The sequence below is a fragment of the Conger conger genome, chromosome 9 (genome assembly GCF_963514075.1).
Source record: "Conger conger chromosome 9, fConCon1.1, whole genome shotgun sequence".
Lineage (NCBI taxonomy): Eukaryota > Metazoa > Chordata > Actinopteri > Anguilliformes > Congridae > Conger > Conger conger.
In genome coordinates this window covers 48,791,530-48,863,618 of record NC_083768.1, presented here as the reverse complement: position 1 = coordinate 48,863,618, position 72,089 = coordinate 48,791,530, and the positions used below count along the sequence as shown (strand labels likewise).

The window sequence follows — 72,089 nt, the reverse complement described above, 5'->3', positions numbered from 1 at the left end:
TGCGCTTGTTGCTTCAGACATAACTGTAAATACGGCAATGAAAACTGTGACAGTTCCACAGCAGTCGCACGGATACAGTGCTTTAACCTTATTCTGTGTACAACGGCAAACGCACAGCTGACTAGATATTAGCAAGCACCTCATACGAACGCAGACAGGCAGGAAATATAGATGATCTCCATAAGGACTCCACCTTAGCTCTGATAGGATCTTAACGTGGTTCTTATTACCAATCACATGCGTATAGAAGCACAGAGGAGCTGAGTAATACAGAGCAGCTGAACAAAGCCGTTATAACACCAACAAGACTTTACACCTCTATAAATGCTATTAAAGTTGTTGTTGTTGTTAAAATAAAATAAAACCAGCACAGTGTTAATGGACAGTCTGCACAGTAAAACACATGTAGTCGGAACTGAACACACGCATGTACTTAGATAAGCAGCATGTGCAGCCTGGTCAGAGCCTAGGTCACATACACACCTGTACAGGTCCCATGTATTCCCTCTTCCTGAACTTGCACTTTTTTATGGTTTAATATGCAGCTCAGGGACTGGCTAGACCACAGAGGAATGATACCTCACTGGCCCATAACCACCTTCTTCTCCCAGGCAGCACCGTGACCTAAAATCTCTGAAATCTCCCATCGGCGGGCTTCTTCAGACAGATTAAAATCGTATAAGCTGAACATGACAGACTGACTGCGAATCAGGCGGCGGGGAAAGAAGCTTTTCCACTGCAGGGGTTATTAAGGTTTCAATACAGGGCTCACACTTGCCATTCATATTGGATCCTCACTCGCTGCCACTGAATATTTATGTCCATCACTGTGGCAAATAGATAACAACATAACTATATTTATTATATACATATTTATCTTAAAAAAAAATGTTTTGGATGTATTATGAATACAAAAAGAAGAATGGGAGGCTGGCTAAAGGCTACAGTAACAAAAAACTTGTACACAGCCAGGGTGCAATTTTTTCACCTTAATTTAAATGAACGGTTGAAACCAAAAGTAATGACAAACTGACACAACCCCCCAAATTCAAGCAAGGAATGTAGCTGTGTTTACTCAAACGATTCTTATTTTCTTGTGGTAGTCAACTGACGTGATTGGGATCAACATGAAAGAAGTGCTATTGTAAATATCCCCCAGATACCAGAAACAAGAAACAGATGGTACTCTACCCCGCATACTGGGGAAATAGTCAAAAACCAGATATTAAAAATCCTTTAGACAAATGTGATCCATTAACACACAGTGAGCTTTACTGCTGTTAAAATGCATTGTCACAGTGATTTAAACTTTTTAAAGTCCTGAGGCGAGTGAGTATTACCTACAGTGAGGTCTGAAATATTTGGGCAGTGACAGAAATGTAATGGTTCCTACATAGTTCACTCAAAAAATATACTCAAATTAAAGCTGACTAGTCTGTAAAGTCTAGACATTAAAGATCTACATGCAGCAGCTTTCTCTTCCAGGTTTAAGAATCTAAAACGGCCACAAGCCATTCACAAAGAGCAGTGACGTAGGTTTTTTGAAAAGTCCCGAACCCTGCTCCCAGAGCCCAATTCCCTGACCAGGATGATATGAAAAGCCCAAAAAGACAAAAACTAGGCACGTGAGCCTTCCGTATAAAGTGAACCGTGTAGGACTTACAGCTAAATTTGCATCACTGTCCAAATATTTACGCACCACACTGTATATTAATCACCAGACCCAGCATTGCAGATTGCATGAAATACACCCTTATTTTTCAAATCTCTTGAGAAAACACAAAACAAAAATGAACCCCCTCCCAATCCCGGTCTCTCACCTGTGTAGTACGAAATTCTGGAAATATCTGCAAGAGAAGAGAGAAAACACGGATCAGTTAAAGCGCTCGTTCAGGCGTGAGCCGTTAGACTCGCTAAGAACAGTGAGCGGAGATGGCCCTCTAGCTGTGGATGAGTGGGCACCGCTGCGAGCTGGGCCCCTTGGCAACAGCGCCATAGAGACGGTCACCTCACCGCCCGCACCGTAACCGGGACAGGTAAACGAGCCCGAGAGTGACATCACAACACGGGCTCCTCAAACCGACAACCGCTCCAGTTCCTGACATTTTATCAAAAACAGGCAATGCGTTAACCACTTCCTGTCAGGGAGGAAGTGGTGTGGTTGTTCAGTTGTGGGGTTTCAGTTCACTGTTAGAAGCTTGCTTGTTAGCCACACGCCTTGTGGTGAAACGGGAGGAGTGAGACGTCGGGGCAGACTTAGGGCTGAGAAATGCTTTGCATTGATGAGCAATTTCTCACCAACGGAGCATTACCTAAAGTTAATGTGTTCAGTGGTTTGCGATCACACACACACACACACACACACACACACACACACACACACACACACGAGTAAACATACGTGGACATGCACAAGCAAATGCACACAAGGCACACACATGACACAGAATCAGATATAGGTCACGGTATATATAAGCAAAAACATGCAAACAAACATGCAAACAAGTGCAAGTACTGGCAATCACAGGCACTTGTATGCTTACATAATAACATCTGTAATCAACGAAGCGTGCACGCATGGCTTCTCATGCAGTTAAAAGCAAAAATATTGGGACACTACTAACAACATTTTTGTTGTTTTGCCTTTGTAGTCCAACACATTGGATTTGAAATTTTAAAAAAAATAATATGAGGTTAAAGACAAGCTGAAATATTCACTTTTATTCAATTCTTCAAAATCAAAACAATGATTATATATAGCAAAAAAATTCTAAAATTGTAATACTTATATAATATATAAAATATATATTATAAATTCATAAATAAATATTTTCACACCAAAGAAGACAAGATGTTGTCATCGTATGTATGTTATCAGATGTCTGTCAATTTTCCATTTCCCTCCAATCGATATCCCTTTCACACAGCGGCTTGCATCCTCATTTGACGTCCCCCTCCTCATTTGACGCCAGTCAAATCAATTCCACCGAAAGATCAGTTTCACTCGTGTATGTGTCATATCCCGTACGTTGTGCTGCTCTAACTTCCATTTCAGCTTGTCTTTAAAGTGCAGGCTGTCAGCTTTAATTTGAGGACTAGTAAGCTTCAGTTTTTCCATAAATATTGAGCTCTAGAGTAAGCTTCAGTTTTTACATCCATCAATTTCAGGGGAGCAAAGGTAATGGGACAACTGGCTGCTCAGCTGTGTCTTGCCCAGTGTCTTTGCATCATTACTGTAGTTCATGCACAAGAAAGCCAATAAGGCAAGAATATACTGGTGAGCTCAGCAAAAGCAACCTGGTAGATCACAGAAGACCACTGTAGCGGATGACCAACAAATACTTTCAATCGTGAAGAAAAACCCCTTTTGTGACTGTCAGGAACACTCTCCTGGATGTAGGGATAGAGGTGTCAAAGACTACCATACAGAGAAGAATACACCATCATAACCTGTTAAATGGCAAGTTAGAGTTGTACAAAATGTACATTTAAAATATTTCAAAATACTAGTTCCAAAGACAGACGAGATGAGTATTAACCTCTACCAAAACGATGGAAAGAGCACGGAGAATGAAAAGATCTAGACATGATCCAAAGCACCCCCCTCATCTACAAAACAGGTACAGGTAGTGTTATGGCCTGTGCATGTATGGCTGCCACTAGAGCTGGCTCACTTGTCTTCACAGATGATGTGACTGCTGGATGAATTCTGAAGTGTACAGAAACATCTTGTCCGCTCAGATCCAACAAAATGCCTCGAAACTCATTGGATGACGCCTCACCTTGCAACAGGACAATGACCGAAAACATACTGCAAAAGCAAGGGAAGTTTTTCAGGGCCAAAAAGTGGAATGTTCTTGGCTGGCCCAGTCAATCACATGTTGACTTTATTTCCCATTACGTCCCATTACTTTAGTTATCCTAAAATGGGGGGAAGATGTATTAAAATGATGGGGGGACGATGTATCACTTGCACATAGATGTAAATACCCTCAAATTAAAGCTGACAGTCAGCACAATTTTAATTTAACCTCCTATTCATTGTGTTATTTCAAATCCAATGTGCTCAAGTAGAGCCAAAACAACAAAAATTGTGTAACTGTGCATGTGAAACCTGCTGTTCTGAGCGAGTGAAAGATACCACATCTGTGGCACAGATTTATAAGGCCCAGTGCACAGGACTAGGCCTTGGTGAACCAATCGGACCTTGAGAACATCACCCTCCAATCTGCCAACACATTTGTATTCCACATTTACAGGGACCACTATAGGCCTAAACTAATCAATCACTCTCTGGGACAGGTGAGACTGGGTCTGAACCAAACCTGGACCCAAACTGGAGGGAAAGCAGTCTGGATGGGACTGCCATACCTCTCACCTGAGACCTTTATGAACAGCATCCATGTATGAGGAGCAGGCAGTAGAAAAATCCGTATTGGAACTGATAAGCTGCCGGTAAAGCACGTGCTCAGGCAGAACGAGATGACGGCTGCCCGCGAATGCTAATTGCTAAGTCGGAAGCTCTGTTCTGGCAATCAGACAGGGAAAGGTTATGACTCAGCATCTTCCACTGAGTCGAACCGTGTAATGTACAATTCTGCCCCCATTCTGGATGCAGCAACAGTCAGGATACATTAAATGTTTATCACCAAAATGGCAGTCAGTAACTAACTGAGCGTGAAATAAGCACAGAATAGCGAAAGATTAGTTCCTTTCTGTGCTTGTTTTAGGGTTTGTCAAAAAGATTGACACATTTACCAGAAGCCCCAGCATATTCTGTAAATATTATTTAATGTAAAACAGTTAACAGTTTATTTAAGTTTTTATTATTCGTACTTATAGTAGGCGCCATATAAACAACATGTTTTTATTAAGTATTAATATCTATATGAGCTAAATAAATTAATGTAAATAATAGCCAAAATATAAATGTATAATTATAATAATTATATAATTATTATATAATTATATAAGTATAATTACACTAATCACAATTCCAAAACAGGTAATAATACTGAGAAAAACAATAACAGTGCTATAATAACATACATTTAAACAATATATTTAACAACTACTGTTTCACAGAATATTTTTCTTCATTTAAATCCTAAGAGTGATTCAATCTGTCAATCTGAATCGATTTAAAAACGTTAATTATACAGACATACAACACATCCTGATTCAATCTGTCAATCTGAATCGATTTAAAAACGTTAATTATACAGACATACAACACATCCTGATTCAATCTGTCAATCTGAATCGATTTAAAAACGTTAATTATACAGACACACAACACATCCTAGCCGTGTGTGACATGCGGCGGTAATGAAATAAATATGTATGAAGCGGCACTGGTGTTAACGCTTGGGCGCCGCTCAAACTAGCCAGGGGTCAGTCAATCTGCAGGCGAATACTTTGGAATAAAGAGTGGATCTCATTTCCCAGCCGTAGCCTTATCTACAGGGCCAGCGTCTCGGGACCAAGTCTTAGCGCCGCACCTGCATGAAAATTCACGCTGGGGGATGTGCCGGTTATGAATTATTCGCCGTTGATTAAGTGACGAAGCCGAGCTCTAAATATGTAACTGGAAACAAAGAGAATTGAATGGGAAGTTGCGAGACGGGGGTCGGCGCGGTCATAACGGATTTACGGATTTCTTTGTTTTGGGTTCCAGTTCTATTTTTAATTTGCAGGCACTGACTGGGGGAAGTACGGTCCCATGCGCAATTACCTCATTGGCTGTTGGCTGTAAATAAAGTTAGAGGCGAGTTACGAACATAAACTGTAGGTTACGAAGCACATTGCATTGCCATAAACAAGCCATAAACCACAGAAGGCAGCAATTGTGCAGCTCAGCACAGCCCAATAATTTTCCACACTGAAAATGTCACCGTGACTGCCATGCTGGTGGACGTTTCTCAAGTCTGAGTTCGCTGTAAGCAAGAACTGAACTTGCAGTACTGTTTTCGTCACCGTTTCGATGATTAGTTGCTAAGTGTGTCAAAACATACAGTGGGAGCAATAATAATTTGATCCCTTGCTGATTTTGTAGGTTTGCCCACTTACAAAGAATGGAACTGTGTAGAATTTTAATCATAGGTACATTTTAACATTGAGAGACAGAATATCACAAAATAATCCACAATAACAACATCATATACATTTTATAAATTTAATATCATATTTTCACATGAAATAAGTATTTGATCCATAGAACAATAGGACTTCATATTTGGTGGAGAAACCTTTGTTGGCAAGCACAGAGGTCAGACGTTTGTTGAAAGTTTTTCACCAGGTTTGCACAGACCCTGGGAGGGATTTTGGTCCACTCCTCTTTGCAGATCCTCTCCAAATCCTTAAGGTTCCGAGGCTGTCGCTTGGCAACGCGAAGCTTCAGCTCCCTCCACAGATTTTCGATGGGATTTAGGTCTGGAGACTGGCTAGGCCACTCCAGGACCTTAATATGCTTCTTTTTGAGCCACTCCTTTGTTGCCTTGGCCGTATGTTTTGGGTCATTGTCATGTTGGAAGACCCATCCACGACCCATTTTCAGTGCTCTCACTGAGGGAAGGAGGTTGTCACCCAAAATTTCCTGGTACATGGCCCCATTCATCCTCCCCTCGATACGGTGAAGTCGTCCTGACCCCTTAGCTGAGAAACTCCCCCAAAGGTAAGGTTTCCACCTCCATGCTTCACAGTGGGGATGGTGTTCTTGGGGTTGTACTCAGCATTTCTCTTCCTCCAAACACGGCGAGTCGAGTTGATGCCAAATAGCTCTATTTTGGTCTCATCTGACCACATCACCTTCTCCCAAGCCTCCTCTGGATCATCCAGGTGTTCTTTGGCAAACTTCAGACGGGCCTGTACATGTGTTTTCTTCAGCAGAGGAACCTTGCCCGCGCAGCAGGATTTTAATCCTTCATGGTGTAGTGTGTTACTGATGGTTCTCTTCGTGACTGTGGTCCCAACTACCTTCAGGTCATTAACAAGCTCCTCCTGTGTAGTACTGGGCTGATCCCTGACCTTTCTCATGATCATTGATATCCCACGAGGCAAGATCTTGTGTGGAGCCTCAGACCGAGGAAGATTGGCGGTGACTTTGTGTTTCTTCCATTTTCGAATAATTGCTCCAACAGTTGTTAACTTCTCACCAAGCTGCATACTTATTTTCTTGCAGATCTACAATTTTGTCCCTGATGTCCTTAGACGGCTCCTTTGTCTTGCCCATGGTGGAAACGTTGGAATCTGATTGATTGTGTCGACAGATGTCTTTTATACAGCTACATAACAATGTAGCAAGTTGACACAGGTGTTTTGGGTAATGAGTTGAGATTAGAAGTGCTTCTTAATGGAAAACTAACTGGTCTGTGGGAGCCAGAATTATTGCTGATTTGTAGGGGATCAAATACTTATTTCATGTGAAAATACGATAATAAATGTATAAAATGTATATGATGTTGTTATTGTGGATTATTTTGTGATATTCTGCCTCTCAATGTTAAAATGTACCTATGATTAAAATTCTACACAGTTCCATTCTTTGTAAGTGGGCAAACCTACAAAATCAGCAAGGGATCAAATAATTATTGCTCCCACTGTATGTGGGAATCCAAAGTAAAACTAAAGATATTTTTCAAAGGGAAAAACCTATAGGTGAGGAGGGGACTGGAAACCTTATATTTAGAAAAATTAATTGGGTACGTTTCAGAAAATAACGTATGGCTGGTGGGGAATTCTTTTGAACAAGAAAGCGATACCTTCATGCAAAGAACAGTAGTCACTTATTTTCAAAAGCAACCCCATGATGTGGCCAGATTTTTACAAAAACCTTTTATTGCTCAGCTATATATCTCGGCTATATGGCAGAGTCAATATTTTGTTAATTTATCAAATCAGGAAAAGATAATGGCAGTGAAAGTTAGCCTGAGCCGACTCCCATTCAGGGCTTAAAGGATTAAATGGCGAAATAGCCCTCTGGTCCTTTCCCCAACAGGACAGGCTGCTCTTTAATATAGTGCACTACATATGTTCCTCTTTCATGGTAGCCCTGACCTCACTGCTCCATATGTCAGTGTGTCGGGAGCACTGAAAACTCAGTGCGGTGTGCTACGCAGGGCCCTGTCTTTCTCTCCACAGGGTATCACAAAGCCTCTGTCTGTCAGCCTGGCCAGCTCCCAAACACCTGCCCCTCAAGCTGTCCTCACAAGGAGCCGTGTATGTGCATGTGTGTGTGTGTACACGTGTACACTGTGTGTATGTTTTTGTGTGAATAGGAATATATGATGACCTTTTATGTCTTTTATTGAAGACACACCTCTTCAAGCAGCACCTCTCCCCGTCCCTCCCTACCTCCCTGTGAACCTTAATTGTTGTCTTTCTGTGATTTACTTTTTGTGTATCGGTATTTTTAGTTTGCAAAAATACTAGCAGTATTTGGCTAGTTAAGTTTGGTAACTTTTGCTTTGTTGTTTGTTTGTTTATTTGTTTGTTTAAAAAAAGAAAAAAGAAATCAAATAGGCCCTGGTCCTTATAGTTGTTGTACAGGTAGCAGTTCAAATTGTACTTCCCTCTAGGGTCTCTCAGCGCACTTATCCCTGGTTATGGGTATGCACTTTGTTGTATGTCGCTCTGGATGAGAGCGTCTGCCAAATGCCATCAATGTAATGTAATGTCACACATTTACCTACAAATTAGCTACACTTCATGACATAGTGAGACCAAAATTCAAATTGCTTCTCAGAGTTTGCCTTTCTTTAGAATGTCCATGAAACTTAAATGATATTTGATGTTGTATGTCACAGCTCAAAGAATGTAAATTTAATAGATTTCAGCTCAGGTTTGCCTGCCCCCCGTAGATACAGGTTAGAAACTCAGGCCACTAAACAATACTTATTATAGCACATGTACTTTTTACTATATGGCTGGTTGTCATGGGGATGCGTGTCGTGCATCGCCCTTTGACTGGCATTATAGATTTTCTTCTCATTTAACAGCGTTTCTCCCTCTGGGGAAAGCTGGCTGCAGCACTTATAGGGTATATGAGTTTGTCATTGTATCCTCAGCAAGTCTGCTGGCAATTATGGAAAGAGTAACTGTCACTTTCCAGTTGCTTTTTGTCTTACATTGAGTAAGTATTGCTTTGCAATGCTCATTAGAAATACAGTGAGGGCCGTAAGTATTTGGACAGTAGCACAATTTTAAAGGGCTGTAATTCCTACACAGTGCACTCAATATGGATGTACATAACCCTCCAACTAAAAGGTGAGAGTTTGCACTGGCTTTCAAAAGTGTAAATGGCAGTTGTTCATTGTTTAAGTAAATGTGGCACGTCTAGTATGGTGAATAATTAGAAACAATCAATAGAAGCAACATTACCAACGATTTACCGGCTTGAGGCTCTGGTGTAATCACTGAAACTACAGCCATGTATCTTGTTCTCTCAGTATACCTGGCTGTATACTGAAGTGACTATTTTTCAGTACGACTCGCCAAGCGCAACTTCCGCTGTGACGTCTCTCGTAGTGGCCACTCTTTACACAGCTCACAAATTTAGCAACACTAAGAATGGAATACCGTGGCAGCGAAAGCGAGAATGTAGACACGTATCTCGCCACAGCCATAGAACAGAGAAGAACTGACTACAACCACTGTCACCATGGCGACGATGCACAGATGCCACACACTGCATGTGTATGAGCCGCGCGGTAAGATGTAACACGCGCACAGAGGCACATAAAGGCAGGCACACAGAAACACAGGCACTTACAGGAACACAAACACATAAGCGCACACATAGATCCCAACAAGCGCAAGTAAAAAAAAAATTAAAATAAAAGGTACCTACACACAAAGGTGGGCAGATGTAGGTGGGCACACCAGGCCTGGATCAAATACATAATTGTTTTTGATTCAAATACTTTTCTATGATTGACCCTGACCTTGTCTGGTGTATTGAAACCTATGAAATACTCAGACCCTGCCTTCTAGTCCTCTTGGTTGGCTCAATTTCACCAGGGACGACCAATCAAGCACAGAGAAGTATTTGAATCCAAAACAATTACGTAGTTGACCCAAGTCGGGTGCACGCGCGGACATTAGCGATTCACGACGCCGCAGAGCGGAGCCTCCCAAACTTCCAGATGCAGAGGGGGCGAGGCTGTTCCTCGGTCAGAGCACGGCGAACAGCCTGCGCTAAGCAGCTGTGCACCCAGAGCGCCGAACTCCCCGAATTCCCCCGACGACAGCTTTCTCATCGTCCTTGGGCCTTGCGAGCGAGGATATCCACTCGCCATTCAGTGCCTTCAATTGAGCCGTTTCCATCGCCGACAGAATTACACTGGCACATTACGCGCTGTCCCCTATTCATTTTCCTAACCGGGTTATTCAATTCAATTTTATTTGTATCGCGTTTTATAATGCAAGATTATGAAAAAGGCTTCTGTGCGGTTCACCTTCTTATTGCTCTACAAGGCCCAGCAATGCTGGAAGCAGGCTGAAAATGCACCGCCTGCCCCCGGGTGACCCTTCAACCTGTTCTCCCTTTCCCCTCTACAGACAAAGAACCAGGCGAAAGACAGACAGCGCTCTGACCATTATCCCTACATAACGTCATTTTAATGATGGTGATGATCAATGCTATGCCATCATAATCACTGTCTCATCTTTGGATGATTGGATGAGTTAACGCACATCTATGGAATGAAACGGGAACAGTATGTTCACAGGGAATTTCAACATTGTGTGAAGGACGGCTGACAATTAAAATGTGAGTCCAGACCCAGAGTTAGTTAGAAAGGCAGTAAATGAGGTGTGAATGGCACGGTGTTTGATGGCCTCTCTGGGACTGGCGGTTGGCTGAGGAGCAGGATAGAGCAGCTCTTGCACATCACGAGTGCCCAGCTAGTGATGCCCTGCTTAGGTCACAGCTGAGATGAGACAAAGCACCTGGAACAGAATGACACTGCAGTGTAGCACAGCAGAGCACAGCAGAGTGTAGTATAGCACAACAGGGCAGAGTATAGTAGAGCAGGGTGCAGTATTACGTAGTATAGTACAGTATAGCACAGTATTGTACAGCAGAGCACAATATAGCACAGCAGCGTGCAATATAGCACAGAATAGCATAGCAGAGAACAGTATAGTACAGCATAGCACATTATAGCACAGCAGAGAACAGTACAGCACAGTATAGAATAGCAGAGAGCAGAACAGCACACTATAGTACAGCAGAGTGCAGTATAGAACAGTATAGCACAGCAGAGAACAGTACAGAACAGTATAGCACAGTACAGCACAGAAAGGCTATGGGCGGTCCTAGCACAAATGAATTCACGCACATACATGCACACAGACCCAAACACGCAAGTTCTCATGTACCTAAACAAGCCATGGCAGCCCACACACACACAGAAATAAGCACACACAGGGATAGACTCGCTCACAAAAATAAGCACAGGCACACAACCACACGCACATCACCTACACACGTCCGGACACCTGCAACATTCAGTACGGTTTGGACAGTTAAAAAAACAAAACAACCACACATCTATATTCATCCACGCCGTTCACAGGGTGTCTGGACCAGCCCAAGCCTGCCAGTCACTTCGACCTGGGCGACGTCTGGTTCCACAGAGACACAGAGCGGGGAGGGGGCTCCCCCATCTGAACTCAAATGCACCCAGCCATCTCCGGCAGAACCTCGGGCTCAAACACGCATGTTCAGGAGGCTCGCCATCCGTCCCAGTGGACAAACTGTTCCTGCTGCTTACCGCTTTCACATTTCAACTAATTAACAAAATCATTTTTAAAATTTCATAAAAATGAACAGTGGTTGGTGCAAATGCAGGGGAAATATCGAGGTTTTGTTTTGCTTGAACGAAATTTCGACGCTCGTGTGTGGGAAACATGCGAACGGAGTGTGATGTTTTGTGGCACGGCATTCCTCATGCCTCTTGCATGTGAAGAACACCGAGCGCTAAGCAGCCAGCAAACGCTTCCTGTTCTGAAATGGACTCATCAATATTTCACAAAGGAAGAATGATAAAATGTCATTAAAAATTAATACAAAATTATGATCTAACCCAGAAAAACATCACTTTGGATGTATAATGGACATGCTTCACGAAACGATATTGATTTCATGTAAATTAGCATAAAAATGTGCACGGTGATCACTCACTGTCTGATTCTTTAGACCGCTATATTGACTGAAACTGAAATATGAATACTACAAACACTACTACAATTCTCCCAACATTGAGAGATTAAATAAATAAATATAGGACAGAAATCCTAGTGAAATTTTGTGAGAAACAATTGCAGCACTATTGACAGGTTCTCATCATTATCAACTAAACATACTAATTGCCAAATTAGAAGATTTACTAACTACATTGCAGCACAACAACAATAAAATGCACTACAGCCCAATACTATTTTTCTCCATCAAAAATCGGCATGTGTCCTAAATATAGCTTCAGAGGAGATTCCTCTAGCGTCTTCAAAGGAGCAACTCCAGCATTTCTCTGATGAGAGGAGGTTTACTATCAAACAAATAACTGCTTTTCCTGTTTATCGTGTAGAACTCACACACTTCTCATGAGCCATTAAGCTCCGACCTGCTTCTGGAGTCAAATCGTTACAAATGGAATTCAGCCCTTCCACAGTCAGACGAGGAGCAGCAGGGAGCAGAAGTAGCAGCAGCAGCCTTTACGCTGTATCGCAGTTCTACCAAAAACCACACAGGAACACCAAAGCAATGAATATCACAGACTGCGAACCTTATTCGGCGGACGCAAACTGGGAATAGGAAATCCCTGAGCCTGATACGAAATGCATTTAGCACGATTTTCCTGTCCGAATTCCGAGCGTCGGGAGGCTGTATAGAGTGTGTAGGCAGTCCATAAAAAAAGAAGCGCTGTGCTTACCGTGATACAGCCCTTCCATTAAAGAGGGATTGACCTGCGAGTGAGGCGAAGGTTTTTAAAGCGGTGAGTAATCCAGAGGGGTCCGGTCTTCCTGTATCTCAGCCGCGTACGCTCCTTTCCATTTCCCGGCCTTTAGGGTGGTGAAACGCTGAGACGGCGCAGAGGAGAACAGCCTGCCCGTACGGAGAGATGTGTGTGTGCGTGTGTGTGTGTGTGTGTGTGTGTGTGCGCGTGCACGCTCTGTGAATGGACTGACTCCAAACAAGGGACGGAGAGAGAGAGGGAGGGGGGAGAGAGAGAGAGAGAGAGAGAGGAAATGGGAGAAGGGGGGTCTTTGTCTCTCATTCAAAGCTGGAGAGGGGAGGGGGGAGAGGCGGTGTGAGAGGGGGAGGGGGAGAGAGAGAGAGAGAGAGAGAGAGAGACAGAGAGAGAGACAGAGAGAGAGAGAGAGAGATAGGGAGGGAGAGTGAGAGAGCGAGAGACAGAGAGAGAGGGAGAGAGAGGGAGAGAGAGGGGCTGAGGCGCACGCGTAACAGAACACATCCATCAACGCCGGGTCGGGGGCTTCCTTGACTGCACTGGGCAGCCAGACGGGAACACAAACCGGTCTTCCTCCCTCAGGACGGCAGCTCTGTTGACCTCAGAGCACTGCTCCTGTGCACCAGCCCCAGCCCCAGTGCGACCGAGTCAGACCAGACTACCCCGGCCAACGCAGCAGGGCATCGCTGGGACTCGCCGAATATCTCCCTCAAATCCGATGTTCTCGTTCTCTCCTAGCCGCCAATCAACCGGGCTCTGTTCTCAGAGGCAGGGCTGGGAGTAGAACTGCAGCCTCAAGCCTGACTCCACCCCCAGTCCACCCTCCCGTCCTAATTCTAACTTCATTCGGATGGAAAGCAGAGAGGGTAACTGATAGAGAATGGACACACTGGAGGAAGTACCTTGGTGGGGGATCAAACTCCCAACCAAAAGGGGTTGAGATGGGTTGAGAGTCGGCCACCACACAGACAACAATACTCCCTTTCAAAAATTATTATATGTACCACTATGTACTGATTTGACTTTAAGGCTGCATCATCTACAGCCATCCACCCCAAACTGCACCAGTCTGCACCACAAACACATGCTTGTTGTCCCCATCTATGGGTGCCACTGTAAATTTCACTGTAATTCCCTTCAAAAAATAACTCCTCAAACAAGCATTTACCTATTCACCAGAACCTGGTTGTTCCCTGAATTCACTGTTTGAAACTATTCATTAACTGTCACTTGTTATGAGTAATTTGTAAAATATTGTATTGCCAGTCTGTTTACATTGTATAATGTTAAACATTCAGCTCCCACTGAGCGAGCATCTGTTTTCTTTAACCTTTAGTATGTTTTAACTGAATTTAAAGTGAACTGAGGACATGGCTAATGTTTTATTTTACCAAAACAACAATGAACAATAGAATGACATGAACAGTGGCCTGAAGCGACTCTCTTTACCCCCGGTGAATTCTGGGTCAACAGACCATTTATAATCAATACCACAGCCCCGATACAGTAATCGGGGTCTGAAATGGTGGAATGCTGTCGAAACCCCAAAAAAACTCCCCACATTACTTTAATGTTCAATATTTAGAACTCCGTGGAAAATTACGTTTTAGGTCAATTCAACTCTGAAGGCATAAAGACAAGCAAAATTCTTTAACCTCGTTTAGGAAACTCTACACTTCATTGTGTGTACATCAAAGCAGTGTCCTAGGAAACAGACCCACCCATACAGAAACAGCCTCAAGACTTCCCACACATCTCTAGTAACCAAACATGGAAGGCAGAATGCACCAGGATTAAATCATATCCCATCTCAGCCAACTTGGACAAACTGAATAGTATTCCATTTCCCTAGCCTCAATCTGAGGATACTTGATTTATGCAGATTTATGCAGTTTCATTATCTATCCATGTTCCATTCGCTATTGCCCATTGGAGTTGATTGGTACTGTACCGATAGAGACTCGGAAAAATTCAATTATTCAAACAGCGGGATAAAATAAGTCACCTGCCATAAACAGCAGGCATGCGTTAGCCTGACTGCGGTGCCTCATCATTCCCCAAACAGCCCACTGCTGTCAGACAGTAACCAAAGGGCTCAGGACACTAATTCAATTTGAGCACAATACACAGGCCTGGAAGACATCTCTCAGTCAGAGAGACCAGAACAACAAAGAGAGGTTCAAAGCCAACGTCTATACCTTTACCACATCCACACCCTTTGTAGTTTTTGTTTCCTCCTTTGTTACTTATTTTGGACAGGAACTTTTCCCAAACATCTTCCAAAAGTCAAAAGGAGCCAATATTTTTCTTGTTCAGCACATGCAGTTTTTTTTCTGTAAATTCAAACAGGAAAAACCTTGCAGATACACGACTGGCTTTAATTACCGGACTTGATTCGAAACGGGTTTCCGAACAGGGGTTGAGATCACGTTCAAACAGATTTTACTCTTGAAATGAGGAGTTTGGGGATGGGGGGGTTAGAGGAACTGACCACTATCAGACGGTTATCATTTGCTTGGCTTGTCAGTCTACCTCCAGGCCTGCTAAGCTCCGCTCTGCACTTTAATCCAGTACTCATGCACCCCCTGCACTGTGCAGTGATAGCCCATCTCTGCTGAGAGGGTCAGCCGTGAGCACCAGAGATCTGGGGTGGTTCTTCTGCTTGTGACATCGCACTCAGCCATTTTACCACCCGGGGAAATGAGGGAATGAGGTCTCACTGTTACAGCTCATGCTGAGATCTCCGGTACCTGGACCCCGAGCGCCCTAACACTTTCATCACAAAATGGAATCTCATCGCCTCAAGCCTAAACCATTCCAATCAGTTAACTATCTTGGGGCTGTGCAGTGCTATTCCCAAGCATGGCATTTTCTAGATTTGCAGCCTGCCATCATTGAAAACGACACAATCCTCGCTCGCTGAGACAAAAATTAATTTATTTTCAGGCTCGCTATAATGAGCTGAATATAAGCTACACAGAGATAAGTACTTTTTTTCCCGTCTTGGAGGCCAAAGGAAGGAAATGAGAAATGAAGGTAAGAACGTGCTCAGAGAGAGCATTATTAAGAGGCTTTCCATCATGAAGCCTCAGCATCCAGCATCTGTCCCGGTGGATTAGAACGCACAGTGCCTTTGACGGAGTGACCTGTGCTTCCTGGAATCCTTTCTGTAGTTTAACCGTTAGATGGTCTAAGCAAATATTTCGCCTTCATGAAGCCTTCTTTCCGAGCAAAGGAAAAGCAGTCAGCGTGCTGGATGAAACGGAGCATTCATGCAGTACATTCACCGCATCCAATGAAAACCGTGGTTCAGTGGACCGTCCGCCATTTTTTTCAAAGGAAAAACACGAAGGCTGAATTCTCCTTTTGCGACTGGCCATGAGCTCATGGACGTGTTCCCACATTAATGAACCTGCCACGAACCTGGCTGCGAAAGAGAAAAGCAACCTTAAGTGCCTCTTTTCAGAGAAACACAACACCGTCAAAGCAGTGGCTGTGGGGAGCAGTTCCCTGCGAGGATGAAAAACTCAAACGTTCACCTCCGCCGTTGAAACCTTGTCAAATGCCTCTGTTGATCTTGGCTTCCAGCATTCAGACTCATATTCCAACGGGCTGACAGCATACGGAACCAATTCCTAAAAAACACTCCGCTGAAACCGAGGGCTTAAAAACTAAAACACGGGCTGCACAACTCATTCAGTAAGTCGGGAAAAAACGACAATGGGCGAAAAGCAAAGCAGGCTCAGAAAGCTATGATGAAAGGTCACATTAGAGGCTTAACTCAGCGAGCGTGCCACTGTGTTAGATAAGGCTCAACTGACGGGGGGCTTGGGGTGACAACGCGGTCCCTTGGCAACAATGATGACGAACGTGTCAAATCTGATTATGAGAGACAGGGACTAGACTGGAGAAAACACCCTCATTTGGAGGACAAAGCAGACAGATTGACAGCTTTAATAACTGAGCTATCAAACGTGGCCAACACGCAGGGCGATATACATGTTAGACACAACATCTAGAATCAAATCAAATTCGATTCTAGGATAATAGGAATGGGATGGTTCATGAAAAAAAAACAAAAAAAAAAAAACTGGTTGGTTCACCGTCCAATTAATATCCGAATACTGATTAATACTGAAGTATACTGGGTGCACCCTGTAGCCTGATGGTTAAGGTACATGACTGTCCCTGCTGTAGAAACGATAACGTCCTCACAGCTGTTGGGCCCTTGAGCAAGGCCCTTGAGCAAGGCCCTTAACCCCACATTGCTCGACAGAGACTGCGCTCCTCTCCGTCAGTGAGTCACTTCATGCCGCACGAGCAGCCTCCCTCTCCTCTATCCTCATTCTTCTAGATCTCTCTGCTGCCTTCGACACTGTGGATCACTCCATCCTCCTGTCTGCCCTGTCAGCAACGGGCATCTGTGGCACAGCCCTGGACTGGATTGAGTCCTACCTCTCTGGTCGCTCCTTCCAGGTTGCCTGGGCTGGTTCGGTATCGACACCTCGGCCCCTCGCCACAGGAGTTCCCCAGGGCTCAGTCCTTGGCCCGCTTCTTTTTTTCTCTCCTACACTCGCTCCCTTGGCCCTGTGATCACTGCACATGGGCTATCCTACCACTGCTATGCGGACGATACCCAACTCTTCGTCTCGTTCCCGCCGTCTGATACGCAGGTTTCAGCCCGTATCTCTGCTTGCCTGAGGGACATCCAGAGCTGGATGGACAACCACCATCTAAAGCTCAACCCAGGTAAAACTGAAATGATATTCATCCCTGCTAATACCTCTCCCCATCTGGATCTCTCCATTTCTCTCGGGGATACCACACTCACGCCGTCACCCAGTGCAAGGAACCTCGGCGTGGTGATGGACAGCAGACTGTCCCTTTCCGAGAACATTGCGGCGGTGACCCGGTCTTGCAGGTTCTTCCTATACAACATACGGAGAATCCGCCCCTTTCTCACCCCCTACTCGACCCAGCTCCTGGTCCAAGCGATGGTTCTGTCCCGCCTGGACTACTGCAATTCCCTCTTGGCTGGCCTCCCAGCGTCCGCCATCAGACCCCTCCAACTCATCCAGAATGCAGCAGCTCGTCTGGACTTCAACCTTCCCAAATACTCACACGTCACCCCCCTGCTTACTTCCCTCCACTGGCTGCCTGTCATGGCTCGCATCAAATTCAAAACATTGGTGCTAGCCTTCCAAGCAGTTAAAGGGTCTTCCCCAGCTTATCTGCAAAAAATCATCAGACCCTACACCCCTGCCAGACCTCTTCGTTCAGCCTCCACAGGCCGCTTGGCACCTCCCCCTCTCAGAACCTCCACCTCACGCTCACGACTACTGTCTGTTCTGGCTCCACGGTGGTGGAACGAACTCCCCGTTGAGGTCAGAACTATAGAATCTCTCCCCACCTTCAAGCGCAAGCTGAAGACGCACCTCTTCAAGCAGCACCTCTCCCCATCCCTCCCTACCTCCCTGTGAACCTTAATTGTTGTCTCTGTGACTTGCTTTGTGTATCGGTATTTTTAGTTGGCTAGGTAAGCAGTGTTTGGATAGTTAACTTTGGTGACTTTTGCTGTTTGTTTGTTTGTTCAAAAAAAAAAAAAAAAAAAAAAACTGCAGCCAGTACAAGTGCAGCCAGTCGGAAGGGCAGCACATTCTCAATCCACTGAAATCCATCATAAAATGTATATTGCATTTCAGTGCAAATGTTAACATACCAGGATTTTATAATGTGTCGAGTAACATTTCTGACAGCAAAATGGAGCCAAAAATGCGACCTGAAATGTTTATTTTTCTTTTAAAGAATAGGGGCGATAAACATCTGAGCCCTTAAACTTGACCCTTATAAACATGGTGATAGGTCCAGAAAAGTGTGTGTTAGGAGGGGCTTTACCTTCTGGTGGTTTCACTTCTAGTGGTTTCTCTTCTGCTCGCTTAGGTTTCTCTTCTGCAAAAGAAAAAATGGATATCAGTGAAGAAAAACAGCTGCCATCTCGATGATTTCTCTTCACAAGACTTCAAAGACCGTCTCTGGTGACCTTTACTACTCTATCAACAGTGTACCAGGCGTGTAATTGCCAATTAATGCACACCACCATCTATTGTACTGTGGAGTTAGCTGGGGTTAAGGCAGCGCCGTTGCACACTGCTGTATGTAAAACAGTTTCGTCTTTGTGTCGATCACAGCAGCCACCAAGCGCATCGAGCAACTATGTAGTCTCTATCGTTTACGCATTATGCTTAATTTGGCTATTTTCGCAAAAAAAACTATATCAAGATTAGAGGAAGGCTTCAAGTATGCGAGCACTAAACTGACACTGATATTATCCAGTGTGTTCCAGTTGAAAGGCTGAATGAGTGTGGCTGAGAGACAGTTGCCGCAGTCAGGCAGGGGCACAGGCAGCGTCTGATAGACAGCGTGTGGGCGATGAGGCTGATGCACTCCGTCTGACGATGTCCTTATCTCAGCCCGGGTTCTGCGGCGGCTTTGTCTCCACCGCTGCCCCTTCCGCTCCACGGAAAGCAAAAAAGATGCTTCACGCCGACAGCTTCATTCCGTGCCTCGGAGCCCAGTCTCCTGAATGCTTGTGCTGCCTCACGACACGACTGGAAGTCCAGCTCATTCCGCCTGTGACAGCTGTGCCGTAAAAGACACCTTTCAGCCGCTTCCAGGCAATGAATACTGGATTGCGGTCAAAATTACACTTGCCAGGGCATTTACAACATACCGACGGCCCTGGAAGTGTCGTCTCTAAGTACTTGGAGATTCTGACAGATTTCGAGATTTCATGCTGCACCTTAACAATGCTAACATTCAGAAGTTGCTGATACATTCAAAAAATACAATACACTTCTCTGTGGTTAACCTGCAGCCTAGCATCTACTCATTACTATCAATAGAAGCAATCTTCAGAGGGCAATATTTTGTCCTGTACAGTGGCCACTCATAGGCATAGATTTATTTGTATTTATTTCACATTTCTGTACTCTTTCTAGGAGTGGAGAAAGAGGCTCACAAGAAAAAATTGAAAGGTGAAAGTCTGCACTGCTAGCCAATGAAGCGCTTCTGATTGAACACAGCAGGCTACATATTAAGCTAGCGAACAGAATTCAGTGAATCCCACAATCACAGGGACCCACACTTTCAGTTTAACATTAGCTAGTAGTAGCCTAGCTAAAAAAAACAGCCAGTCTAATAAATAATTAATTAATCTTATCATTTTTAAAGTTAAAAACTTGTTGGAAGTTACCACGTGTTTTTTTTTTTATAACTAACCAGCCATCAACAGTTAGTGTGAATGAAACAAAACATTTGGTTCACCACTCTAAAGGCTTAGCCGAACGTTATTAAATAAGATGTTGGTTGGCTAAGCAGGGCGCAATGTTAATCAGACTGGTAGGCTACTTGCCGCTGGTAGCCTACATTTCCATGGGCCAGCTGCCAATATAAAGAAAAAAAATTTAAGGGAGGATTACACAGACTATGTGCATTAGATGTGCCAAAATAGCAGCTTTACTGACCAAACTAATGTTGGAAAAATTGTGGATGACTTCTCCTTTGCCTGGGGATTTTGTGATTTGGCACAGGTCAACCGAGGATAGCAGTCAAAACAGGGTCAGCTAAAATCTAGTCTGTAACATTAGTTATGGAAGAGCAAGTTTCAGTAACAACAGAGAAAGGACAGCTGCAAAATGAATTGTTACAATAGGCCCAAATATTAATGATAAAGTTGCCTTTCTTTCGTAGCTGAGACATTCTATTTTTTTAGAATTTATTGCCATACTGTTTTTTGGGGGTTTTTTTAAGTGTTGCCCAAGTTCCCTCCATTCAGAAGAATTGAGTGGTCATGTGGTTGTCCCCCCCATGTTAAAATGAAACATACGCCCATGTGCTCACCTCACCTTTTATTATTTCCTTCAATTAATCCTGCATCGCAAAGAAATGGAAATTGACAAGTTTGGTTTTCCAGCAAATGTTACACAGGAAAAATGTACACCTGCTTTAAACACAGTATGAAAACGGCCTTTGATACTGTTCAAACATTTACAAATGGCCACAGAACTCAAGTCTCAAAACATCATTATACGAGCCACTGGCATCAGAAATCAGTGTGAGCTTGCTTGAACACCTGGCGAATAAGCTGCAATTTGCTTGCTGCCCTGTTGCTTGGAAGACTGGATTCCCCGTTGATTTCTCAGGAATAAGTCGCTTTAATTTGACTTGTCGCTTTCATTCTCCACTGGCTTCAAGATTCACTATTAATAGAGAAAAGATCTGCGGGTTCACTGGAATGAGAATATCAGGGGCCTTAATTTGCAGCTGGGTCTAGTCTGATACTCCCTGGAATAAACAGTCTTACTCACGAGGCTACAGTCACTGCAGTGCGAACATCAGTTTCACTTTATATAATGTGAAGCAGCTTAACATTCCATTCACAAGAAATTCAGCGGTCTGACAAGCAGCCGCATTCAGCACAAAAGCTACTTAATAAAAACGCACTCTCGGGAGATTAGCAGCAGTGCCAGTGGAGTGCGCACACTGTCGACTGGGCCGGTTTCCTATAAAGCACTTTCAAACCCACATTACTGTCAAAAGCCTTGGCAATAAAGCGTGTAAATGACTGGTGGGCTTGTGTGAACGTACTTCTGTGTTCGTGTGTGTGAGTGCAATGTCAGAGGATTCACATTTACTCAGTGTATGTTCAGGCTTTATGTACTATCTGTGTACAGGGCTCCACAGTACTCCCATTCTAGGAGCATTTGCTCTGGAGAATTGGTGTGCGCTAACTGGCAAAATAATTTGGGGGCACGTCTACCAATTAGGATGCATTAACGTGCTCCTAAATTTGTTCCTTGGAAACAATGCTAACGTAGAGCCCTGGTGACAGTGCGACAGAACTCTAGCACAAGTGATCCCTCTAGTGGCTAAGGTATTACGTGCTAATCTCTCTGGCTGCCTGCGTGCTGTATCCCCTGGCTCAGCCTGATACGACACAAGATGGAGAGCGAGAAGGAGCCAAAACCCTGCTGAAGAGAGAACGCCACACAGCTGATGGGTGCTGCACAAGAACCCGAAGGAGAAGGGTGCCACGCCGCACTCTCAACAAACCACGCATACATGTCTCGACGGCCCCGTTACTCTGTCGGCCATTTTGTTACATGTAATTACCCCTGCGCGCATTCCAGTTTGCCCTCATCGGGGGAAAAGAGATTCTCCCCAAAGAGCAGCTTTGAATTGTTGCTATTAAGTCATGTTAATGGCCCTGTTCCATGCATTCTCCCCCAACCACCAGACCCTCCCCCAACCCCGTCCTCCTTTCCAAGAAAAGCTAGTTGATATCCAGGTCTTCGTGCAAAGTTTACATCATTTGATTAGTCTAGCAGATGCCAATATCCCAATTGCTTCAACATTTGCCCTTTTCTTTTCTTTGAACCCTCCAGCACTTCACCGAAAGGAAAACAACTGCGTTTTAAAACAAACCGTCCCCCTGCAATCTGAGGTTTGAGAAGTTTGTCCCTTTGCAATAATTTTCAGATCCAGGCAAGCAGAGCTGGGCTGTTTCCCTCCAGCCCCGAGTCACTTACAGCAGCCTGCCAGGGAAGTTCTGAACACACTGGCCTTAAAAAACCTCCAGGCCTGCTCCACAGCAAAGCCGGCACTGAACCCACACAAACCCTTCTGTGCATCTCAACTTTACCTAAAATCATTCATTTTCTAAGCAACACTTTACTTGATGTGCATCTTCATAAAGTGCTTATAAGCTCTAAATAAGGGTACGTTGTGACCAACTTTCATCAATAAATATAAGGTTACACAACAAGTACTGTATGTGCGACGCAAGTATTGACACCAGTGGGATAAGATCATACATTACGTCACATCCTTTAAAACAATATATTATCAACTAATTATAACCGTAAATTGCTATCAATCATTATATTACAGCATATATTAAGCAATTCACTTCTCGCCAGTCTCCTTGCCTGTGGCACTAAGCCTCTGGAGATACAGAACGTTGCCACATGACTTATAACAACATTCCCAATCAAGCCCACGCCACACCCGTCCTCATTTCATTGGCTGTCTGCCCATTACAGCTCACATAGTTTAAAACCTTGGCAGTAGCCTACAGGGCAGACAGCCAATGAGTTGTTCAACCATACTCACAATCAATCTTCAACCTCAGGGGTAGTGGCTATCCCTTCCCTTAATTTATTCCCCCCAGTAACAATGACCGTCTGGTATAGATGGAATGGTACACTGAACTAATGGAACAATTAGTATGTTAAGGTACGTACCGGGGAGGGGGTTCATAGTGATGAATATATGAAAAGTGCGCTGTTTATTTTCAATGATTTTAGGTCCTCTTTCTTCGGGCTTGTTATGGATGTAATCTGTATGCATTCATAATTAGCATTTTGTTCCTTTCTCAATACAGTTCAGTCACTTCAGCGATGTTATGCTGTAGGCGTATACTCACTGGTCTGGGAATGTTCTTAGCCAGTTCCAACCAAATGAACGTAAGATCTACAGTTACACTCAACATTACGTCTTGAAACAACATTTCAGAGGACTGTACTACTTTATTGAGCTTTGAATGTACTGCACTTTGTGACCATATTTAAGCTACACGCAGGCTAATAATACAATTTAAACATGATTAAGAAAATACTGTGACTGATGTAAACACCTTACTCAGTAGCTGTAAAGTTACTGTGACTAAGCTTTTAATCAAAGTAATCCATTCCAAATCACAGTTGTGTGGAGTTCTCAGATTTTACTTGCATTATTTAAGCACCATTGGAATAGGTAAACACCCTAACCAGATTTCTCAGACTGTATGAACACTGCACAGGTCTGAGCATGATTGGCTGCTGCTGCCTACTAACCTTGCTACTAATTGGATGGGCACGATGGGAAGTGGGTTACTCTGTGATTGCAACCAATTGGGTTTGCTCAGGATGTCAGGATAGGTACCCTGCTCACTAAATAATATGGTCAACAATGAAGTCCACTGCAGCAGGTGACCACTATTTTCTGAAGGCAAATATGAATGTGTTGCACGACAGCATGAGTCCTGTGCAGAGTCAAGTGGTGGGAGTACAGGAAAAGACTCCGGTTCCTTCTATTATGCTGTTTAATTGAGTTAACTGTGATTTGAATACAAACTGGAGCATTTGCGGCAAGCATTATAGCAGACGTATTTAAATGATCTGATTGTACTGTTGTCTTAAACGCAACGTTGGTAATAATCATATTATTGCATGCATGAGAACGTGGTCAGTGACAGAAGACAATCATGGATGGCTTCCAAACCAATTCCTGCAGCATTCTTGTCTGTGGTTCATTCAGCTTGCAATGGGACTGAGTGTGGCCTGGCTCTCTCTGTGCCAATAAATGAGCTTCCAGATAAAGACGTTTAAGGCCACATTTTGAGCATGGCAGGAGAGGATCAATCCAGTGGATTCATCCGGGTCCTTTGATAAAGAAGCGTTAAATCAATGTACAACTGATCACATAAATGTTGAAGTATAAACAATTGACCTCCGAAACACCCCCCTTATTGATTTGTCTGTTTAACAGAGTTATAAATAAACAATACAATAACTCACACTAGGGGGGGAAACAGACCTTGTAGAGAGAACAGGGAATATCTGCACCCAAATTACCCAGAATGCAGCTCAGGCGGTAGGCCAATGTCAGCTTTTGCGGCTCATCTGGATACACTGGCCTGACTCAAGGTTGTATAACTGCAGACACCATCTCAGTGATCGCAGCCGCCCATTCTGCTCAACAGGAAGGCGATCGCTAGCTGAGTCACATGGCTTGGAATCCGTTCAGGGCATTGTGACGCAGGGCACCGCCCACAGTCGCTGGAACTTCCCACCGTAAACTTAGGATGAAGTCTACCCATGCAATGGAGCGGATGCAAGCCCTTGATGACACTGCCCTAACTGCAAACCAGATAAACAGGGGAAAGCCCCAAATATTGAGAGTTTAGACTTGGCTACTCGAGGGCACAGATGATTCTGGGTCAAAAAATCAGATGGCTCAGACTTTGAGCATTTGTTTGACCAGATGGCCCACCGGCCCTCACCAAAAACAATTCATTAACGAAAATATAAACTGGGAATTGGGATTCCTCTATTCGGCGGCAAGGGCCAGACGGACATGGCAACGTGGAGTCTGGGGCAGGCTGAGCCGACTGATCAGCTGTGGTGCTACGTGTCCACTCATCTCACCCAGCCTGCTGGATGAAGTCTCTCTGGTACAGAGACACCTGTCTGGAACAGCTGGGAAGGAAACCAGACCCATCCCCCCACCGGGCTCCTCACACCAGGTCAGCTTTTCCATGAGAGACAGAGGAAGCCGACGGAACTGGTCACCCAGCTATTCACCTGCCTGCTTCATTCCAGGCTTCAAGTGAACAATGGAACTGTATCCAGGAGAGCTGTAAACATCTCTCTCCCGTCAAACATGGCGTCTCCAGGCTCACTTGATTTACCTGGGGTCCTCCGGGAATACTGAGAAGAGCCTTCTTTCCCAACCTCTTTTAACAGCAGTGGGTACATGCAGCCGGTGTCTCAGTAAATTTCCCACTAAAAGATATTTCAGATGCGTAAATCACAGATAGTCCATAATTTAATATCCTCTTGAACATTGACGTCAATGGAAATGATGAATTATGGCAGCATTTCTGGGTACTTGTGCTGCCGGAAGTGGATTTGTCAATATTTATTTACTGGTGCTGTGCAGCACCACAGATATATCATCAGCATACTGTACATTTATGACACATACGTTATTTGAAGTTTAATTAATGGATAACTGCAATGTGTACAGACTGCCATGAACAAGCTGTCATTGAGCTTTCATATGCAGTTTTCCTTCTACATAATTTTAAAGGGGTTTCTTACAATACAGTACTTTGACTGACCCAGTTTAGACAAATGTTACAAACAATGCCTTTTATGGAGTATTTATATTAGCATATCAGTATATAAGTGTTTACTGATGTAAACCTCCAAACTCTTTTTAGCTGAGCAAAATGTACGCAACTTCACTTGAGTCCTCTCCTACCAAATTAACTGGCAAGTTAGAAAACTACCGTGTGTTTTTCACAGTCAAACAAAATGACATCACCCACGTCACATCTGGTAAATGCTTCCAGGTTTGAAAAAAAAAAAAAACACAGCCTGCTGTTTCCAAAAGGGATGATCCAAGTGTCACAGACTCTCCACATCTTCATGATTCAACAAAAAAGAGGGACCTGATCTTCATTCAAGAAGAACAACAAAGCTTTCTTCATTTCTGCTCGCGCACCAGTCTGCTCTGCTGTGCGGGGACCCTACTGATGAGGTCATGCCCAGTGCCCTGAGGGACTACAGCTCATCCGCAGAGCAGAAACCACAGCTCAAGTCAAAGAGCTGAACAGACTCAAGGACTAGCCACACTTTTTGCCATTGTAAGAGTTCTGCTTGTTACTGCTGTGTAAGCAATGCGAATGCTTTGTGCACACGTTGGGAAGAAACCGCAAAGTATCTTATGGCAGTCTCAAACTTTTCTTGCTTTGCAACATGAGCGCCGTGAAGCCTTCGCCATGTTAATGGCCACAGGAAGGACCGTCTTCTTTGGGGGAGCGGATAATTAGATCCACATGTCGAGAGGAGTTCTTCAAAGTGCAGTAGAGCAACAGATTCAATCTCTGGCACTACATTTCTTATTCTGATCACATATGATGCTTGAAATGCCACTAGGTTCATATCTAATGAACAGGCAGCAGGAGTACAACATCAAACAGATGCCTACATTTTAGCAACCTTGGCATTATGGAAAGCAAGATCTCCCAGCCAAGATCCCTGCCAAACGTGTACAGAAAATAAGCAAGAACTTATCGCTGAAATACTGCAGTCTGTCTAGCTACCCGAAAGCGTGTCTCACAAAAACATGAAATGCATTACAAGTAGGTAAAATTACAGGAAGTGAAACTAATTGACCCAACACAAGAAACAAGGAGGAATGTGTTTTAACATAACCCCTCTCTGCTCAACACCTACCCATTCAAAGGAAAACATGGATCAAGGTGCCCATGACTGAGTCACTGTTAGCTGTGTCATCTTTCAGCCACAGACTCCATCTGCAAGGCATAAGAACACATCTGAGTGAAACCGGGCCAGCACCTAATTGGGTTCAGTTTACAGGTGACGTAAGGCGAGGCAGACATCGGGGAAGGTTCCAGGTTTGCGTCGCATCTTTTTTACCCCAAACATTTGATCTGGGTCTCAGATGGGGCTCCGCGACAGGTCGCTGCTTGTGCACAACAGCCGGCAACGCATTCCTCCCCTGAGGGCCTCCGCTCTTACCATTACTGTAGAGAAGCGCTCCCGTTCCAGGTACGTGCCAAGCCTCAGAACCTCAAAGCATCTTTGGAAGAAACACCGAGGACATTAGCTCTGTAATTAGCCTTGAGACTGGTCCGCAGCTTTCAAAAGTCTCAACCCAGCACGCGTACCTCCATCGCTGCAGTCCAGAACCTTGCATCCCGTTAGGTGCTCGGGACAGATACAGCCTGATCCTGTTGATCCATCAGTTAATACCAGTCTGCTTGTACATATCCCTGCACCTGGGACATGCCTCTACTTTAGCCTAGCCAAGTTTGAAGCTGGGGGATCAAAACCTTTTGCTTATTTGGAAAAAGATGCCATTGCTGCTCCATTGCAACTGTTCGAATTAAAGTAGTTTCTTCCCAAATACCACCAAATGAGCAGAGTAATTCTGAAAGTGAGAGAATCTGCTTTGTAAGATTACTTAAAACATGCGATTCATTCTCTGTCACATGCAATTACAATACCATTCAAAAATTTGGAATCGCTGACAATGCTTTGTTTTAAAATTAATTGATAATTTTATTCACCAAGGGGAATTATGTTAAGTGCTTCAACAATTTTTTATATATTTATTTCAGCTACACTAAAAATGACAATGACTGCTAGCAGTGGCCACAAAGCCACTTGCTTTCTCTAGAAACTCATCAGTCAATTGTTGCTTTGAGTAATAAAGGCTATTTCATGCATGAAATTTCATACTAAGGTGTGCAGTACAGTCTTGAAAAAAGAGAGCAAACTGGATCTAACCAGGACGGAAAGGTCGCATTTGAAACACTACCCACCAAACATCAGTTTAATCTGCAACAGTGAGGAGATGACCCCAGGAAGCACTCTCCCCTCTGGGTCAAACAGAAACCCAATGCCCCGGCACATTCTCACTTCAGATGAGACATGAAACCAAGGTCCTTGGCACTTCTGCAAAGAGTGGTGCATTTACCCCAGTGTACAGGCCAAACTTCCAGAAAAACCACCATCCTACATCTGGCCACCTAATCACCCCCCACATACTGGCTACAGAATCCCCAGAAATCCCTATCCACACCGATTTCTCACTGCAAGAGAATTCAGTTCTACCTCATTAAATAATGGTTAAAGTACTGCAAGGATATTAGCATGCAAGGCTGCCTTGTAATTAACAAGCTATATTTGAGGGTATTCCTCATATTATTCCTTTGAACTAATTTACAGCCTGTACAGCATACTAAACACCAGCTTCAAACTGATTACCGATGAACAAAAACGCAGTTCACAGACTGGCATGATCTGAATCTGACAACAATTAGCATACCTTTTTAACTACACTATTTGCAGCCTATTAAGGCCTATTAAGGCCTATTAAAATGAGACCAGATTGAAAATTTACATATTCAGTCATAAATACCCTGTGTTAAAGACTGAAATTAATCTGTAGGTTTGTACCTGGACCGTCTCATTGTAACATGGGTTACTCTATGCAGTACAGTTAGCGGACCGACCCTCAATTGTCAGAATCGGTGCTCAGTCTTACAACTGCTCTCATGTGGAAACAATGCCCCAAAACATTTATATAAATGATGTAACCCGTATTCATGTAAATGTATATTAGAACCAAAATCCTGGGGAATTATCTTACTTTGCGCAAGCCCCCTAGTGGCCAAGGCACTGTGCCCTAAAATCGCTCAATTCAAGACATTCAGTGCGCCTGCAACCAAACCATGAGTGGAAGCAACAAGCTCTGTGCCCTACCTTTTTTGGTAGACAATACACATCAACTATGCTGAACACAGAGTTTCTAATTGCCAGTATTGTGGTGTATTTAGTCGATTTAGCAAGCACCCCAGCCAGGGCTATAATGTTCAGGAAATGTATACCATCATCTCAGGATTCAGGGAAGAGGAGTGTATTATCAAATACTTTATGTAATCAGAAATGTCGACTGCATGCTGATTGTGTGGAAACACCTGCAACATTTAATTTCACAGCCCTTCTGCGAACATTATCTCAGTTTAGAGCACGGTTGGCTTCAGACATGTTGTCAGGCTTGGCACATTGGCCTCACGGTTAAGCCAGTCTAGGCTGAATGCCATTACCTTGCTACTAACTATTAAACTCAAGGCATGCCTTTGTCAGCATTTAGATGTGCTTATCACTGGCAATAGAATAGTCACAAGATATACATAGGCATCAAGTATGTAATTAGCACATAAAACGTTTTTAAAACTTTTTTTTTTTACTTACTACGGAATATCTATTAGAGGAATACATCATAGTCCACACCTGAAGCAAATTCGCTGTATAAGTCATATTATTTACTCTTTACTCAATTATTTACACACACAAAACATTCTCAGAAGTCTTATTTTGAGAATGCGTCAATCACTATTAATTAGCATGTTCCAGTGTAAGATTCCAATCATGAAAGCTTGCAGCTATTGATCCATAAATTGCTTTATTTCACTTTTGATGGCTGATATTTTTTGGGGTCATTGCAGGCATTGTGCTTTAATGACTAGCTAATAACAAATATAATATTTCAACCTGACATGTGACAATTCCTGGCAGACTAAGAAACATGTCCCCAGAGACCCTTCAAGAGTAGCAGCCTGAACAGTTTATAGCACATAATACAGGTTGTGTGCCAGACGTATTTGTTACTCCTATATGCTTACAATTAAGCTCACAACTCTTTCCTGGCATTCAGAAACAGGCTGTTAACTGTGTTTTATGGACTTGGGTTTTTCCTGAACACCAAAATAAAGAAAGGCTGTGGCATGTAAGGGTCATTTCATACATCTACCATCAGTTTATTTATGGGTGGTGCATTAAAACCAACTTGCACCACTGAGATCTGACCTCAACCTAAAAGATATTAACAGCAAATAAACCAATCTCACCCCAGACATTTCTATTTCTCACTCCTTCAATAACATGTAGTTATGGCCTGATAAATCATGCAACCACATTGGAGCCCTGTTTACATGTTAGTTAGAAAAGAACCTAACAGCCAAATACTGCCGGTATTGATCATTCACAAACTGAACACAGATGTTAAGTACAACCAATATCCAACACTATGAGGCAAGAACACACGTGCTGCACACATACACATGCATTCGAAATCAACATTTGAATTGCGCACATTGGACAGGGCTTCAAGATTTGAAAAGGAACATTTGTAATCGTAAGTCAACCACATGTTGCCCTGGCACTGGAAGCAAGCTTGTGTACTTGAGTACAGCATCAGCCTAAACACTGATTTGCAAGCAGGCCTGACAAATCAAGCAGCTCTGGGTTATCAGCAGAGAGACAGACAGCAGCACCTTCTCACAACAGAGAAGAGGCTAAACATAGCGCCCCGGCCACTTGAGGTACTGGCAGATGCTGGACACTGGGATGCCAGGGTCGGCTTTTCTAGACTGACTCTTAGCTCGCTTAGCTTTCTCTGATTTCACACTGCCATATGGGAGCGAGAGCCAACTGCCATTGTTGGCATGCACTTCTGGCTTTTTTGCTATCCACTTCATTGACTTAACTTCATTGGCTGGAACAAATTGTCTGCAGGTTTTTTTAAAAATTCTATTTGTTCCTGAAGTTTATATTTAGTTCAAAAGGCTATCGGTTTCTGTGAGCCACTAAAGAGGAAACAAAAGAGGTAGTGGGCTTTATGGCTTCTTTGTTGATGAGTGACATCGCTTCTTTGGCTGACTTCCCTGAGCACACCAATCAGCCAAATCATCTGCTAACCTGTGGTACATTTAAAGGACTCTGTATGCAGACACACACAACAACCACCACACTTGTAATCACCTGCGTACGATTGGTTGCTTACCGTATAAACCCCCCATCAACCTTAAGGCAATTGTTGTTCTTACCTAAGAGATGAATTCAAAGTCTCACTCCACTCTACAAGAATAGCGATCATTGCCTTTCAACACCAGAGCGGTGGTTATGCTCCTTGGGTTTCACCACAGCTTTTGTAGTCATGACCAGGATGAACAACATTTCAATAGACCCACTGCCCTCATAGGCACCGCTCTTCTATTTGCCCAGCTTTGCATAGGAAAAGTTTGATTACTGAGAGGAGAGGCACTTTGCACATGAATCGCTCTTCTCCAATGTTAATCTCATTATAGGAATAGTTGGCAGAAGGGCTTGCATTGTTTCTCTTCCTTTTCCTGCCATTCTGAATGCTTGAGGGGCAGGGCTGTAAACAGGGGACTAACAGCAGGCCGGGGTTTGGTCAGCGGCAGGAGACCAGGTTGGGTGGACCGCAGAGGCAACGCATAATGTCACAAAAAAGTAGTTAACCAACCACCCTAAGGCTAAAGTCTACAGAAAAAGATGACAATACTGTATTCACTCAACGTACAAAACGCCCTTTACTTGGACTTAAGACCAGTTCTTCCAACACATGGCCCTTAACCCCATATTGCTCCAGGGGGGATTGTCTCCCGCTTCATCTAATCAACTGTAAGTCACATTGGATAAAAGCGTTAGCCAAATAACATGTAATGTCATGTGAAATGTTATGAAAACTCTTCAGGGTCAGGAATATTTAATGGAAGCAGGCAGCAGATAAACAAAGGGAAAGCCATGGTTTGAAGATTCAAAATGTATTTCAATTAGTTCAAAAAGACATCGATGGGATTAACCTTGTTACTCTACACCAAGCAGAGGAACAGGGGTCCATGGAAGAGAGCAAGAAGAGAAGCATTATTCAACGATGAGTACATAATACCGGCTCTCCAGATCACATCTAAAGTACAACCTGGGAAAACATGGTTATTGACTTTAAACAGTACAGGACTACAGTGCAGAATTACAAACAGGATGTGAGAATATACAGGGTTTCCAGTCCTCTGCATCACAGTGAAGTTATGTGATGATATGGAGGCACAGTGAACCCATGATCCCTTCCTGTTAAATCTTCTATAATTGTACCACAGCACAATATCGCTGCACTGGAGTACGATTCCTTTCTGGAGGTCAATTCCTCAGTTTGTCATTGTCGATACAATGACATTCAATGTGCATGGTCACAGCATTAAAGCATACCACACGTTAAGAACTGTCATAGTCCTGGGGAACCTCTGCATATGCTGGTTTTTGTTCCAACCAGAGTTGTAATCCTAGAATTTCAACAAGCTATTTTTTTTGTTTAGCCCGTTCAAGGCCGCGGCGACTAAATTCACCAGAAATAGCAACGTTCCACAGTGCGCCTAATGTTGACCAAAATGTGTAAACTGAAATTCATATAGAAATTTTACTCCCAACTTTAAAGGTATAATAGGTAAGATGCTTGTGTTAAAACACTGTAAATCCCTTCCTATCATTGAAAAAGGCTCACTGACATGTTGACTCACCCACTGCCTGTGTTCACAGTGCTTAAAAATTTGGGTTTCAAAGTGTACATTTGTTGGGCCATCACTGTATGAAAAGGACCAAATGGCACACAATGTAGGCCATTTCATGAAAGATGAATCAACCAGAATACAGTGACTGAGTGAAGAGTGTACAGTGACTGTTCCTAGCAGCTGGTTACTGCCCATTGATTTTTCAAGCACTTGTTACTGTTGTGTGCATGTTATTTAATGTTTCCCACTGCTGCGCAAGATATTGGTTAATGTAATAGCCTTTAATAGCCATAAACAATTTTTTCCATTTTTTCCATGATTTTCAACACGTTTGCCTTGACGGCAGTCCATATTTTCAGTGACAAACAAGTACACAGGCCTTAATCACAATATTTACACAGCCATTGGCAGCACTGCAATAGATTCAAAGAGAAAGCAAAGTGCTAATAACTTTAGGCTCTTTGAATGAAGTCTAAAACAGGATGCCAGGCTCTAGATAGCTTACGCCTATTAACGCAATCAAACTGCTCTTATTGTGCATAATGGGGCCATAATGTTAAACCAGTTAGATGTTTCTATTCCATAAATGTGTGCACTGACACACTTCAATTTTTTCAGTTACAATTCCGGTTAAATCTGTCAAAATGAAATTATGAGTGGCAGCTTCTCAGCTGAATCACTGTGGGTCACTATTATTGTGGGTCCAGAAGGTGAGGTTTGCACTTTTTAGAGGATTTCTAAGGTTTCAATACAGCACACCAGCTCAGTAAAGTGTAGATGTATTTGACCCAGGACTGCCTCTGACTCAACTCCATGCCAGGAGGCTGATGAGACCAAGTGTGTTGGAGGAGAATTGAGGATGTCTTCACCCTCACAAATCAGTGGTGACTATCACGCATGAAGGCTTCTTCCAATAGTCAATCAGATATTCCAATTTAGGGTGGAAATTGGACATGTTCAGCTGCAACTGGGTGCAAAAAAAGAAAAAGAATGTTGAACTTCAGAGGTTCATGTCTGTAACCGAGACTATAAATGTGTACAAATTATGACTACATTAAATATGGGACCTCTGATGCCGGTAGAATGGTCAATTATGCCTTTAGAAATCCAACAGGAACAAGGGAGTTTTCAATGCTATCGAGCCAAAAAGGCATGGGCACTCTTGAACACAGACAATGTAAAGGCAGTCTCAACGTCCTTTTCTCATCGCAAGCAGAGTTCATTTTGGAATTGCTTCCTGGAATCTTGGCTCAGTGAACTGGTCTCTGCTACAAAATCTTTGGTTGAGAATCCTTACTAACTTCTTCCACTGGTTTGAAATTTACAGGGCTGAGAGGATCAAGATTCGACAATGGAAACACAAGAGCAGCTGTGGCTTCAGTCTGCGGTGCCAGACCATCGAGCTGCAGCCACCAAAAGGAAAAAGGCGTTTTTCCCTCAAATCCTGAGGGACATAAAACGAGGTAGAACATCCTGCATCAACAATCTAGGCAGAATACAGCAACAAAGCGTGCAGATTAATATAGGCTTCCTGTCACAGGCAGCTGGTGAAAAGTTGTCTTCCTCACCAGCTAAAAAAATATCAGTAACATTGCATTTGATCCCCTGAATATCTACTAGTGTTTCTTTTCCTCACTCAAGTATGGAATGTATGGCCACCAATTTGGAATCACACCTAGCCATGTTGTTTTATGCGGTTTGCACTTGGGAGAACAAACCTCCAATATACTCTGTATTGATTAAACGCCATATGGTGCCGAATGTATTCAATCATATAATTTATAGTTTATGCTTTTATTTATTGCCAAGCACAGCTCTGTAAAAAGTGCCCCCTATACGGTATGTTACTCAGTAGAGCCCTCTAAGTGTAGGATACATCTGGTGTGTTGGCTCTAAAAAACCTAAATTATATTTATAAATATGAAGGGGTTCCAGTCTCAGTTTAGCTTTACTGTGGTGTCTTGTTTGATCCATTTCAAGAGAAGTATGCTTTATCGCTTTTCAAATAATTCAGCTGTAAAAAAATAAAACTAAATGTAGGCCTACTGTCAGCTACTTTCATGGCTTTCTGTCAAACTGCGCTGAAATGATGAAGCAAAGTAGGCTTCTTGGCTGTACCAAAATTTCCCATGGACGCTATATCACATGCATTCAATATTTTACTTCAGTTAAACTATTATCTCTACAACTACTATTCCAATAGCAAGAGCAGGACTCAGTCCTCGTGACGGGCTACATTCTATTATGCAGAACCATGTCAGTAACACAAAAAAACTTGGAAAAGTAGGCAAACTAGATATCTTCATTGCATTAAAACTTATCAAACCTGCGAGTGTAGCGTTTCCTTGGTATGCCGACTGAAATTACCCCAAAGGAAACGGTCTCCCCTTTTCAGGAAATGTATCCGAATGTAAGGGAACTGGGGGAAACTGGATGTGACACGTTATCCTGGAGCCTGGCACTTTCCATAGCAAAACATTTGGGATGAGCTCGGAAATCAATTCAGTTACGTGGTGTGCGATGTTAGCGTTTACTTGCCGCAAACAAGTCAATCAGCGTGACTGTTTTTATTCTGTACGTGTCCTGAAAATAACCATGGCAAAACAAACTTATAAATGCGGCGTGCCTGGAGGTTAAGTGTGTCGAGCACACTCAAGCGGGCCAATTGTGTCAAAAATAATACGGCCTTCTGCACTGTAATTTCCAACGCCTCAGGGTAAGGAAATCACAGCTCTTGCCATGTTGACAAAAACAGAAATACAGTTTCAAATTAAATCTGTAACCACCTTTTTACTGTGATCTTTGGGGCAGGACGAACACAGTATTAACGTTAAAAACAGAAATGTATCTTATTTAGCCCTGATAACAAAATGTGTAACGTTAGCCTACAATAGAAAAAATGAGGAAAGCCCACTTAGCAGCGTTCACTTCACCATAAATGCAGCTTAGATAGCTACCTTTGCGACTCAACACTAAAAAGTGGCATTTATGCGTGATCGCAGAAGCATAAGGTTACAAGGACTTGTCGGTAGGTTTTCATCATTTTTTTTTTTAAACTTAGCTAGCTAGCTTTCGTTAGCTAGGCTATATGGTACCTTCAACAAAACAGGCACCGCCGCCTGGCTGAATTACGCATTCTGTGTTGGAGAAGCCAGCGCATTTGAACACGATTTTCCAAAATCCTGACACTCAAGAGACAACTCGGTGGTTTTGCATAGGCCAAGTAGTTACAATATTACCCTGATATGCGCAGTGCTAGCTTCGTGGGGGGAAGGAAAGTGCTAAATGCAATGACCAGGATACTTTGGTTAGCGTTAGAAGAACAAGCTTTACCATATTGTCCAGAGCGGCTTCCTTGCTGTTATGTCAGCTATAGCATACGAAGTAGACTATGATAAAATATACCAATTAATCAAATCACACTTTTAATATTTTTTCTATAATATAACCTATTTAAGGATGGTCTTTTCCCTTCAAAATGTATCAACGGGTACTCTGCCTCGGCAGTTCAGTATGGAAATACAAAACCCCCTTCACTGGTCTGCCGCTACCAGTAAACGCACTGAAGTTATTTTTTTATATATATACATTTTAAAAAAAATAGTATTTACAATGAGGTTGGACTCACTTTAACATTTCCAGATGAATGTCTGTATGTGCGCCTTCCTTTCCCCGGTCCTATTTCTTGATATTCGGAGTTCAAATCCCCTTTAAATGTGTAGTTCTTAGTCTCTACGCGCGGTTCCCTTTCACTGCCACTACTACAAGATTCGTTCCCACTCACTGACACAGCAACACTGCGTCCTGGGCCGCGCATTCCAACATGGCTGACGCATAGCAACCGGCCAACCAGCAGTTACACCCTCTCACAAGAGAGTGGCAGCCCAGCTGGCACAGTGGGCTGTAGCTTCGACCAGTGGCTATGCGAAAACCTATTTTAAAATGCGTTAGTATTTGATTAATATCTCTACCTTTAACATAATTTCCAGTAGTAGTTATACGTTAGACGGATAGGTAAAACATTATTTAATTTAAACCTGTAAATTAGGGGGTCAGCCCAAATTGATTGCTTTTGCCACCCCCAATTTGCCCAAGCTTAGAAAGCACATCAGTAACCTGTTCCACGTCAGTGGCATGAAAATATTGAAACATCATGTTCTACCTTAGTAATGAAATTGTTAGCAAAAAGAAAGTTACATAAAGTCATTATGTGAAGGATTCCATACACCTGTCAACTGTCAGCATTACTTAAAGTGACTGTAAAGTGGCAGGATTTTTTAAAAATACCAAGAAAGTATCACAGAGGGATGTATCCTCTACACATCCACCAAATATCTATTCAAAGTAATATAAATAACTATAATAACACACATTTCAAGTCAGACATAAATTCTGTATTGAAAACAATTCAGTCGGGATTGGATAGACATGGTCTGGACTGCCTCACCACCTTCCTCCTCAGCTCGTCCCAAAATGCACCACCCACAAGTAAATTGAATTGAAGAAGGAGGGAGACTGGGAGAGAGATAACGTTAAGAGTTAAAAAATAGCAAGATGCAAACTCCACACAGAAAGGCCCTCCATTTAAGCTTTGAACCCTGGATGTTGATGTTGTGAGGTGACAGTGTTATGCTATACATATATAAATCTAATTAAACTATGAGATATGCAATGAGACTAAAGCATTTATTGGCCATTAGGTCAGGGAATTATTGACACCATAAAGGACCCTGACCCAGTAGCTCAGAGTCTGACAATAAAATCCCCATATAGGAATAGATGGAAATGTTTCGTTTATACAGTATATAAGTTTATATTGCAATGCATTTGATTTCTCTAATTTTGCTGATGCATAATCCATACCATAATAGCATCATTCAATGTGATTTGCCAAACACTTCATATAATTTGATATCAATCTTTCAGATTGCTGTGGAGGAATTGTAGCCCACTAAACATTCTGACAAATTAATGTAATGTTTGGTATCTAAGGACATAATGATAATATTCTATGGACGTGTCCAAGTGTAGCATTTCACAGAACATCATGCCAAACGTCAAATATGGTGGTGTGTGTGTGTGATGGTGTGGGGATGCTTTGCTGCCTTGGGACCTGGACAATTTGCCATTATTGAAGGAACCATGAATTCCGCTTTGTACCAGAAAATCTTTCCTTGCTTCATCCGTGTTTACACACGAAACTACACCCCATTCTCAACCCTGCCTCTGCATTGCAGACGATTGTGTGCCATGATAACTGAGATAATGATAATGAGAGCTGAGAAACCATGGGCTAATGATTTGTGAAACAAGCTTTACTAGTCACTTTCCACACAGGCCATTTAGCTAGCTATTTAACCAATGTTAGTCATGTTTATATTTAGTCAGCTAAATGTTACTTAGTTGTAACACCAGTCAATTTCAGTCTGCTGTAGCCTGCCTACACAATTCTGTAACAATTCTGTAGCATAATGTGGCAGCTAATTAATGTTACTGAAAGCTGTCCAGGCACTTAATTAATGGTTAGGCACCAAGGCTAAACTCTCACAAACCCAGCTGACCACTGTGGTAGCCAATCGTCTCTTCTTAAATCCCCTCCTTCTATTGGATCATAGTGTGTATTGGACAGTGTATTGGACACATGCTTTTCAAATACAGCACAGAAATAAAAAAGGCCCACACCCAGTTTTTATAATAACAAATACAAGTAGACCAGCAAGGTATTGGGCAGATGTGAACACAGACACAGGTTGACAGTGTATCATAGTAATGACTGAGCATGTTTTTTTTACAATATTTTTATTTTCAATGTGAAAACCCTGCACAGTATGACTTCGAGAAGGACTGGTAATCTGTCCATGAGCTGAAGCTGAAGTGTAATTGGGTCATGTAGCAAGACAATGATCCAAAACGTAGGATTGTCTGAAAGAAACAAAATTAAAGTTAAAGTCCTAACTTGAATTCATTATGGATTTTATGGCCGGACCTGAAAAGAGCAATTAATTCTCGAAAAGAGCAATTCATTCATTGTCTTTAATAAAGACCTACTGTCTTTATTAAAGACAAGCTGAACTGGAAGTTAGAGTAGCACTAGCTTCTGCGATATGACATATACTCGAGTGAAACATATCTTCCAGGGGAAGTCAATTTTCCCTATGTCAAATGAGGAGGGGGACGTCAAATGAGGATGCACGCTACTGTGTGAAAAGGATATCGATTGGAAAATTGACAGACATATGATCAACATATAGGTCTGTATGTCGGTCAAATGTCTGTCAATTTTCTAATCAATATCCTGGTACACAATGGTGTAAAATCTTGTTTTTCCAGAAGTGTATGGCAAAAAACTTGAAAACGTGAAAATACAAAAGTATCACAATTTTATACATTTTTGTGGAATATATACTTTAATACATGTTCGAATAGTTATGAAGAATTTACTAAATTGAGGAAACAGTCTTTTTTGCATTCATTCATTTTTTCACAGTGCAATTTTCAATCAATATGGCCACAGCATATACCATTTGAAAGAGTTAAAATTCACGGTTTGATCTGTATAAACAATTTTATGATGCCATTGCTTTAGCAACAACAGTTCCTTATTTTGTAACATGTGCAGCAGAAAAACAAGTGAGGGCGTCCTTCTCTGCATTTCAGGAATCCACAAGCTACACATTTCAGGGTATCGGTGTTCTTTTCAAGGCAAAGATCCACTGAACCAAATCCGTAATCGTTTATAATTCCAAAAACGTGCAAACTCGAATAAACATTGATAGAATGCCCATTGTTTACTTAAAATCTCCAGAGGAATGATCATTTTTGTCCCTTTCACAGTTGCATAATCTGCAAAAGTACTTGTACATAAGAATGATATTACCCACGTGTCTTATTGGCTTTCTCAAACACAACCCCTGCAACTACGAGTTCTCTGACCAGTCCCAGTAATGCAATTGCATGGTATAGACAAATGCATGGTATAGACAACGCCCCTCTCATTACCTATAGTATAAATTCTGCTCATCATGCAGCCAGTTAGGAGTCTGGTATTAGAGTGAGGACTTAGTAGTATTTTAGCTAATGAAATTATGTTTCCAACGGTGTATTGTTTGTTGGGCTTGCATAAAAAATTCTTATTTTTGCTGCCGTAATTATTTTCGTTTCATTTTCAGTATACACACCAAGACTGTTACGCGCTGGAAAAAACTGTTCTTGAGACTTTATGCCTACAATGAAAATGTTATTTTATGATGACTAAGTCTAAATAAAAGATATTGAAAAAGCATTTGATTGCACACAAGGCCATTTTCAGTGACATGACCCCCCAGTGACTACACTGGGCTTCATTCAATCATAAATTGGACTCCTGTGACTTTAAAGAGGGATTTTCAAACAAAGGACAAAAAAAAAAGCACAAAATAAATAAAACCTAACTCCCCTTTGAGCCTTAGCTACACCTCACGGGAACCCTTCTATCTGTCTGGGCAGCTATGCTGCTTACCAGTACAAAGAGGCGCACAGGTGAAAGAATGGTCTGGTCACACTGGCCAAACACACCGCAGGGCCACGCACAAATCAGAATAATCCTCCAGAAAATAGGTCAGACACAAAGATCAGGGAAAAGGTTATTTTTATGACGCTACCAACTCCACAGTAGAATCCCCTAACTTCCACACCTGCTCAGGTGTAAGGCCTCCTTTTATCAAGGCCTTAACTGGCTGATTCAGCTGTAGGCACTAGGCTGCTACTGCAGTGGAAAAGGGTGGAGCACACGGTAGGGGAAGTATTGTCCTTCTATGATGTCGCCCCTGGCGGCATCACAACTTGATAATTGCGAGAGGTCAGAGGAGAATGGCCGGACTGGTTCACGAAGGCGACAGTAACTCAAATAACCACGCGGTACAACAGTGGTATGGAGAGGAGCATCTGTGAATACACAACACATCAAACCTTGAAGTGGATTGGCTACAGCAGCATACAAATTTAATAACAGCTAGCTAATCTAGCTAATAATAAATGCCTAATAGAGTGGTCACTGAGTGAATACAATGCAGTTTGTGGCTGGATCAAAGTGAACATGAACACTGAAGGGATTTCCTCCTAACTTAAATATTTAGCACACATAACAGGCTCCTTATTCCAATGTCACGCACACCCACCCACGCCACAAGAAGCAAAAGAAGCTGTGAGCTTCCATTGTTAAACAGACACATCCCAAAAATTCCTTCAGTTTCTTCTGCAGATAGCACTGCATCACACAGCAGGCTGGGGTCAACGATGGTATTGAGCAGCATCCCACAATGCACTGGTTTTATGCCAAATGCCTTGACTTGGGCGAGAAGAATGTGGTCTTGTATTCTGGGCACGTTTGAAAAAGGGCACACAGCCAGAGTTCAGTTCCAGACCACAGTCCTACGCTATGGCGCAAAAAAGTTGTTTTTCAAAACATCAGATATGCAGAAATGTCAAAATACTTGATTATTTTCATATGCTTGCTGTTTTTTCACATTTCAGAAAAGCATACCAAGCGAAATTGTATGATAAACATGTTCATTTTACAATGCATTATCAATAATAGCTAATACCAATAATAAAGCAGAAATTTAAAAATGCTTGATTATTTTTGTATGTTGTTTTTCATATGCCAGAAAAGCATACCTCACGAAAATGTAGGAAAAACATATTCATGTTACAATGAAGATTTACTTCAATGCATTATCAATTATCAAGCAGCCTAACTAGTTAAACTTCAGATTAAGAACAGTGGTAGCTATAACACTAGTACGTTTTGTCATTTAAGTAAAATATACATAGATGTAAGAGATTTATAATCTCTAGCACACCAGACAAAGTCTTGAGCACACCAGCTTCATAACATAACATAACATAACATAACATAACATAACATTACACAATGATGAGACCAAGCAATTTTCACATGCTTTTCTACCACTAAAGTGTGCCTACTGTTTGTTTGCCGAAAAGCGAAATAGTATATAGTCTTGCAGCGTATCAAGCCTGGTCTTGAAAACCCTCACTGTTTCTGCCTCCTCTTCATATACTATAATTCCTACCGTCCTCATCTGGGACCTTATCAAATGCTTTTTGGAAATCTAAGTATATAATATCATTAGTCCTGCTAGCATCAAATCATTTGATAGCTTCCTCAAAGAATGCCGTAATGTTCTACCCTTACGAAAATTATGTTGGCTGTCCCTTATTTTCAAGAAATATTTCCAGTTTGTCTCTAATGATAGATTTCAGTATTTTACATGTGATGCAAGTTAAACTGACAGGCCTGTAGTTTCCTGGATCAGTACTTTCTTATATATTAATATTACATTAACTTGTTTCCAGTCGTCCGGTATTTCCCCAGTTTCTAAAACTGGGCGACATCAGGAGATAAGAGCAGTCGGAGGGTTGCCGGTTTGATCCCAAACTGGGTGTGTCGAAGTGTCCCTAAGCAGGACACCTAACCCCCATTTGCTGCTGACAAGCTGGTTGGTGCCTTGCATGGCATCACCGTGAGTTTGTGAATGGGTGAATGAGAAGCATCAATTGTAAACACACTATATAAATGCCAACCACTTACCATTAAAAGACTGTCTAAAAATACTTGCCAGTGGTTTAAAAATGATCTCACTTAACTCTATAAGCACCCTTGGGAAGGTGCCATAAGTTCAGAGGGTATTTAAACAGCCTAAACTGAAAGTCAGTGGAAGTACAGTTATACTTAATCCTGAATCTACCATGGATTTAAGTACCCAGTTTACATGATCTTTCCATGCTTATTGTATTGATTGGAGTGCAAGGGATTTTCATTTCAACTGTGGAGGGGGAGAATGAGAAAATGTGCATGCCAGCACTGTAATATTTGGAATGAATAGTGATTAAGAGAAACGTTCATGTCTGCTCATGTTGTACATACACTACACACGAATCGTATATGGCAACTGAAAGACAAGATTGGAATGCAGGAAAAGTAAAGCAGAGAAACCACCTCACAAAATTTCAAACTTGGAGAAAATATGTACCATAATACTACAAATTTGGAATGTATTGGATTCAAGAGAAAGGTAATGTCTGTCTATAAATATATATAAAGTCTAAACCAACTGCGAATATAATGAAAATTATAGTAATGAGGAAAAATATTGTTGCATTTCTATGGGAGCTTGCTCCATTTAGTACGTTCACAAAATGATGTAAACAAAAAAAAATCCCTATGAGTATTAAGCTAGGAAATGCATTACTGTATGCCTTCCAGTGCAATAAGAAATGCATTTAAGGTTTCTGTAATTCTTCCCTGAAACTTAATTTAATACAATAAATCATTGCAATTTGTCGTACTATTAATTTGCCGTAAACAGTTTTGTGTCAATGACCAGGTGTTGAACACTTTCGGTAATCAAGGCACACTGATTTTACTGGTTTATAATTTAATCAATTGAAATAAAAACTATTTTTAGAGGAATTATTTGCCACATATCACATTCCAGAAAAAGAAAGGACTCAGATTCAAAATCCAGGGACACAAATATGGGACATTTATTCCTTTGTGGCATGCTGATTAATGTCACCTTACAGAAGGTATATCCTGCAATAGACTTTAAAAGTGCCTCATTAAGAACAATTAACAGCTCATTACAATTCAGAGGCTGTAATTATGCCCGGTAAAATCAATTGCAGTGGGCGGAGTCTGTAAACCAGCTTTTGTGAGATAAAGCACTGTTGATACAGAAAAGGATGTCTCCAATATTTTTTTCCCCTCTTAGAAAAATGTTATTGGCTCTTCAAATTAATTGTCTCTTAAACTGACAGTTGTCTTTTAAATGGACAATTAAAATGTTCTTGAAAAATTATTGTATTTCAAAAACTATTGAAAGCTCAAAATGAAAATACTCTTGATTTTATATTCATATTTTTGTTATATTAATATTAATACAGTCTGCCTGTAAAGATGTCATTTCAGTCTTCCTCTGACTCATGTCTGTGTGAGCCCACCTTGCAAACTGTGGTGTGATGAGCAAGTGTGACATCACATCCTTAGGAGGATCGCACACCTGTCTGTGCTGTCCAGAATCAGACAGAGGTCACAGCAATGAGTCTGACAACTCCGCATTAATGGGGAAAAACTCAAATAAAAATGATAAAAAAATAGGACACAGAACAGTTCAATGATGTGTGTTATGACCTCAAGTATTCCTGTCACTTCTGTCCATGGAGGACGAGAATTAAATTTTGATGAATGGTATTAATTATTTAAGTGTAATCATTATAAGAAACACCTTTAGGGTTATGTCCAATTCTGCTGCCTCTTAATTAAACATAATTATACATTTATACATTCGGTAATCATAATTACAATCAGGGCTGTGCTTTTGATGGGCAGGTGTATTGTATGTAAAACTATTTTACAACACCAAGCTATTTTACAGAATATATTTTGCCAAAATGAATGAATGACAATTAATGAGAGAAACATTGAATTTTTTTAATGAAATCAAAGCCGCGCATCGGGCAAAATCAGCAGGTACCCAAAATCTGGCGCCCAGAACCCCCCCCCTCGCCCTGCACATTCCTCATTACAATGACAATTTAAAAATATTAATGACATAAATGGGTACGCATTTCCTGTGCAAACACATTGATGATCACAGTAAACCATATGTATTAGCTACTTTTGAAGAATTTCACTTGCTAATACTTTTATTTTATATGGCTGGATGGACGTCCTTAAAATGGCTGAAAGGGTCTCTACTGCCCCCCAGTGGTAAAGCAGCTCAGTGAGAGAAGTCCATTAGGTCTTTCTTTCAGCTTTCAAAATGATACAGTAATACAAGAATATAATTTTTGCTTAAAAGCATAGCTATACAGAATATTCACCATAATTCTAGAAGAATACTATCATATAGATTTTGGTCTAAATACAAGTACTATTCACTTATAATAATAAAACACAGGAATAAATATAAAACAATATTAACATACATTTGGATAACAACAAATGGATATAACGTGAAACGCAATCTCCAAATAATTATTTTCCTTGGGCTACCAATAGTTTACTGCCAGCCCCGGACCAAGCAAAACATACATTTCACAACATACAAATCTTTAAATGTATACTTAAAAACAAATGTTTTTCATAAATGCTGGTGAAGTTGGAGAAATGTTCATGTTCACAAAAATGGATACATTTATTTGTGGGAGTACAAAGTACACAAAACATAAAGGTTATGGCTTAAAAGTACTCATTGTGATCTATGATCATAATTTGAGGAGTTGATAAAGTAAATGTTTAATACTCAAGAAAGCAAATAGAAGTGTGTGTGTGTGTGTGTGTGTGTGTGAGTGAGCAAGTGAAAGAGGAGAGAGAGGGGGTACTTTGTAGTACTTTGTTCTTCCAGTTCAGGTAGTTTATACACCAATGTCCAGCCTCCATCAGCAGCAAAGAGGCCATTTGATCCAGTAATGCAGATGAGACAGTGTCTTTAATATGGGTGCAGTAGTGCACAGAAAACACTGCCAACAAACTTCCCCAACATAACAATAACGGTCCAGGAAGAGTCGTATCAGGTAGATATCTGTATTTTCTGGCATATTTCTGAAATGCTCCGTGTCTACCTCACATCTTCTGAACTGCAGAGGTCCTCGGCCCTCCTGGAAACCAGGGGGCAGCGCCAGGACTGAAGGCTCTTATTCCACCTTCCAGATGGCAATTTTGCCATCTTCGCTGGCGGAGCCGCTGAGGACGTAGCGGTCCTCGGCCGAGCACAGGGCCTGCACGCTGTCTGTGTGCGCGACAAGCTCCTTCTCCACGCTCAGCCGCTCCATGTCCACCACGTAGATCTTCCCCCGCACCTTCCCGTAGCTCAATCCCTGGCAGCCCACCCAGATCTGAGGAGACGGAGAAAAACGAGGACATTATTTCAATAACTCACCGTGCTATTTTTTCTTCTTCTCTCTTCTTACTTATTTATTTACGTGGGACAGTGCACATTAATCAACATTTTCAGTTTTCATGTCAATGTAAATGTGCCAGAGTTAGCTAATGAGCTCTTTTTTATCTGTAGTCCCTAACCTGCATGTCTATTATTATGAACCTTTATTTATATCGGGTAAATTGACTGAGCATGCATGCTCTTTTGCAGCAATGTCTTTGGACTGCATTTCTTATTAAAGTAATTGACAAAATGGCAAACAACAGCCTTGAAGATGTACATGGGGCGACATTGCTTCAGGCGGTAAGAGCAGTCGCCTGGCAGTCGGAGGGTTGCTGGTTCGATTCCGCTCAGGTTATGTCGAAGTGTCCCTGAGCAAGACCCCTAACCCCCAAATGCTTCTGACGAGCTGGTTGGTGCCTTGCAGTTGGTGAGTGAGTGTGTGTATGAATGGGTGAATGAGAAGCATCAATTGTAAGCGCTTTGGATAAAGGCTCTATATGAAAGGCCAACCATTTACCATTTTACCTCTACACACGGTAATGTACCCGTGGCGTGTCAGAGGGCTCACCTGGTTCTTGACTCTGATCATGCAGGTGACGCCCTTGCAGTCTGCCAGCGGAATCCTCTGGTAAGGTTTGGACAGGTCCCTGGTGTCCCATATGCACAGCTCTGCCACATCTGCACAGCCGGTCCACACCTGGTCCTTCTGCAATACAGCCAGGTAATCTCACTGACTCGTGTCACATGCAGGGTGGCTTTGCCCCAGCCAGACTACAGGGCCAGGGTACCTCTAGCAGTACCATGCAGTGAGCTGTGAAGCACTGAACTGACCTGTGACAGGCTTAGACTGCATCTCTAGCTTTAGTTTATTTTTGCATATTTTACTGTGATTACTGAAAATATTTAGTAGTATAGGACTCATTCCCGTGAAGTCAACAACAAAGCCCAGCACGTCCGGGTAGAAAAGATTTGAATGAAACGGCCGTTGATGATGGTCAGGTATAAGGTGGTTGTGGTATTGAAGCGATCAAGAGGATAAAGCTGACACTGAAATACAATCTACAAATATAATCTGTTAAGTGTCTTTTTGCTAGCTCTCTTGTTTCATACTTGTTCCTGCAGTCACCGTGGACATTTTGTACTATCAACAAGGAATACCAAAAAAATATACTGGGATAACTAACTAGGTAGCCTAGCAGTGTCTACCCGTGTTCAGTTAGCCAAGTGATCACAATAAAAAGCCATTTTATTCAGCCCAATGTCGTCTTCTAGCTAATCTGCACCTACCTTTTCACAGTGGGAGAATCCACTGTTAAGCTGAAGGTCTGGTATGTAGGCTGTTATTTTCTAACATTAACTACAGTACATGGCCTAACATTGTAATTTGGTCTATAATGACAGGATGCTGACCAACATAGCGATCAATATTTTTTCCCCTTTTCTATACAATTATTTCTTTTTTGCATTCAATGTTTTTTTTCAGATTTTTCCAGAGTTAGGGTTAGAGTTAACCACCGTATCTTTCCTTTTCTATACAATTTCAACATTCATACTTTACACAAAACAGTACCATAATATGCGACCAGCACTGAAATCCCAACGTGTGACATCTTTGAACTATACATGTAAATGGAAATCTGTAATTGCATTCTGTGAATGTGTAATGTGTGCGGGAGTACATGAAATTACATTATTGGCAGTTGGCAGATGCTCTTATCCAGAACAACGTACAGTTGATTAGAATAAGCAGGAGCCAATCCTCCCCTGGAGCAATGTAGGGTTAAGGGCCTTGCTCAAGGGCCCAACGGCTGTGTGGATCTTATTGTGTCTACACCGGGGATTGAACCACCGACCCTGCGTGTCCCAGTCACGTACCTTAACCACTACGCTACAGGCCGCCCTAGTAGTGGACCCTGCAGTGAAAGGGCTGGTTCACGCCAGCGCTACGCACCTCAGTGAGGAAGGTGAAGCCGCTGAACCCAGCGGGCTTGCTCTGGAGTTGTTCCGGAAGAGACACCCTCCGATGCACCACTCCGTTCTTCCTCAGCTCCACGACGCAGTCTCTGGCACCTTGGCATTCCGATAAACACGGGGTCAGACTTCCAAAAGGCCGCGTCTGACCAAATAGGTGTGGCCAAGAGGTTTCCTCCACCTCTAGTTTCTGGTGAATCGATTTGAAGTGAGGCCAAGCCTCCCTGCATCGTCTTTAAAGTGAATCTACACCTCCGTTAGATACTTACAGCACCACAGTGTTCCGCTGGAGAGCTGAATGGACTGCAGCCTGTCGCAGGTCAGCCGAAACTGCTTCTTCACTTGGAGTGTGGACACGTCCCAGATTATAATCATCCCATCTATACTGCAGGAGTAAGCCTGCATTGGGCTGTGAGGAAGACAGTTTGAGGTGTAAACAAACAAAACTGGAGATGTACACATTTGAAACTTTGGAAGTGATGTCAAAATTCTAAATACAATACTTATTTTTTATTTTTTTAAATTCATAAATGCTACCCGTCCAACATTATCAAAAACATAAATATTACAATCAATTAATTATATTGTATCATTATATGATACATATCATCCATCATTATATGAATCTTATATGTTCCTGCAGCCTTCAAGGAGCCTCAAGACACTCCCCTGTTAAAGAAATAGACTCCTGGATACTTGTACCATCCAGAATTATTAACTAGCCACTACTCCCAAACCCTGGGGCGAGCAGCACCTAACTCTTCCGAGATTGCCCGGTTCCTTAATCACCAAGGAACTTCAATCAGCAAGCATACTTTCCACCCACTTGGTGGCGCTTCTCTTAAATTGATTAAATCCTACATCTCTGGACAGGACTTTGGGGTTTCCTGGGATGGTGGTTTGTCTTGTGCTCAGGTGTCCCCCAAGGCTCTGTACTTGGTCCAACTGGCACTCAGGCTTCACTACACATCACTTGCCTGAAGGACATCTATCTCATGCGCTTAGCAAACTAGCAAGCTCAGTAACATAGATACAAATAGATTTGATATCATCTGTGGTTGGCTGAGCTGAGCATGCTGACTTCCAGGTGTCACTGAGGGTAGGAAAGTACCACGGGCATCTCATACAGGGTGGTAAACACAAGACCTAAACTCAACCTGGCTAAGACTAATGTACACTTCCTAACCACTGCCACCCATCTCCTTTAATCTAGATACTACAGGAGAGCTCTCTCAGAGCTGTATGGCAACAGCCCTAGGGGTAACCCTAGGTAACACCCCTTCCTCACAAACTACTCTATACAACTCCTAGTCCAGGCCTGGCACTCTCATGCCTGGTCTATATTGCAATTCTTTTCACCATTCTAATCAGTCTTACTGCATGTGCCACTAAACCACTGTAGCCAATGCGAATTGCCCACAACCTTCCCAAACCTGCCCATGCCACACCCCTCCTCATCTCACTTCACTGCCGTTCCAGCTTGCATCAAGTTTAAAACAAGCCTTTAAAACAAGCCTACAGGCAGCGATTGGAACAGATTCACCACACCTCCAATCACTCTTCAAACCCTACACCCAGAGCTAGATCTCTCTATTCTCCTGCCTTAAGGCAAAAGGCCTTCCTCTGCCACTCTCGACACCGGTCTGTACTGGCCCCACAGTGATGGAACGACCTTCCCAACGTCATCAGGTGAGCAGAATCATTGGCTATCTTTCGATTGCAGACCACCCTCTTCAGACCCAATCTTGGGTCCCCTTCTATCCCTATCCAAAAGCCTATCCCAATTCCTACCTTTTATAACAATTCAGGTTTTGCCTCATGAACTTGATTTTAGACACGTAGTCACGTAGTTATGCTGTATAGGAAATGTTTTTCTTTTTTTCTTTTCTTTTTTACAATAGAAAGTGTATTTCCATTTACTACTCACTTTCTTTATTATATGATGCATAGATTCACTGTAAAGAGCTTATTTTACAATACATTCTCATTGTGCTACTTCGAGGGTCACAACACGTTTCGTTGAGTATGATTCATATCTCTGAGGTTCAACTGTGCGCATATACACTGACCAAGCACTTTATTAGGAACATTTTACTTGATTACACCTACTTATTCATGCGATTATCTTATCAGCCAAGTGTTTGGCAGCAGTGCAATGCATACAATCATGTAGATATGGGTCAGGAGCTTCAGTTAATGTTCACATCAACCATCAGAATGGGGAAAAAATGTGACCGTGTTGGTGGTTTGTGTATCTCAGAAACTGCTAATCTCCTGGGATTTTCATGCACACTCATCTCTAGAGTTTGCAAAGAATGGTGCAAAAACGAAACAAAAAATGCAGTGAGCAGCAGTTCAGCAGTTCTGCAGACAGAAACACCTTGTTAATGAGACGTCAGAAGAGAATGGCCAGACTGGTTAAAGCTGCCAAGAAGGTGACAGTAACGCAAATAGCCACACATTACAACAGTCGCATGCAGAAGAACATCTCTGAACACACAAGGCATCATAACTCTAAGTGGATAGGCTACAGCAGTAGAAGTCTAAAAAATAAGTCTAATAAATACTAAATACAGTGCTCACTGAGAGTATATCTGTGTACAAAACACAGGACAATATTTTGCATCAAACTTTTACAATCTTGGGATCACAAAAGCCTTTTATGTGTTGCAATTGGGCATTAGAAGAGTAGCTTTTTAAACCCACCAATGGAGACAGGGTCTCACCTGTATTTGTCACTCCTCTCCTCCAGGGCGAAGTCTGTGACCTCACTGTGGTGCTCCGTCAGCTGCTTGTGGCAGGACATGCTGCGGGCATTGATGATGTAAATTGTCGAGTCCTGGGAGCCAATCCATACCTGATGCAGGTCCATTCCCAGCATGCAATTCTGGACACACAGAACAGGCAGGTTTTTCCAATTTCAGAGCAAGGAGCGGCCTACCCACCCTTGGGCAGGAGGTGCGTCAACAGGAAGCACCCGTTTCGGTTTCAAATAGAAAGGCCTTTCACGTGCAGTAAAAGCCACCAGGCCACCAGGCCACCAGGCCACCAGGGGGCAGCATAGGGCGTGATAATAATACAGGAAGCCAGAGAACATTATATTCCTGAAATAATACGCATTTGCTCTCAACTAATCACTAATCAACTAATCTACAGTCAAGCAAAATCCACTATTGGGATACAGTTCCCAGATATACAATCCCAGGGATTACAACAGGGAGTGTACATGTATAAAATTAGTTTATTCTTTAATACACAATTTCAAGAGCACAGAACTGAGAAAGGTTTGGTGCTGAGTAATGCAAAGTTTCCTTCTTCTCTTAAAAAAATAAGGCCAGTTTTATTGACTAAACAGAATCATCCATGTTACATATGGTCAATGTGTCAAATGCACAGCTGCGCTAGGGGGAGATTTTGATGAAGAAACCACAGATTTTTCTTTCTTTCTACTGCATTTCATAGCCAATTATTATCTTTATTATTATTATTTAAAATGCATTGGTTTATGGTGTTATGTCAATTTTAAGGACAGGGACCTTGAGTGTATACAGTAGAATGGTGCCATACTAACAAAACAAAATCATCTGAAAAACACTTAAAATAAACATATCTGTATGCTGTATCATCATCGTCTTGTGAGTGTGGCAGTACTAGTATTTGTCCCGGTATAGATTTTAAAGAGCTCCGGTTCCCACAAAAAAAAAAAAGGAAATGGAAATAGTCCCCTGTGGTACCCTTACCAGTTGGGAAACCCCCACTTGAATGCAGTTCTGCTGCATGGACCAGCTGGCTGCATCGAACACCACCACCTTCCCATCATTCAGTGCGCACCACAGCTTGGGGTTCCCGTCCCCATCCGGGTCGGAGCTCAGCTGACCTGGAGGCCAAGCCTTCCGTTACCAGAGCAACGGCGCAAACCACACCAACCTATGCGTTCTCATCCTCAGTAAACGGCAACTATACTCTTCGTGACCACAACCATCTGGAATATTTATGCAGTGGATCTGTTACGGGAAACAAACCACTGAGTCACATCCTGCCTCACATTTTCCCGCCTCTCCAAGAGGGAGTGACCTGGAAGTCTTCCAAGAGGCAGATTTATTGCCTGGAATTGGGCCTCAATGGTGCTCTGTGCTTCCCCAGTGTCACTAATGCATTGGGTCAATTTGAGACCATGTAATGAAACCATGTGACTCTCTAACAAGACACAAACAGGCCAAACAGACAAACAAATTAGGGTATGAGCTGAGTTTGAGATGAGTATACCAATTCTCCTACAGGAACAAAAATGAGCTAGCAAAGTTTACAACGGGTTGTGTATGTTCTCTACAACAAAATTAGCTTTTCTGGCTTGAAGGCCAACGGAACAGGTTATATATCCTCACTGTTGAAGCACTACATAAATCAAGCAGGATTATTAAAGTATAAATTCCACCCAGGCACAACAATGCCAACCCAAGAAGATTGGGGGTCTTCATTTCTCCCCATTTTGTTATTTGTTGTATATCATTTTGTTGTTATTATTTAGTCTACTGATTACATGTGAGGGGCTGGTATATATTTCACTGCAATGCAGGTCACAGTTGAAGGAAGAGAGAGGGTGAGACACCAAGTGGACTAGAAACTTCCAATAGGTCAATGGGAAGGAAAAAAAGTCATGCAGGCCTTTGACCAAGAATAGGGGGATTTACTCCTTCACAAAAATTATCAATTAAATCTATCTATTAAGTGTTTATGATCAATTAAAAATGTAGTTGGTTTATTGTTTTAGATTAATTTAAATTTTAAACATTCATTAACTATTAACATAAATGCAACTATTCTGCGAAATCCAATGGTAGCTGCAGGACTGCTTCAAAATGCCTGTTCCTGACCTTGATAATTGGCTGGCCATTTTATGCAGCCCAGACTGTAATCGAGCTGGTAAGTGTTTGTCTTTGCACTGCAGTTATCTTGAAACCTATCACTGTTTCCGTAATGTCACGTGACAGAAGTTTAGATCAGTCAGAAAGATTGTTGGAAGTTTGCATGACCATGTCTGTAGTGTAGCTAGCTACTAACAGTAGCTATAAAAGGACACTTTGCTCGCGGGTGACACTGCAAACTATCCACATGCATCCCTTTACAATGTAGACGGTACACTTTTTACAGTACTTTTCCCTCTGCATTTAACTTGCAACCAAGATGCCCATGTAAATTCCCCTTGGTATCACTCCATTGTCAGACAGTATCCAATGAAATGCTAATACATTTAATAAACAGATATTGATTTTAAAATATACAATATTCACATTAAAATGACCAATCCCTATTCATGACAATCCCTACTTTTGTTCCCTAACAGTGGATACAAAGTGAAACTGAAACGTGATGTGCCTCTGTTGTGAAACATCCTTGGAAATGTGAAATACAGGATTGCAGTTCAGTCATACCAGGTGTGTAGAGCAAGACGTCCACGCCCTGTGGGGAGATTTGGTCCAGGGAGGGGTTTATCTTGTGCTTCAGCGTCTCAGATGTCGTTTTTGGCACCATCATAGGTACTGAACAAAGTACAGAGAGAGAGATTCCTCATTCTTGAAATGAAATACAATATCTAATTATTAACAAACGATACTGAAAAGTCTAAACTATTTCCACCTATTTCCACCCATTTCCTGATGTGACACGTGTAACTAATTACGGCTTCAAACTTTTTTTTAACCACAGCAGGCATTTGAACAGATGCAGCAGGCGTACATAGGAAACGCGGGCGGAACAGGCTGGTCTTTCTGCGAGCCTTGTGGCAGAGTCTCTGGGGGAAGCGGTTTACGCACCTTCCAGCTTCATCCTGTCAAAGTACGCCAGCTTAGAGGCGGCGAAGATGGCCTTCTGTGACTGCAGGCAGCCAACCAGAGCGTCCATGAGAAGCACATTGGTCAAGGCCTGCTGCATGTACTGTGGGTCCTGAGGAGAAGAAATCGGATGAAAAATAAACACCGGCACTAACCACTTGGGACAGGCTGATGTGAACTCTCATGGGAGGCCTGTGTGTGCACTAGAAAAACCAAAGAATAAGTCAATCTTAAGTATTTTGTTTGAAATGTTATTTATATTAGGCTACGTTTTTGCTACATAAGACAAAAAGTTTGCCAATGAGGTGAGGCAGTTTGACTCCTTGCCAACGTGGTAAGAATTTAACTTCAAAAGTGTATATATAACACGCATGTATCCTTTTTTTTGTAAAATGTGATGTGTGTATGTATTTAACATCTATTGAATGTTTGTATTTTAAGTGTGTATATTTCTTAACATCCTCCACTTAACACTTTCTGTTAGAGGTGAGCAGAGCCGAGCCCCTGACCTTGTGATCGTCGGCCATCTTCCTCCCGGCCCACATCTCCTTGACCATCAGGTTCCAGAGGTCGCACTCAGACTTGAGGTTGGCCTCGAACATCTCCTTCTTCAACTGACACTTGATCTTCAGTGAGGGTATCCTCAGCAGCAGGAAGGGCGCAGAGGATATTTTCACCTCCTGTGTAAAAATGCAGTTTAACCACTTTGCTAAAAAATACATGTAGTTCACCATCTCATAGTGTGGCTAAGCACAGTGACAATGGCACTACACACACAGCTAGTAAGATAATCCAACCCCACTAAACACAGAATGAGTATGGTAATCCACTCTCACTAACCAGACGGCTAGTTCGGCACTCACTAAAAACACAGCTAGTATGGTAATTCAACCCCACTAACCACATGGTTAGTACCGTAATTCACAAGCACTAACTACATGGCTAGCTTTGTACCCTCACTAAAAGCCCAGCTAGTAGAGTAATCCACTCTCAGTAGCCACACAGCTAGCTGGTATTCACACTAAAAACACAGCAAGCATGGCATTCCGATCCCATGAAACACAGGGTGAGCGTTGTGATCCACCTCCACTAATCACAGAGCGAGTACAGCAAGCACTGAGCCGAACCTCAAGATCTCGGAACTTGGTGATCTCCACATAGCCCAGCCGGCCCTCGGTAAGCAGGAAGAGCCTCTTCTGCGTCATGGCGATCTTTCCCACTCCCTGGCTGGTCTTGATGGAGCAGGACAGCTTATACACGCACTCGTTGGTGTCCAGGTGCTGTATGACGCTGGCGGGCAGGTGCACGTCCTGTGCCTCTGCCTCGGTCTCCTTCCAAAAGGTGTAAAAGAGGCGGAACACTTCCGGGTCAACCTGCTTCAGCTGACCTGAGGGAGATGAGCTGGTCTTCAGTTGCGCCTGGTGGCTTGCAAAGACACTGGCTTTGCTCGTTCCACATCGTTCAAACTCACTGAATCAGTTAAACATGCACTTTGTACCAACTCCACACACACACATACACACACCTCCAATAAGCCATATAAAACATACTTCTGAACCGGTACCCTATAGACATATTCATATACGGAATTCAAATCCTGTTCAGCCGTCCATTCCGTTTTGCACCTCCAGGTCATACATGGTTTAACAAATACGGAAAATCAAAAATTCTTATTTAATCATACATTGAACCTATTCAATGTGTACTCTCCTTGCATCAGTGAAATGGTTAGTGATGCAAGACCAGACTTCCCTTTGTGTGGCTAACAAGGCTCACCCGAGAGGGAAACTCTGGAAAGCCCGATTACATCACATCCCCTCCACTCTTAACACACCAAAAGACTACAAGTGCATACGCCTGCTTCTAAAAAAAGCCTGTCATGCATTTACATTCCTTTCATTCTTTGAAAAAGACTATGTCTGACTACTGTTGGCCAAACAAGTACTGCAAGCTTCCAGTCTGTAAAAGACAATTGGCCATAACATGCATCAAAAATGTTGTCAAGCACAACCTCTAACCACCATTACACTACTTAAAGAATAAAGCAGGAGTGCATCAGAAATGCACACATTTGACACAGAGGGCACCATGCATCCTGTATCTCACCCATTACACACAGCTACAGCATCGTGCAGAGCTTAGCAGCAAACAGGACCAGCGTGCCAAAAGTCTTCAAACAAGACCGTCGTCTCAGCAGAGTGGAAATATTCAAAACAAGGCCAATGTTTCTCATGTTTTGGTTTCAGGGTTTCAAGCAAGAGAAAGAGGTTCTGAGGCTCATAAAGCAATCAAACTGGCGCAGAGAGCAGTTAGAGGCCGAGAGGGACATGCTGTTACAGTGCGCTACTGCTAAGCACGCTAGCATGCGCAAGGCTTTGGAATGCGGTCATTGGCTTTCCTTACCATCAAGACAGGAATCAATGTAAAACACAGACTTGGAAGAAGGCGCCATTGTTGTGTCCGCACCTTGCCCACCCAAGCAACCCTTAAATGATTCTAACAAAGTGGATTGAGGGAGAGTTAGATCAATCATGCAGCGGACCAATCAAAAGCATAGGCTATGTGGACATCAAAGTATGATTAGTATAGCAGAGGGGCTGTAGTATTTACGAAGCATGAGGCATAAGAGGAGTGAATTAGCCAGTCACTGTCAGTGACTGTCTACTGAAACACCCACTATATATGACAGGTATTATTCCAGTATGTATGAACAGAAAATGAAACGGCCCAATTAACACACCACTATAACACTGCATGTGTCAGCTAAATGATTATGAAGGGAAACACAGAAACAAATAGGGAGAGACAGGGAGAGAAACTGAGAGGTTGAATCATTTCAACAAATATCGCACACCTACTTCTTAACCAACCAACCAACCCCACATCCCACCCACCTGCAGTATGCAAACCCTTCCCCTCCGACTTCTCTCACCTAACCTCACCTTCCCGTCCCCGCTCACCTACAGTCAACGCCTCAAAAAGGCGGTTAATGGTGCCGATATCCCTGACTATCCCGGACTCTTGGACGCGCTTCACGAAGTCCTCCAGGCGCATGTGCGTGGTGGGCAGCTGGAACTTCTTGACGCCGTCGTCGCGGCGCCCCCGCTCGCCGTCCTGCTCCTTCTTCACCTTGCTGAGGAGGCGCCTGATCTCAGGCTGCCGCTCCGCCTGCTCGCGCTCCCTCTGAGACAGCGCGTTGGCCAGCTCCTTCACCAGCTCGCCGGGGAAGATGTCCATGTCCGTCTTACACAGGGTCTGGAAGTCGGCCAGGGCGTCCACCGGCTTCCCGCCCACGGTGTTCATGAAGCCACGCAGGTAGTAGTACCTGGCCAGCAGGGTGGAATTTTCCGGAGGCACGGAGGCGATGGCCTTCCCCAGCAGGCCGATGAGCTCGGCGTAGTAGTTCTGAACGTACTGATATGCCAGCGGCGGGGGAAACTCTGGGAGCTTGAAGGTTTTAATAGTTCTCGAAACCTTCAGGGACCCTGAGGACATTTGTAAAATACCACATAAATAACCAGCAGAACATCAGAGGGCTTTGGAATGGAGTAAAGCCATCAAATTGCTGATTTCATAAAATATAAATGTTAAAGGGCATCTTATTTTTCTCATAAAATAAGTTAAACTGTCTGTAGCTTTTAATTCATTGACGTTTTTAAGAAAATACAATTAAAAAAAAAAAGTCTTGATACACGAGACAAACGATGAAGGTACATTTTCAAACAATCATGGTAAACTATGAATATAATTACTCAGACCACAGTCATTGGTACGCTTCAGTTTTGATGAACAGTGGTTAGCGAAAATGCGTGCAGAGTGTGATTGAGGCTTGCAGGCCTTACCGCTCTCCAGGATGAGTTTCTGTAGCGTGGCTTGCGTGTAGGGCGGTCCGAGCAGATTCTCCGGCCCCAGACTGGGCAGGCTCGGGCCCAGGCGTTTGCTCATTCGATGCTCGGGGAGGGAGTGCTTGCGGGCCATCTCCTGCATGGTAGGTCTGCGGGGGCTGTCGTTCGATAACTTCATCCTGCAACAAACCCCAGCCTGGGTCAGAGAACACCTGCTACCTCATGCACTTACAGTACAATACATCTTACAGCGCAATACATGAAGCACCACAAGAAAAAACAAACCACAGAAGGAGAGCACATTTTTGTGTGATGATTGCATTATTAAATTCAAAATGCTTAATCCTCCAAAACTAAAGAAAAGACATATTTAATACTTTCATTGTGTCTCTTCAATGCCCTCTTGTGCAATTTGCACCTACAAACCAAGAAAGTGTGACCAACCACCATGTTACTCCTTTAACTGATTCAGTGAGTTTGAACAATGTGGAATGAGCAAAGCCAGTGTCTTTGCAAGGTGAGCCACCAGACCATCTACCATGTTACTCCTTAAACACAGAGCAGAAAGGAAAAACCTGATGGACAAATGCAAAGGAAATGCAGGACTTTCCAGGATAGTGTGACGAGGGCACGTGGAGAGAGGGGCTGTGGCTTTTGGGAGTCACCTCTGTGCCTCTGAGCGAGTGGTCAGCTCCATGCGTGTGAAAGAATCCATCTTCCTGTTCAGACGGTCTTTCAGAAAGGAATGAAATATGTGCGTGTCCAAAACCTACCAGAGACAAAGGGGAAATGAAATGAGCAGGTATATATGAACAAATGATTATCTGTTCCTTTGGCCCACCCAATGATTGTAATTTGATGTATGTTATGTGGAATTAATTTAAAAAAAGAAAAAAGCAAGCCATCCATCCATCCATCCATTATCTGAACCCGCTTATCCTGAACAGGGTCGCAAGGGGCTGGAGCCTATCCCAGCATACATTGGGCGAAAGGCAGGAATATACCCTGGACAGGTCGCCAGTCCATCGCAGGGCACACACAAGCAAGCACATATGAAAAAACGCAGAGAATACCTGTTTATAAAATTGCTGATCCTTGGGTTCCCTGGACCTCAGGAACTCCTCACTGTTAAACACTCTGTGTTCATAATTGAGATGATCATGGACTTCCCTGGGATAAAAAGCATTGCCATTCACCATCATTGAAAAATGTCAATAAAATTACAATGTCAATTACATAATCCGTGCAGGGTTTATGTGCTCTTGAAATTACATGAAATTCAAATGAATATACCCAGACACACACAGACATGTACACTGATGAGCCAAAACATTTTGACCACTCACAGATGAAGCGAATAATGTTGATTATCTCATAACTCCACCTCACAATTTAGAGGACTTAAAGGATCTGCTGCTAATGTCTTGGTGCCAGATACCAGAGGGAACCTTCAGAGGCCCATGCCTCAGTGGTCAGGGGCTGTTTTGGAAGCATGTGGAAGACCAACAGCATATCAGGCAGGTGGTCATAAGGCTTTGGCTCATGTGTGTATACAATATGTATGTATACACAATACTTTATTAGGTATTTATTAGACTTCTACTGCTGTAACCTATCCACTTAAAGTTATGATGCATTGTGTGTTCAGAGAAGCCCTTCTGCATACCACTGTTGTAATGTGTGGTTATTTGCATTACTGTCACCTTCCTATCAGCTTTGACCAGTCTGGCCATTCTCCTCTGACGTCTCTCATTAACAAGGCATTTCTGTTGGCAGAACTGCTGCTCACTGGTTTTTTGCACCCTTCTTTGCAAACTCTAGAGACTAGGGTGCGTGAAAATCCCAGGAGATCAGCAGTTTCTGAGATACTCAAACCACCCTGTCTGGCACCAACATTGTGCTGCCACACAATTGGCTGATTAGATAATCACATGAATAAGAATAAGTTCCTAATAAAGTGCTCGGTGAGTGTATATGCATCTATAACTGATTTTGGTCTATGCTGCGGACTGCTTTTTTTTTGTCTTACTTCTCAGCCTCATAATGGTTACCTTCACTTTCACAGGCACAACTCGTGTGGATGCCAATAACAGGCTCCAAAGGCAATCAAAAGCCTACAGTAGGCTAAGGCAAGATGAAAATAGCTCTTATACCAGCACAAAAGAAACAATTGAATCCACCCAACTAATCAGAAACACCTGTTAAGGTCTCTGTCCCAAATGTTATGGTGCCTTGAAATGGGGGAACTATACACAAAAACGTGCAGGAGAAACCAAAATGCATAAAAAAAACCTTTACTTAAATTAGAACCAAATCAAGAAAAGAAAACATGTCTTTGTCCCAAACATTATGGAGCTCACTCTCAGTCACTCTACTATACCAAAAACATATCATCACTACTGTCCAACCATGTACGTCCATTATCCATTTACACCGCTAATACAGCAAACTCCATTACTGCCATTATTGCAGCAAACATTTTAGTTTTAGCTGCTTGTTGTCATCAATAGATCCAGAAGAATGACAACCTAAAAACATATCCAAATTCTCATTTTTCCTTTTTATTTGGACAGTTTTCTCGCAAGAGAGTGGGAGGTGAGCTGAAAACTGCTTTCCTCCAGCTTACGTGTCAGTTTAACATGCAAGCCACAGTCCCCCTGGAGGTTTTCGACCTGTGACTCAGCGAGAAATGACTGACCTGAAGATGTTGACAATTAGCTCTAGCATGATAGCCTGGATTTCTCTGTTGAGCTTCTCTTGCCACTGCCTCCTCTGTGACCGCAGCTCGTTAAGGTCTGTGCTGGCCCCCAGGCGACAGACTTCCAGGTCATAGTGCACCCGAAGCCCCTCCCTCCTGCAGGAAGAACAAGCAGCTCAAAAAGAAGCCATTCACTTTGGAAGTATCTGTGACCCACCGCCATAATGCCACGTAATGTTGCATTGCCCAGTTATTGACAACGGCGAGAAATACTTGGCAGTTACTACCCAAAACAGAACACAAAATAAATCATAAATGTCCATGCTTAGAAATACACACCAGAACTGTTACCATCTCAACCTATAGGCCAGTGGAGGATGGGCATCCCCCTACAGCCGGGTTCCTCCCAAGATTTTGTCCCATCAGGGAGTTTTTTTCTTGTCATTGTTTGAGGGTTTTTCTCCCTACAAGAGTTGTTTACCTCATATGCTATTTGGGGGCTATACAAATAAAACTGAATTGAATTGAATTGGCATATGGCCATCTGATTCATAAAATCACAACATAAAGTAAGCATTCTCATCCAACAGGTTCAGAATGAATGTGATTTTTTCATGTGAAGGGCAATATTTTATAAGCCCACACTCAAGAGTATCTATCTAGCTCTTCTTTTTCCTACCGTTTTATGAAACACTCTGTAGCTTCCAGCGGCATTTCCGGGATGTTGTCATCATCAGAACCGGAGTACGACACCGTTCCATCATCGATGTTGATCAAAACCAGGTCCTCCATTTCCTGACCAGAAATGCAAGAGGTCAACAGAGCTCACCCTGTGTCACACTCATACAAACCCAGACAGCAGCCACCTAGATTTTCTCTCCCCTTTTCCTCTCTCTCAAGTGTGAAATCTGCCATTTTGGCTCAAGTTGCCACAGTGCTACCTGCAACCACACAAAGATCACTGCGGCTGAGGTCTGTGCACTCTTCTGAAGCACTCGTGACTGCATCAAGTTACTGCATTACATTACATTATTGGCATTCGGCAGACGCTCTTATCCAGAGCGACGTACAGTTGATTAGACTAAGCAGGAGACAATCCCCCCTGGAGCAATGCAGGGTTAAGGGCCTTATTGTGGCTACACCGGGAATCGAAACCGCCGACCTTGCGGGTCCCAGTCATGTACCTTAACCACTACACTACAGGCCGCCCTATTACAACCTGCTGTCCACACAGTACTACAGGAGTGCTATACCCGGAGACATGTAGCTCGTCAAAGCCTAAGCCTGTTTGCTGACAATATTGCACACAACGAGAGCTTTACCGTGGCAGCCTCAAAGTTGTGCAGGTGGCAGCCCATGAGGAAGGCAGTGGGGGCCATCAGGAAGTCCAGCATCTGGCTGGAGAGGATGGGCACGTACGGGTGCTGCCAGAGCAGCGGGCGGATGTACAGCATGAAGCACTCGGCCATGAGCGTGAGCAGGGCCCAGTCCGAGGAGAAGAACACCACCCGCTGCTCCGTCATGATGCAGGTGACGATCTGGGAGAGGAGAGAAACACACGTGCACTCACAAACACGCACGCACGTAAACGCACGGCCAGTCGTTTCTGTGCGGAATGTCATGCGTACACAACTAAATAATGTACAAAGACCCACTGGGTTGACACCTGCACCGTTCAATATATATTCATATTCACACACATTTATACTCATGTGCAATTCATGCAGAATAGAGGGTAATTTCACTCTGACATTAGTCCATTGCGTCAACTAAATATTGATATCATTGATAGCATAACTAGCGGGGTGTAAAGTGAGAGTGAATTGTGCATATGGGAGGGGGGGGGGGGGGGGGGGGGCTATTTTCTCTGCTAAAATCTAGTTTCCCTGCTCAAATAATTCACAGATCCATCTGTGATTGGAAAAGCAATTTAATATCCAAAGGCATCCTCAAAAAATGAAAAGCATTTATGGTATAACAGAGCATTCAGGCTTGCAGAAACGGCACAGAAGAATCGTAACGTACGTTTACTCCTTACTCCTTTAGTCCTTACTATAAGTCTACCCACCTGTAAAAGCTGTCTGGGTTTGAAACACAGGAAGGGCAGGTGGAGATCCAGGTCCACAGCAGGGCTATCTTTGTCTTCTCTGGAGGGCAGCACAATCTGCAGGGGCCGGAGGCCAAACGCCTGGGTTGTAGGGATTATAACATGAAAACATTGTGAGTCTGAAAAGTTGTGCAGGAGGAAATGTGTTCAATGTATTGAATTATATGAATTTATATATGAATTTAAAACTCTATGCCTGAAATCAGGCGTTGTGCCTAAGAACTTTAAGCCCTGATGTCGTGCCTGTACTTCTGCCCAAAGAAAGACTTGTTCTTCCTCTCACCAAAAAAAATAAAGAAAATAATTTACTTGAAATTTTACTATTTCTTTTCTCACTGAAAAATTAGGAAAATTAGCCACTCAGAACTGTAGGCCCATGTCATTGCTGAAACATCCCTGGGATTCCACCAGGACAGTAGGGCTCATTGACTGCACTAAGACCAAGTGCCTCATCCACTCTGCAGCCACTCAGACCTCCGTTTCATATGAATGATGAAAACTGCACTGGTTCAGAATGACTTGACAGGATGAGGAGGTGGTCAGAGGGAGCAGGCCCTGGCATGGCTGCTCACCACGTGGAGCTGTCCCGGAGGCGGTATGGGCACCAGCGCCAGCCTGGAGGCGAACTCCTTCACCTGCTCCTCGAAGTCCATCGTGCGACACGTTCTCAGCTGCACTAGCAGGCTGTGGATACACACGGTATCCAGAGAAAAATAAACAAAACAAAAAATGAGAGCCAGAGAAAAAGACATACCTAAGCCAGAACTAAGAGGGTGACATCACTCTGGGCACTTACCATGAGAGGCAGTCCCTGAGGGCATTGTAGTAAGGATACTTGGATATGACACAGATCCCAAAAGGGCTGTATAGTCTTGGCGACTTTGACGAAGGCCAGTCTCCATTTTGTTGCAGCGTACTGTCTTTGGAGAACTGGAAGAGAAGGTCGACCTGATCACACAGCGTTGCAGGCCAGTGCAGCTACTATTGCAAAACACTCAAAGGAAACAGATGCAAATGGAAAGATAATTATTTGGCAATACATTTTCACATGAATCATTCCAGAGTCAATATAGATAGCAAGAACCAGAATAATTAAATAAATAGCAAACAGCACATATGACCATGTATTCAACGGCCCAACCTAGAGGAAATGTTCAATGTCCAGGAATCGGTTGAATTCCCACCTGTACAGGCCGGTAATACTGAACCACCACCCCATGTGTCTGGTTGCCAAATACATCAGTGAAAACCAGGAAATGGAAGCAGTCTTCTCTTGAGTCATTTGATATCTGAAGGCCTCCTAGGTAGGGAGAAAAATAAAATGCAAACATTCAAATGTGAGTCATATATTGAATGTTATGCCATTATAACTTGTATTAGCATATTTGAAGGATCTGCATAGGTCTCATCTTATTGACTTTCATGCACAATCCTAGTTTTGTATGAACACTTTACTGCCAATTTACAGCAGTTTCCCCCAGATTAGCCTGCTACCGTATCAGTGTGTAATCTGACAGTTGCTACTTCTGGGGCGATGAATTTCCTGTTTTGTACATTAAGCGTGTTCAGTCTGTTTAAACCACCACATCTCTACGGGTCTGAAGTCATTACCCAACCCCATTTCAACAAGGTTTCATTTAGGATGTGGTGCACAGTACATGTTTACCCTTTACAATGTAATAGCTCCAGCATAGCACTACATGATTATAACAAACATGAAGTAATTTGTCTTTAGTAGCCCTTAAAAACTACTGAGCATGCAGTTGTTTCAAAGTAAGTATTGAAAAATAATTAAGTAAGTTGGAGATACGGTAGACACAGTAAAATGTGTTCCCAGGACCAAGGTTGCACCAGCCTAATCAATAGTCATTAATCAATTATCCAGACATGATCAAAACTCTACACTGTGCAGGTCTCTTATTTCCACGGTTACCAGGGAAGCAGAGCTGGGGCAGGGCCACGAGGTCAATGTCCGTTGGAACGCTGATGTTGTTGGTGTCGCCTTCGCCGTTTTTGACGTCATCTTCTTCGCCTGGAGGTCCCCTGTGTCTCTCCCTCTTCCTCTTGATGAAGGAGCGGCGTCGCTGGACCCTGCTGATAGTGTTGGGCCCCGGGGCCGCCCCTGCAGCCTCCTTCACCACAAAGGGGGGAGCATGCACCTGCAGGACTTCTGCATCTACCACCGGGAACTCCCTTTCCTGCAGCCGGGACATTTTTAAAGCATAATGCAGCAAACACAGATAAACACTGCGGAATAACATGTATAAACAGAGGGTAAAAAATGGTCTTGACAATCACGATTGCGTCACCAAAACTAGTTAACCAAAACTTCAATGTCACACAGTAAAGGTTGAAAGTTTGCCTGCGTTTTTCCTCAAAACACTGCGCACTCTTTATACTCTTCATATAACCACTTTATGTGACCGGTCTGTGGCAAATATAGACCAAAAAAGAAAAGAGGTTGTGAGTGGTTTCCTTTTAGGTATCAAAACATTACAGCACTGCTCTTAAGGGTTGGGAAAAATGAACTTTTTCTGATCAAACCAAACACCACTTGGACATGCCACTCTGATGTCAAATTTTGGCATAACACCCTAACGCTAATTTACCTGGTAAACTTGTTTCAGCTTATCGCTGTCAGCTCCAATGACCACACAAGCTTCCAGCAACCCAGCCGGAAGATTCTCTGCCATCAGAACCCAACAGTGATGTGTTCTTCACCAGGCAGGACTTGATCTTGACCTCCCGTAGCTGGGAAAAGAAGCAAACTCTAGACACTGGGAGGAAGAATGAAACAACTTATTTTGTGCAGAAGTAACTGGGTCACCAGAAAGCTTTTTCTGACATTCCCTTACTGCGGGGGTCAATAACCCTGTTCCTGGAGATCTACTGTCCTGTAGGTTCACTCCAACCCTAACACAGCGCACCTCATTCACAACAGCTAGAGAACTGATGAAGCAGCTAATTGGTCGAATCAGGTGGTCCAAATTAAGGTAGGAGTGAAAACCTACAGGGTGTTAGATCTCCAGGAACAGGGTTAGTGACCCCTGCCTTACTGGCTCTCTCAGTCCAACAGCATTAGAACCTATGGGCTTGTGAGCACTATACTTAGATGCACAAATTTCTTTTTATGTAAAAAAAAAAAAAAAAAAACAACAACATGCTTCCTGCTTCCTATTGCAAGTAGACCGCAATGAAATCAAAACTAGCTTGCTGGCAGTGGTGGTAACTTGTGCTTGACAAAACTTTTTTTTTTAGATTCTCTTTCGGTCTACACAGTTCTGCAGTCGTAATAAAGATAAAATGCAAGGCTTGCCTCTTTAAAAAACTTGTGGCTTGAGGATCTGGCTAAAGTCTAACTTTAGTATTTCCTGGAGTAAATGGATTGAAGGCGACTTCCTGCATGGAATTTGATTAATGTCTGCAGAGGGCAGAGACTGCTAGGACTCCAGGAAACCAAATGTTCTTCTGGTAACAAGTCAATGCTCCCACAAAACTTATTTATCCAGAAATAGGCAGGCTTGTGGCTTGTCGTGTAGCCTCTGGAGGTACGTTTGTAAAGCTTTCTACAAGCAGTAGTCACTGTCATATCAACACCTGCCTCCTGAAGACTGTTTCTGATCTGTCAGACAGGTGTTTGGGGTTTTTTCTTCATTTCGTCACGAAAGCTGAGGCCCTGTACTTAAACCACGAGTGAATCGTTTGTTATGGCAGAAACCATGCATAAATCATTACAATTATTAATATTCAGTTAAACGAGACCAGCATGTGAAGCGGTAAAAATAGCAGCAGTATGTTCTGTTAATGATGCGAGAACTAACAAAGCATTGATGACTAACAGGAATTGAAAGTTGTACATCACGGATAATGGTTAAGTGATCAGAAACGCATACACTCAGTGAGCACTATATTTGGTATTAGACTTATTAAGTCATCTGCTGCTGTAGCTATGCATTGTGTATTCAGAGATGTTCCTCTGCATAGCACTGTTGTAATTTGTGGTTATTTGCATTACTGTCACCTTCCTGTCAGCTTTGACCACTCTGCCCTCTCTCATTAACAACGCGTTTCTGCGCACAGAACTGCTGCTAACTGGATGTTTGTTTGTTTTTTCACACTATTCTCTGCCAACTCGGGAGACAGTTGTGCATGAAAATCCCAGGAAGTCAGCAGTTTCCGAGATACTCAAGCCACCCTGTCCAATCATTCCACGGTCAAAATCACACCAAGTCACAAATCACATTTCTTCCCCATTCTGACATTTGGTCTGAAAAACAACTGAACCTCTTGACCACATCTGCATGCTTTTATGCATTTCGTTGCTGCCACATGATTGAATGATTAAATATTTACATTAACAAGCTGATACCCAAGTGATCACTAAGTGTATATCCTCTGTGAGTATATTATTTAGGTTTAAACCAAGAGTCAAAATAGATCAAGAGTGTGGCCACAACGAGTGGGACCTGAAACCCATTGGAGCAAGTTAAAAGATTCTATCACATTTGAAAATTCAGATGCAAGTGCTTTAGAAGGATCACCTACGATAACAGGTTATTCATCATTATACACTAATACAATTTTTTTGTTATTTCTCAGTCTCATAATGACTTTCATTGGCACAACTCTGGTCCGCATGTTGACAAATGCCAATAACAGACTCAAAAGGCAATCAAAAACCTTGAATCAAAATAAGATACTGGAAAATGTCTTTTATGCACTAAGGAAGCAATTGAATACACTGGAGTAACCAGAAATAGCTGAGAAGACAACTGACCAATTACTTTTGTTCCCCTAAAATTGGGAGTAAATGGATGTAAATATGCTCAAATTAAAGGTAACAGTCAGCATTTTAACCTCATCATTTTATTTAAAACCCAAGGTGCTGGAGTACAGAGCCAAAAGAACAGAAATTGTACCACTGTTCAAATACGTACAGACTGCACTATATGTACGCACTGAGTGCAATATATAAAAACAAAAAGAACAGCACATTAAAAAACTGTCAGTTTTGCCCCCATTTGGCCAAAGGCATACAGAGGTCGACTGCAATGCACATTTCACAAAGTACTGGAGACATTACAGTACTTATTTAGGCATTACAGTACAGACATTAGGCTGTTTTGAACAGGAAATAAAACAAAAGAAGAAACGTTGCCAGTAAACCACAGCAACTTGGTGATAGAGCCAATGCTGCAGAAATGCCAAGCTTTAAAAAATGGCCAATGCATACACATTAGTGTCTGCAATATCACTGTGTGTTAATATACAGCGCAGGAGAGAAATACAGTACAAGGGGTCAGGTGAATGGGTGCCAATTACAGCTGTACACTAAAGGGGAACTGCAACACTTCATTATGGGAGATTTTTTAAAAAGTAAAAAGGAAATGTATTTTTAACTGCTGCGCTGTTCCAAGTAAAATTAGTTTGACTGCCCAAAACAGAAGAAGTTTGCAGCCAGGTCTCCACCACCACACATATTTTCTTTACACACAGTTAGACATTAGAGGCCATGGCATCAGAAGAGCCTGAACAAAAAGGTTCAAGGCTTAATTGTACTGCCCCTGGTAACAACTTTGACAGCACTCCGACCTATCTATATCCACTTTGTCTCAATTACCGACCCAATTAACTTCTATATTGTTATAAGGTTAGTTTTCTATCAATCCAAACAGCCAAATATTTGTATTCAGAAGCACATTCAACTTCAATCCCTTCAGAAGACAGAATGGTGTCAACAGAATTCTTGCAGGAATTTGAAATTGAAACTGGAATGTCCACTCTGCCTAGTGCCTCTCCTGACAAATTATCATTGTGCTTATCAATGAATTTGCCAAAATTGTTGATTGGCAGTGCAACTCTATGTATCACCCTTTGTCAAAATGTACAACTCATAAACAGATAAAAATTGAGATGTATTAAATCATCTAGACACAGATTCAACTACCTTAACAAACAATGTATATTACAAAAGTTCCAGTCACAGAAGAAATTAATAAAACATGATACCAAACTGCAGCTTGCTTCTCCCAGGGTAATCCCAGGAAAGCCAAGACCAAAGTTAAAATACCAAAAGACAGCACAATTTTTTTTTTTAAGTCAGGGATGAAATGTAAAAAAAATATATATATGCAAAAACCAAGGCTGTGAGTCAGGTCCCATGCAAGACTGATCACAAAACCAGATGCAGATGCAAAGATTCCCCAGATACCAACCCGGAATAAAAAGGCCCCGTCTTGATTTCCTCTACTATTGCATATTTGTCTGAATGGTTTCATATCCTCACACAAAATGCAATATTAGACAAAAGGGAACCGGAGTAAACACAGAACACATTTCTTTCATTATTTCAATAATGTAATGAAAGTGATCAAACAATCATATCTCTGATGTGAAAACGTAATTACCCTCTTAAACTTAATGACTAGTTGCACCACCTTTAGCATCCTCATCCTGATTAGGTGAGGAATAGCTTATTTAAATTATCTGACAAATTTAATTAATTACGTTTTCTGCTACTACTTGTTAATATCATGATATTTCTGTCATAATACAATACAATAACATTGCACTGTTATTACTGCACTTTAACTACTATTTGCACTACCGGGTCAGATGCAACTCCCATTTTGTTTTCCAAGTACTATGTGCAATGACAATAAAGTTTTCTGATTCTGATTCTGATTATTAAAGTGGCCTTATGTTGATGGAAGCAGGGCTAAGCAGTATGATACATTTATCCAACTCAAAGAATAGCAACGAAACATGAATATGTATGTTCAGAGTTAAATGAACACAGCTATTGAATATCTCTACAAAAATGGAAATGCACTTCTGTTTTTAACAGCTGAGGAGATAGTTGTAGGCGATACATGTAAATCCAGCCAATTGTACAATCTCCACCTTCAGGTAAAATATTTTATATGTGATACGACAAGTCACAACATGCTGGTCTGCTCTTGAAACTACAACTTTCCACAAATGTACATTCCAAACAGTAGGGCCTCAGCAACAATATAACGTCAATATAATGTCAAGACTTTCAATTCCTGATTTTAATTGAATGTCATAGATGCTTAGAAAGGCGAAATCTTTCAGGACGAAAAGACATGACACCTTTAGATTTGTCTACAGACTGGCATCGTGACTCCCATTTGCCAAAAGGCGTTCCATTTTATGCCTGTGGAGGGAAGAGAGGGAAAAACCACCACATTCCTTTAGATATTCGACAGAGGGGTGCTTACCAATTACCATGTCACTGGCTTCTCAGTCAGCAGATCTGAACCAAACTGAGGATTCTAAGGGATATTTTTGTAACTGTCATCAACTTAGTGCGAGTTGATTAAGTTTCTCATGGTAAAGTGGTGCTGCATTCCTCCAGCAGAATTTCACGTGCACAGTGCATACAAGTTGTGTATACAAGCTGTATGTTTACACACACACAACACAGCACGGCCGCTAGTGCCATATTACTTAATTGCCCAGAGCAATATCTTTCAAGGGGCCCAGAAATCCTAGCTACACCCCTGCTGTGGGCTACCTTGAACAGTTCACTCTTTCACACAAAAGTCAGACATTTGGTCTGAAAAACAGCTGAACCTTTTGACCATGTCTGCATGCTTTTATGCATATTTAGTTGCTGCCACATGATTGGCTGATTGAATATTTGCATTAACAAGCTGGGGTACAGGAGTACCTAATAAAGTGCTCAGTGAGTGTGTGTGTGTGTGTGTGTGTGTGTGTGTGTGTGTGTGTGTGTAAAAGATAGAGCTGGTGCCGACTTAAAGTGATACAAAACCATTTCTCTACGACCCACAGTACTGGATATAGGGCAAGTCAAAGTCAGACAAATTTTGTTAGCCCATATCTCCCAGATGAACGATCCAAGGTATGTTTCTGGGGCTTCTTATAAGGCCGAATCAGCATGCCAAATCTAATAAGTTGTCTGCCAATTGGAGGGTTGCCGGTTCAATCTCCCGCCCGGGCTGTGTCGAAGTGTCCCTGAGCAAGACACCCAACCCCCAAATGCTTCTGACAAGCTGGTCGGTGCCTTGCATGGCAGCCAATCACCGTCAGTGTGTGAGTGTGTGTATGAATGGGTGAATGAGAAGCATCAGTTGTACAGCGCTTTGGATAAAGGCGCTATATAAATGCCAACCATTTATCATTTAATAAATATCTGTAATGGTGTGGTCCAAAAGTGTGTTGAGTTGACATGGAATTCCCTTTTTGCTTTGTAATATATCCTTACCATTGATAAAGTTGACAAATTATTTTAGGAATTTAACTTCTTCTGAGCAACATCAGCACCCCTTAATGTTCACTATTTGACACTTAATTGCTGTGATCAACGGCTTTCTTTAGTGTTAGCTGCAGTACAAGAGGGGCTACAAGTGGATAGTGTGAATGATGTTCAGTTGGTGTAAAGCATGATATCGCAGCTCTTTCATACAATTGTGTTTAGGCTTATTGGTTGTACTTGGTTATTAAAGTACATGTATTCAGTATTACTGTAAATTCACTCTGTATGAACTATGCGAATCTCAACTGAAGTGGGTACTCATAATATTCCTTTTCATGCCGGAAGAGCTTTGTTTGAGACGAGAATAAACTTAGGCAATAGCTGTGACTTTGCCCTACTTCAATCTACAAGAATTCAGGTCGTAATTTCGAGACTGGCGTTATACTGCCCAAAACTAGTCTGCCAACAAGTCTGATGGAATGCAATTCAGTGTAATGTGAACAAACGCGACATTCACGACCACCGTTTTTCTTCCGTGGGCTATTTAAGTCTGCCCACACATAAGGTTTCCTTTCATAACGGGCGCGGGAAAAAAATGGGAACATTTCAAGTATTCTGGAGATGCGTGTCTCTCAAACCCCTCCATTGGCAATATGCGTTGCAGTAAAGGTAGAAAGGCACAACGGACTGTAACTTACTTACGCGTTATAGGATATTATGCCACAATTAACAGATGTATACCATACCAATCTGCAATTTGCCAACAACGCAAACAACACTTTACTGTTGATGGGGACATTCAATTGGTATATACATTTAGATCATTCTACCATGAAGTCTCGTTTCAAAGTATGTTAATTACATGTCACAAGTAGCCTATGAATCATGGACTAAGCTATTAATAAATGAAACAGGTAGGCCTCCTGAAAGCGTGGACAATGTGACGTAAATACAGAACAGGGAATACAACTTCATGTTGCCATTGTGCAGTGTAATCGTATCATTTTGAAGGTACTGTAATGCATTAGCCTACTATTATACTGGTAAAAACGTTTAAGACAATCTCCAGTGTATCCATAACTTACGCATTGCAGAGCTAATATACCAATGTAAAAATATGTCTGAAATCAAAATAATGTGACATTCACAAACCTGGCAGCACGCGTGACCATGACTCCAAAACTTCGAGTGAAGAGAATCAAAGCAAGAATTGGTACCAATGTCTCAGCCAAATTCCAAATAAGCAGATTCCTATAACTATTGCAAACACGCGTTCGCCGAAACCAGGTGGACGAAATGTTTCTGCTCTGCAGCACGGTGAAGTATCTCATCTGTTGCTTCTGGCTTCTTCCTGGTAAGGGAACGTGCGCAGTGAGCGTAGTGCGACCAAAAGTTTGCATCCAAGTCAAATACGCTTAACTGTGTGTACCCTCGTGGTATACGACCTATTTAGATGATGTATTGAATTCACACATACGTACAATAATATAATTACTATAGGATTACAGTCTCGAGACGAACTGCTCTTTGCTCTACCATTACGATAGTCGTAAACGCGATAGTGCCATCTAGTGCTACATTTACGAAAGACAAGATAATCGTGTAATTCCTTGCGTCATGCATGGAGCCACGTCTCTACATCTGAACGAAACTATTGCGAATATGTAATATGACAAAATGTCACGCTTGTGAGGGACAAAGGGACATAAACAGCACATTGCCATTACACAACTATCATTTATTGTACCGAATAAATA

The 72,089-nt window shown here is 42.5% G+C and overlaps 2 protein-coding genes across 5 annotated transcripts in view; both read right to left on the bottom strand.

Moving 5' to 3' along the window:
- LOC133136965 (focal adhesion kinase 1) overlaps positions 1 to 13,132 on the bottom strand; it is a 115,597-nt gene extending 102,465 nt beyond the window's left edge. Inside the window, exons 1-2 of the mRNA XM_061254865.1 lie at positions 12,933 to 13,132; positions 1,821 to 1,847 (exon numbers count right to left, since the gene is read on the bottom strand). Of these exons, the coding sequence (XP_061110849.1) occupies positions 1,821 to 1,847; positions 12,933 to 12,951 (46 nt within the window). The 5' untranslated portion in view covers positions 12,952 to 13,132. The remainder of the gene's footprint in view (positions 1 to 1,820; positions 1,848 to 12,932) is intronic.
- Positions 13,133 to 44,265: 31,133 nt separating this feature from the next.
- Positions 44,266 to 71,864, bottom strand: dennd3a (DENN/MADD domain containing 3a). Of its 4 annotated transcripts, none has more exons than XM_061255272.1 (25): positions 71,485 to 71,864; positions 64,700 to 64,867; positions 64,024 to 64,288; positions 63,275 to 63,390; positions 62,887 to 63,020; positions 62,663 to 62,774; positions 62,052 to 62,171; positions 61,306 to 61,521; positions 60,663 to 60,778; positions 59,984 to 60,139; positions 58,359 to 58,455; positions 57,951 to 58,054; positions 57,283 to 57,464; positions 56,401 to 56,925; positions 55,844 to 55,936; positions 54,568 to 54,827; positions 53,950 to 54,120; positions 53,423 to 53,552; positions 53,042 to 53,149; positions 51,350 to 51,486; positions 50,336 to 50,496; positions 47,879 to 48,018; positions 47,590 to 47,708; positions 46,207 to 46,344; positions 44,266 to 45,591 (listed from the first exon to the last, which is right to left on the bottom strand). In XM_061255272.1, the coding sequence occupies exons 2-25, from the start codon at positions 64,781 to 64,783 to the stop codon at positions 45,391 to 45,393; spliced, it is 3,885 nt and encodes a 1,294-aa protein (XP_061111256.1). In that variant the 5' UTR covers positions 64,784 to 64,867; positions 71,485 to 71,864; the 3' UTR covers positions 44,266 to 45,390. The 4 variants fall into 4 exon arrangements, with proteins under 4 accessions (XP_061111256.1, XP_061111257.1, XP_061111258.1 ...); XM_061255273.1 differs by having other exon boundaries at positions 64,700 to 64,841; XM_061255274.1 differs by lacking the exon at positions 55,844 to 55,936.
- Positions 71,865 to 72,089: the final 225 nt, after the last annotated feature.

Excerpts from the sequence above, each read along its gene's own strand:
- dennd3a (XM_061255272.1), bottom strand. The coding sequence starts at position 64,783 with ATGGCAGAGAATCTTCCGGCTGGGTTGCTGGAAGCTTGTGTGGTCATT. Across the intron at positions 63,021-63,274 it reads AGTATTACCGGCCTGTACAG|TTCTCCAAAGACAGTACGCT; the intron begins GTGGGAATTCAA and ends CTTCTCTTCCAG. Across the intron at positions 54,121-54,567 it reads CCAAGTTCCGAGATCTTGAG|GAGGTGAAAATATCCTCTGC; the intron begins GTTCGGCTCAGT and ends ATTTTTACACAG.